Raw genomic sequence first — 72,089 nt, 5'->3', positions numbered from 1 at the left:
GCATCCCACAAGGCAATTTGGGCCTATCAACACATCCAATAAGGACCGCAATGCATCCAAATGGCCTATAAATCATCCACTGCAACCCAATGCACACCACGAATGAGCGCACACTACTCAAACTGCAACATGAGTGATCTGCATAAGGTATGCTCAAGAAATCATAGTCCCACGGTAATGACCACTACTGAAAATAGAACCTGAGATGCCTCAAAACATGGGTGCCATTGCATAATCGGACTCAGCAAGAAAATCTGCAAATATCTCTCTTCTATCGGAACTCCAAAATCCCAACCGATGAGTGAGAAATGGGAGTCAACACTTATCCACTGCCATGTGGCATAAATCTAAGGTTTCAAAACCTTAGAATGAAAAATGCATAACAGAGAGACAAAATCGAATACACAATCGAATACACAGAGATCTATAACTCTGAAAATCCTCCACCGAATCACGTAAGAACTGACAGGTAGGGGTTTTTGGGCGTCCGGAATGCAATGGGACAGACGGTTTTGGAAACCGTGGTCTCAATCACTGGGTCCAACACACGGACTGAAAAACGTTTTTGGAAACAGAGTTGTTTGTAAACTCCACCAGAGTGCGAATGATGAGCAACATAGAAGTTTTAGGACCTCTTGAGTCCACCGGTACTGACAGATCTGCAAATGGTTGCTCCAAACTTGAGTTCCAACACCCGAGCAGACAAAACACAGAAACTGACATAGTGAGTCAAAAATCCAATGAAATGATCCCAAATTCGAGAATGAAGGTGTTTCCAAGCTCTTGAAGTGAAGTGGACACCAAAAGCAAGCAATAGTTGCCTCTACAAGTCAATACGGAGTCTCTGTCATTGAAGAGAACAGGGAAAAGCTCAAAAAACGACTTTTTCTTTGAAAACACTTTCAAAACCACTTCGCAAAACCAAAGTGACTTTTCCAAAGGTTCCTCCAAGGTCTCTACACACTCGGATGCAAGTGAAGTCACCCACAAAGCTTCCCACAGAGCTTCTCCTTCCTCCCACAGAGCTGCTGAGCTTCAAGCATTCACGCACACTCAGCTAGATCACCTGGGCTCTGATACCAGTTGAGAGTGCTCTCAACGGAAGCAAGAACGCAAGAGGGAGAGAGAGAAATAGAGAGCCACACAAGTTTTGGTAGGTGCAAAACCCCCTAATCTTCTTTTTCATTCATTTATATATGTGTTTGAGTATTGTACATAACCGGAGTAATGGCACAGTGACCTTTAACCCCCACAATGATCTCATCCAAAATTACATGCCAAAAAGTGGAAAGGCTTTTAAGCACTTTCCCTTATAAAAAATGTAATGACTCTTGGCCATTTAATACATTTAATAGCACTAGCATTAAACCATGGCATTTAGTCTTTATTCCTTTGAGCTTGTTTACTCCCATCCGTCCATGTCATTTCCTGTACTCAATAAACTGATTCACCATTAGTCAAATACTTAGCAAAATGATATACATCAAATATCAATGATTAGCCAATCATGCTAAGTAATGGTTTTTACAAATGACTACCCATTAATATGAGTATTTCTTAATGGCATCACCCATGATACTTATTAATAGCACACATTTAGTTAGGCATCCCTGACTAAACCAAAGTATTAAATAGAACCCCCACCATGTTTGGTGCGATCCTATAAATACTTTTCGTCATTTCAAACAAGGCGTGATGGTCCATATGGGCTCTTCTCAAATCAATAACTCAAATGAGGAAAGGTGTGCTATCTACATGGAAATATCTCTTTGTACCTCCATGAGCCCTAATGTCACCCTTTAGTACCTACGAACATACTATCTATGTCGTGATATGCTAGGACAACCTATCAAATGGACTTAATGGATAGCCCCATATGTTCTAGATCCAATCTTTTCATGATCAACAACATTCACATTCCTTATGTTACTATCCTATTACTACTATATAGCTTTTGTGCTTCCTCATTTTACTAGCCCATCATGACTAGACTTTATGTTCCACCTCCTTATTGCTAGTATAGCTTTTGTTCTTCCTTATGTTACTAGCTTGCTGCTGCTATAGCTTTTTTTCTTCTTTCCTTTCAAGATTGTACTACCTCCTTCATTGGCTTGATTTGCTCGCACATTTTCCATCCCAAACTTTAGTGTAGAATTCTTCTCCTAACTCTCAACCATTTACTTGCACATAATAGGACTTTGTCAAATCCCACTACTCCATCTACAATGACCTGACATCGTTTGCAAGTTGTGGCCTTGAATACATGCTTTCTAAACTATGTCATTGCATCATCGATGCAAGATTCAAGCCAAAGCATTGCATGAAGTCCATCATTTTCCTTTGGGGACAAAGCCCATAATAGGTTGAAGGGATGAGAAAATAATGCCAACAAAAAGAATGAAGAACACCTAGAGTTAAGGATATTGGATGAAAATATGGCTACATGAGTGATTGCATGTATGAGTCCAAGCTCAACATGTCAAAGATAAACATGTCATATGTCACCACAAATCATTAAGCTACTCTATTAAAGATTCATTTGGATATGAAGTTAACTGGTATAGTAGTGAAGATGTGATTCTAAAGGTCATAACAAACAAAGCTATCAACAACACAAAAGAATTGACATCAATAACTTAGATATGCTGCAGTAGAATAATCTCTATCATAGGATGTGGCTTCATAGAAGATTGCCTAGTTAGTGTGGACAGAGTCATTCAAGGGCCACATAAGAGTGTGGATAGAGTGATCCATGGTGTCAATAGAGTGATCTAAGGGCTACAAAAAAGTAGGGGATGAAGGTTCAAGTATGACACTATACTCTACTAAAGAGGCTAAAAAAATTAACAAGGTATGGAAGCATGTCAAACCCATATGCTCAACTGTCATGAGATGAAGGCAATTTGCTATGTGCATGGCTAAGCATCTATTAATGTAGGATATAATATTTGTCATAGGCTCAGATTGATGAAATGTGTGAAGGAATCAACGGTGTTGAATTGTGAAACCATGACCCATCATACAACAATTTGGAGTATGACATTGCTTTGTTCAAAAGAGCATGTTTTGATGCTTGCATCCTTACTAAACATTAACAATTTGAAGATCTCATGTGGATCATGGCCTTTTATAATCCTTTACCTATTCGATAAGCACTAGAAATAAACTAGCATGCATTAACCCATTTATAGAATTCATATGCCTTTCAACACAACATTGGAGCGTATCTACCATGCAATTTTGTACATTAAAGTTGCACCATGGGAGGCAACAAGCATCCCTTATTGTGGTTGTTTTAAGAGGAAAGTCAACTCAGATGTGAACACAGGTTTGGGGGAGAAGAGCAAAAATGGAAATGATTATCCCTTATGCACCACAAGCATAGGTATTTGATAGGGCTAAAGCAAGGAAGAGGAGGAGGAAGTGAAGGAAAGGGGGAGGACGGTATTGGATTGGGTATGAGAAGGAAAATCATGATTATTTAATGCTATATTCTCTTCTACTTGTGTAACCCTTTATAATGTTTAACATCTTAATAGTACAAGGAGGCCTTAAGTGAAGGCAACGCTTTTTGGAGAAGCGAAATTCAATTTATATTTTTTTTTGGCCTGTGGGGAAAAATATGTGGCATGTGATTTCCACCTTTTCTTCCCTCTTTCTCTCTCTTTCTATTTCAAGGCAAGCACTAACTCTCTCTCTCTCTCTCTCCCCCCTTGTTGTGAATCCGAGACAGAGTCCATTTTGGAAAATGCCTATATGAGGGGCCTTGGCGTTGCCTCGCATGGTGGTGATAAGTGCCAGCCGGGTTCCCTCCCCCTGCAATAGAACTATACCCTTTGGTAAACACAAAGGGAAGCTGCTAGGATCACTGCCCTCTGCCTATTTGGAATGGTTGGCTGACACGCTGCATCGGCCGATTTGGGGAGAACTTGCAAAAGAGGTACTCTACGAACGCGATCACTGGAGTCAGGGTGGAGCATCCCATAAAACACCACCACTCGTATCTGAGCAGCGACAGGAACCGGATTCATCTGGTTGGTCAACTGCTGGGGAAGACGTGCGTTTAGATCAATGCGGCAAGAGGACTCTGAATCGAGTTAATCAGAGCATTGCAGTGGATCCTGGCTTGTGTGCTTCTGTATTGCGCTGGTGTAAGGATGCAAAGGCCTTGGCAGAAGGTAAGCGTGTTCATAGACAAATTATTGAGAGTGGCCTTAAGCGAAATACTGTTTTGGAATCCCTACTCGTACGAATGTATGGCGAATGTGGGGCCCTAGAGGATGCACTGGCGGTGTTTATCACCCTGGATGAGCGTCGTGTTTCTTTGTGGAACTTCGTCATTAGGGCACATGCCCGAAAAGAGAACAGTAAGGAGGCCCTCCGACTTCTCAAAAACATGCAAGTAGAAGGAATGATGCCAGACAAGTTTACATTCGCCTATACTCTTACTGCATTTGCTAGTCAAGCAGCTTTAGAAGATGGCAAACGGCTGCATGCTCACATCCGGGAGGCTGGGTTCAAGGTAGATGTTTTTGTGGGAACTGCTCTTCTAAGTATGTATGGCAAGTGTGGTAGCTTAGATGATGCAATGCAAATGTTCGAAAAGATGCCGGAGCGAGATGTGGTTTTGTGGAATGTCATCATGGCAGTGCATGCTCGGAATGGCAAATCCAAGCAAGCTCTTCAACTCTTTGATGAGATGCAGCAAAATGGAGTAATGCCAAGCAGGGTTACTTTTATTTGCATTGTCAACGCCTGCAGTACCCAGGCAACTTTAGCTGAAGGCAGGTGGGTCCATGAATGCATTCTAAAGAGCGGATTTGACCCAGATATTGTAGTGGGAAATGCTTTGATCCATATGTATGGGAAATGTGGAGTCCTTGAGGATGCACAGAGGATTTTTGAGAGGATGAACAAACGGGATGTGGTATCCTGGACGGCTATGATTTCAGGGTATACTTGCCGTGAGAAGGGCCGGGAGGCTGTCCAGCTGTATTTTCAGATGCAACTTGAAGGGGTAAATCCAGATAAGGTGACTCTTATTGCAGTTTTGGAGGCATGTGCAAGCCAGGCTTTGTTACTTGAAGGCAAGTGGCTGCATTTGCAGATCACAAAGAGTTGCATCCAGCCAGATATTCTCGTGGGAAATGCTCTTGTCAGTATGTATGGCAAATGTGGATGTTTAGACCATGCAAGGGAGGTTTTTGACAAAATGCCCAAGCAAGATGTAGTTACATGGACTGCTCTGATAGCAGCCTATGCTCAGCGTGGGCTAGGAGAGGAGGCTTTTCAACTATTTAATAGAATGCATCAGGAAGGAATAAAGCCAAACAAGGTGACCTTTGTTTGTATTGTCAATGCATGCACGGGCTGTGGAGCATTAGCTAAAGGTCAACGAGTGCATGCCTGCATTTTGGATCTTGAACTGGCTCAAGATGTTGATGTTGGGGCTGCTCTTATGAATATGTATGGAAATTGCGGCAGCCTCCAACAGTCATGGAGAGCATTCAACAAAATTCCAGAACAGAATGTTGTTTCATGGACTACTATGATTGCTGTGTGTACTCAACATGGGCAGTTTGAGGAGGCTGTTGATCTTTTCAACCAAATGAATCAGAAAGGAGTGCTTCCAAATGAAGTCAGTTACATTAGCGTCCTTGAAGCTTGCGCCAAGCAGAAAGCACTAGTGAAAGGCAAACGAGTGCATGTGTGCATTGTAAATAGCAGGCACGAGCTAGATGTTGCTGTGGGGAATGCTCTCATCAATATGTATGGAAAGTCTGGTAGCCTACAGGATGCACACATTATATTCAACACAATGCCTGCTCATAATGTGGTTTCATGGACTTCCATGATTGCAATTTATGTCCAGCATGGGCAGGAAAAGGAGGCTGTATTACTTTATGATAAAATGCAAGCGGAAGGTATAAAGCCAGATAAGGTCACCTTTATCTGTATTCTTGATGCATGTGCCAGCCGTGCAATGTTATCCACTGGTGAGCGGGTGCTTCATGATTTTCTGGAAAGTGGGTATGAGTTCGATATAGTGGTCGACACTGCTCTTATCAACATGTATGGCAAGTGTGGAAAACTTGATTTGGCAAGGAGAACATTTGACAAAATGCCTGATCAGAATGTTGTTTCCTGGACAGTGATGATTGCAATGTATGCGCAGCATGGGCAGGGTCGGGAGGCCCTCCAACTTTTCAAGAGAATGCATTGGAAGGGCATCACACCAGACATGGTGACCTTCGTTAGCATTCTTACTGCTTGCAGCCATGCCGGGTTGACTGATGAGGGTCAGCATGTCTTTACTTCAATGATTGTAGATCATGATATCTTGCCTATTGCAGAGCATTATGTCTGCATGGTTGACCTTCTTGGGAGGGCAGGGCGTTTGGATGAGGCAGAGATCTTGATTAGCAACATGCCCTTGCAATGTACAGGTGTGTTGCTAATGGCTTTACTGGGAGCCTGCAGGTATCAAGCAGATGTGGAGCGTGGAGAGCATGTTGCAAAGAAGATGTTTCAATTGGATCCAGACAGTGCTGCACCTTATGTGATGCTATCAAACATATATAGCGCAGCTGGCAGGGTGGCTGATGCTGCTATGTTAATATACAGTATGAAGGACAAGCGCCTTAGGAAGCAGCAGGACTGCTGCTTAGTTGAGGTTGAGGGCCAACCACACAATTTTGGTGAAGATGAACTCTTACACCCTCAAGAGGAGGATATCTGCGCTGCGCCGCAGAGGTTGGATTCTCAAATGAAGCAGGCAGGGTTTGTTTTTGCCAAGAATACTGAGATGGCTGAAAACTTCCTTTATAGTCACAGTGAGAGGCTAGCTGTTGGCTTTGGGCTGATAAGTGACAGCCCCCTCTGTCGTTCTGCTACCAAGATTTTTTCAACAATAACACCTCGGCACATTGTGATAAGGGATGCTAGTCGATTTGATCACATGAGAAATGGATTTTGTTCCTGTGCAGATTATTGGTGATCTTTGTCTTGTCGAATTTGCAGTATTGTAAATGTGTTGGAAGGTTGCTGCTGTCACATCTTAGTTAGGTGGAATGCGTAGTCAATATAGATGCGCTTCAATAGACATCTTAAACCACTTTCATCCACACAACCCAAACCCCGCAATCACACATTTCATCAACACATGACTTGCCCTTAACCATGCACACTACGAACACCACCCAGCCTGTGTAGTGGGTTGCCACCTTACTCTGTTTTGTTTTCATTTTGAGAGCCAGCTTTGCTGTGTGAGGCACAAATATGTCCAAGGTGGCACCTTGACCCCAAGCCCCCTTCCTTCCTTACCTTGGCCATTTTATGTCCATGGGTGCCTCTCCATGTGCGCCTTGGATCTATTTGGAGCACCAAAGATTCTTTTGCACCATCTGGTGTATTGCACATCCTCAAGTACCACCTTCTAGTGGCTTTATTGCTGTCTTGAACATGATGGATTGTTTTGCCAACCTCTGCAGAAAAAGCTGCATGATGAACTCTGTCCAAATCCTCTACAGCAGCAAGCAGGGTCTCGTCTGCTCCATACTCTGTTCAGCCTCTTAGAATTCTAAGGCCAAAATACTATATGTGGCCCAAGTGGTGGTTTCAGCTAGAGAGATGCTGCTGCTTCCCACCACTAGCTTTCCAACCTTATTAGACAGTTACATGCAAGTTAGTAGGCCAACCTTCTCCTCCAGTTTTCAAGGTCTCTATGACAGGACTAGATCACAGTTTTTCGAGTTGCAGAAAGGGAAGTAAATTTCCTCTGGGAATTTTTGATTTTAGGTTATGTGAAGTAACTGTGAATTTTTGAAGTACAATGTATAAACATAACAGCATCCATGAGACTAACTATGTACTTCAAGGCTAAAATCGTGATGTGTGAACGAGGCCACCCCTCCCTTTGTTCTAGCCCATTGATGAAGACAACATCATGTGCAAGCATGTGAACCCGTGGAGATAACTCATGTTATGAAGCATAATGAGATTTGGTTTAAGGACACTTCAAGGCTTTTGTAATCACACCTCGCTTGGCATACACGTCTGTCACAACAGCCAGTTCCAACGGCCATAAACAATTCAGAGACCTAAGAACAACACAACCCTCCCTCTTGATCGAGGCCACCTCACCTTATCGTAACCTCTTGCCTCTCATTGGTCCATGTAAATCATGCTATTTTCATCAAGAGCCACCTCAAGGCATTCAAATGCAACCACATGGACACCATTACACAGCCCAAATAACCATAATAGCCCATAGAAATCCCATGCATCAAATGATCATTTATAGTAATCCAACTATCACAAACACCATAGCATATAAGAAACCGTAGTCAACATCATATCATATGGCTAACATACTAGGTTAGGCCCATGTTAGTACTCCATAACTGATGATATGTGTATCAAATCAAGAAGAAGTAGAAATTGCTTCGATGTCCTCTATGACATTCACATTTCCAATCCATCAATCAAACACCTAGTCTCCCGAAAACAAGAGCCACACAAGCATCATCGACATGATCATTAACCACATACAAGCACAATAGCTCATAATCTGCACTGGTTCAAGCCATCACCTATAGGCTAATTCTATGCAAGTCCAATGCATCCTCACAATAACTAGGTCCATCATAAGCCTAATACAAATATGAGATCAGCCAAAACTATCCATCATACATCAAGAAACAACATTCTCATATGCACCATCCAAATTGGGTGCGATTACCACATGATGACCAAATCCATAGGCTTAATAAAACAAAGTTCAAACCATAGACAAAACCCATCCAAAAAAAGAAACCATAATGGGCTTGTATGTGTTTCCAAATGCATCATCAACATAATATAACCATAGTAGCTACTGACAACTAGAAACTAACTCTTTTAATTAGTCTGATCTAATCTAGTGCTTTGTCAATTAACGTCCAAACTAGGACAAACTGCTGGGATATGTTAACTCCCAACAATACCAATTAAGTTTGACCTTTGTTATTCGAGGGCCGTGGCTTGTATGCATGGTTTGTCCAAGTCATGGTTTGCCATAGATATAGTAGGTGTCCACGAGGCATAGCCTAATACTATGATTTTAATAGAGTTGTACGGATTTCATTAGTTGGAAATTGCCCCAACCTTTCCCCCCCTACTATAGTAGGCATCACAATATTACTTGGAGAATAATTTTTTATCACCAATGTTTCCATCCACTAAGACCACTCATATCTAGAGTTTGTAGCATGACTGAAGTTGGATCTTAATTAGGACCAAAACAGGGTAGTAGCCATCTCAAATTAAATTGAGTTGATGGGACCATAGATTTACACAAGCCATTAATTGGGCTAGCATTGAGAACATCATTAATCTATGCTCACATGGTTGAAGCCTAATCTAATAATTTCCTAGTATGCTAGCAATCAATCGTTCTAAGCTATTGCATCTACAGATAGCAATCCATATCCATAGGTAGCATTTTGACAAACCACTCAACTTGATCCTTATCCATTGGTAATCTTTCTAATCAACCTTTTTAATCGATTGGCATATGCTTGTATTAAAACTCATAAGGTAGCATCATGATATGGGGATTTTCTTCATGCTCTCAATCTACATAATCAATGGGTTTGAATGCATTTAAGAATGCCTTATTTTGGTCATCCCAAGGTATGAAATGACTGGCTACATATTAAGTATACCAATCACTAGTGAAGCTATCATAGTGGCACGGAACATCTTGACTTAGGTGCATTAGAGGATCAAAATCAAATGTTTGCCATAGACACTGTGCTGAACCTATTGATGTGGACACCTAGATCTTCCTCATGAACTTTTAAAATACTATGCTTAATCAAACTTGGTTGAGTCATACTACTAATGAAATCAAAGTAGCAAGAGTGATTAACATGTTTGTAGCAGCAATGACCACAACAATACATGAGCGATTGATTGATTTTAGATGCAATGTCCACGATAATACATGAACGATTGATTGTAGATGCATCTTGGGAATTAAACTAGATTTGACTAGATGAACCAACTAGAATCTTGATTTCTAGGACCTTAACACTAACCCATAAATTCCTGGCTCTATCGTTTAAATTACAGGTAGGGAAGAATGTCCTCCTACTCTTGATAGCTCATGATGACGCTATCAAACCTTTTGTCTTGGACATTGAATTGGTTTTCGCAAAGGTCATAAAAGTGAACACTCCTAGGTCATGGTGAGGTTCTTGGCAATGGTGTTTTTAAAGGAAACAAAATTAGGCCTTCATTTGGGATTGGGACAAAAAGATGGGCTACCATGGCATTAAAATTTTTCCTTTTGAAAAATCTATGTTGATTGCCAAAAATATCCGAAATTCGACAACCTATACCTTATGATTATGAAATCCAAATTGGGTCATGTAGAATATCAAATGAAATGGCACAACATGTTATCGTATTTTTTGCACCATTTTTTTACATAAATCAAAATAAGCATTCTATGAAGTTATGGCTAATTTTCTCTACTAAATTTAGAGCACAAATTTGAGAGATCTCAATAACGAAAACAGAACGAAAGAGGGTGAGAGAGAGGGAGAGCTAGAAGAGAGAGCCAACAAGTTTTAGTGGGTGCTGAACACCCTAATCTTTTATGTCATCCATATATATATGCATTTGAGTATTGTACATAACTGGGGTTAAGGCACATTGGCCTTTAACCCCCACAACCACCCACTTAAAGGCCAATGTGCCTTTAAGGAAGAACATCCAATGGACATACTATCCAATGCCCATGAATATAGGACAATACTCAAACTGCTGACTAGGTAAACTCTTCGTCAGCATATTTGCAGGGTTATCATCTGTATGAACCTTAACAAGCTCTATGCGCTTGTCCTTAAGTACCTCCCTGATAAAATGGAACCTGATCTCAATGTGTTTGGTCTTTGCATGAAAGACCAGATTCCGTGCTAGCTGAATAGCATTCATGGAATCACTATGCAATATCAATACACTTGTATGAATCCCCAAATCTCCCACTAGCCAATCAAGCCATATAGCCTCCTTGTAACCCTCTGTGGGTGCAACATATTTAGCCTCTGTGGTAGAAACACAATTCTGTGTGCAAGACATCCATGACACTGAACCACCTTCAAAGGTGAACACATAACCAGACGTGGATCTCTTGCTATCCACATGCCCCGCCTGCATAGTCTGAATCTATGTTCCAAATTTAGTTAGTCTGAATTTGGGACTATTTGACTGACTCAGTTGCACATATGGAGGCAATGGAGTACTTACAACCTTCCCCCCCTCCATATTAAAAAGTTGCAACACTTTTGTAACATACTCCTTCTATGAAAGCCAAAGGAGTTTCCTACTCTGGTCACGCGTGATGCGAATACTAAGAATATGATGTGCAAGTCCCAAATCCTTCATGTCAAGGCCTCATGCAACTAGCCTTCAATGCATCCAGCTCATAAGTGTTCTTGCTAGCCAATAGCATATCATCCACATAAATGTTGGGATATCTCAAGGTGTATGCCTCAGGCACACCTTATGTTTCTATGTGTGAGTGCTAGAGGCACAGTTAGGTGCCCACAAGCACAGTTAGGTGGTGGAAAAGCCACATAGGATGATTGAGTGAATCTAGGAGCAGATTGAGGAGATGATTGTGGAGCTTTGAGGTCATCAGTGATGTCAGTGACCTTGTATGAGGTGCCTACTTAAGGACCTCTTTCTTCTTCATTCTATAAGCAAGTATTCTGATTTTGTGTCAACTCTACTCTTTTTTTTCAGTGTTCCAACATGCTATCAGAGCCATTTGATCCCCCTTGAGCCATCATCATCTTCTTCCTCTTCTTCTTCTTCACCATCTCTCCCTCTTCTTCCAAAAATTTGCTTGAGCTTGTTCTCCTCCGATTCTCACCCATTTCCCATGCCCTTCCTGCTGGAGATCCCTCTTATTGGGGCGAATTTCGGGCTGCAAGCAATTGATGAAATATGTGCTCTGTTGGTCGCCATTGCACGAAAATCATCGATTCTTCTTCCTGTGATTTCTCTGTGCCTGCTTCGTCTTTGTCTAATTCCTTTCAGGGCAAGCTTCTCCATACCTAGAGCTACCTTGTGCTGAAATCTGAGCAGCAATGGCTGCATATTGAAGGAGAAAACAGAGAAAAACCAGTCGACTTTGTTCAAGAAGGTGAAGGCGACCTGACGCATATTTTCGCCTCTTCTTCCCAGAGGATCTACTGTGGTATACCAACTTTCTTTTTCCTCAGAAAGCCCCCTTTCTTTTGCTTTGAAGAGTGTGATATGAGCCCTCCAAGTTCAGCTCTCTAGTTTTGACAGTTTTGACATACTTTGGAAAAGGATGCTACATAAAATGCTACTCTAGCATTTCTGGTCTTTTGAAGTTTTCAATAACTTCATTACAAGTGTTGCTTCAGTTTTGTTTTGACTTGCTAGACCTGGTTGTGACTGGAAAGTGTTTATTTCATCCACTTCTATGAAGCATGCAAAAAGTAGCATCATTGTTTGAAAACTAGTCACTACTATTTGCTACATCAAGTGCCTATACTTTGGAAGTATTTCAGTTCTTTTTGCCTTGTAAGAGAGATAGACACTGCCCAATATCTGGGTTAGACCCTCTCATGGCTACCTTATATAATCTTGAGAAGTTCAATGGAAAGGGCTTCCATACATGGCAAATGAAGGTAAAATTTGCATTGATGCGGGAGAACTTATGGGGACTTGTCAAACCTACTCCTACCGCTTCTTCTATGGCCTCAAATGCTGGAGAATCTTCAACTCCGACACGACCGGCAAGGGATCCAGCAAGAGAAGAAAAAGCATATGGTATAATTGCTTTAGCTTTGGGTGATGATTACATACATCATATCTCTGACTTGGAGTCTCCTTCGGAAGCATGGCAGAAGCTAGACTTGATTTTTGGTGCAAGCTCTCACATATCTAAACTATCACTTAAAATCTCTTTCTTTGAATTAAAGATGGCAAGTGATACTACTTTAGCTGCTCATGTCAACTATATGCGGAGTCTTATGACTCAGTTAGCTTCTATCAACTCTCCTATCACCCCTGATGATGCTATGGCAGTGCTACTTAAGAGTATGCCTGAAAGTTTTGATCACATTGTTAGCACTTTGAAGAATCTTCCCAATCCAAACCTTGAAGGCATTATCTCAGCTCTCCAAGAAGAAGAAATACATATGGAGCTAAGGAAAGGCAATGACACTGCTTATGTTATGAAATTCCAGAAGGGCAAATATTCTCCTTGCAATCACTGTGGAAAGACAAATCACCTTTCAAAGGACTGCTTCAAAGTTAATCCATGCAAGCACTGTGGCAAAAACAACCATAGTGAGAAGTTCTGCAAAGCCAAAGCAAAGACAGAAAATGCAAATCTACTTACAGTGAATGAGCCTCCACAAGATGAGGCATCCTTTGAAGATTATGCATTTTAACTCATCTCTATGTATGCTCTAGATCTCTCTTTTTATGTCAAGGTACTCAGCCTGGATAGTCCTCCAAAATGAATGAAAATAAACTATTGTGTTTTGTGTGTTTTGTAAACACCTCTAGTCACCTTATGATGTAGGCCATGTGTATGTTTTTTTGTTCCATGGTACCTCCTGCAGACATTGTGTGCATGTACATGCAGGGGAGATAACCATTGGAAGGTCTTTTTGTATCCCTTTTTGTTTACCTTACACCCAAGGGAACCCTTGCTAGCATGAGAACCTAGCCATAGATTTATCCTTGACCACCATGAGATGGCATGAGAAACTATGAGACTAGATGTATCCTTGACATAGCCTGAGGCATTTCCTTGAGGGGGGGTTTGTTGGGATATCTCAAGGTGTATGCCTCAGGCACACCTTATGTTTCTATGTGTGAGTGCTAGAGGCACAGTTAGGTGCCCACAAGCACAGTTAGGTGGTGGAAAAGCCACATAGGATGATTGAGTGAATCTAGGAGCAGATTGAGGAGATGATTGTGGAGCTTTGAGGTCATCAGTGATGTCAGTGACCTTGTATGAGGTGCCTACTTAAGGACCTCTTTCTTCTTCATTCCATAAGCAAGTATTCTGATTTTGTGTCAACTCTACTCTTTCCTTTCAGTGTTCCAACAATAAAGTGCCAGCAGTGTCAAGCTATTATCCTTAGCCCTTTTAGTGTAGAGGCAGTGATCAATCTCACTTCTTCTGAAACCCTGGGACCGAATAAAAGCATCAAACTTCTGATACCATTCTCTAGGTGCTTGCTTAAGGCCATAGAGACTCTCTTTCAGCTTGCAAACCAAATTTACATGCTACAGCTGTAAATTTGCCTTAAGCATGTAAAACAGTTGTAGCATGTAAATTTCCTCATGCAGTACCCCATGCAAGAAAGCTGTCTTGACATCCATCTACATAAGCTCCATATCCTCTACTACCACAAGTTCAAGTACACATCTAAGTGTGGTCATCTTCACAACCGTAGAGAATATCTCATCAAAGTCCACACCCTTCTCTTGCTTGAACCCTTTAGCAACCAAACGGGTTTTGTAGTTAGGTACATCATCACCTGTGACCTTCATCTTGTAGACCCATTTACATGGCAATGCTTTCTTTCCATGTGGCAAAGAAACCAAGTCCCAAGTCTTATTTTTCATGAGTGAATTCATCTGTAATTGCATAGCATACTCCCACTTGTGCTGATCCTCGTGATCATAGCCTCCCTATAGTAAGAAGGCTCCCCACAATCAGTAAGCATCACATAGTTTGCCCCTGGAACAAATCTCTTCGATGGTCTAGACACTCTAGTTGATCTTCTCAAGGGCATTTTAGTTTGTTTTCCCCCTGCATATCACCCACATTTGGTTCATCATTTCTACCAATAGATGATCCATTATCTGTGCCTGATTGTGTACCTATGGGAGTACCTGGTGGCATCATTTCCTACACATTTGGTGCATGGACAGCTTGCTGTCTATCAACATATGCGGGTGGATTCAAACTGGAAAGTGATTCTCCTCATTTCCACATCCCTCATGGGCATCTTACGCATATTCTTCTCATTGAAGACCACATCATGGCTTCGTATGATCTTCTTTGCTTCTGGATCCCAGAGACGATCACCATAACTCACAAAGATACAATTCCTAGGCTCAGGATCTAGCTTCTTCTGAAGCTCTTTTGGCACATGTACATATGCCTCACACCCAAATATACGCAAATGAGAGTAAGAGGGCTTCTTGCCACTCCATGCCTCTTCTGGAATACCACCATCCAACAAACTCTTACTAGGTGATCTATTGATCACATGCACTGTAGTCTTTGTTGCCTCAGCCCAAAAGACATCGCTCTTTCGAGATATAGCATAACCACATACTTTCCTAGTTGCATCATCAATGAATGTCACATAGTATTCAGCCCCGCCTAATGACCATGCAGGCATGGGATCACATACATATGAATGCGCCAGAATCTAGATCAAGCTCTTTTTTCCCCCATCTTTTATGGGCTGATTCAGTTTGCTTCCCATAGAGATAGTGCTCACAAAATTCAAAATCATAAAAATGCAAATGCAATACATAACCCAAACAGTATAAGAGTTTCATTCCATTATGGCTCATGTGTCCCATCCGACAATGCCACAAAGAAGTACTTGGTTGCTTTGTTATTGCAACAACATGATCAGACATCTCTGATACATGTAAGGAATACAATGTCCCACACTTGGAACCTCTTACCAAAACCATAGAGCCCTTTTGAATTTTCAACTTTGAAAGCCAAAGGTTGGTCTGAAAACTAGCATCATCTATCTAACCCACTGAAATGAGACTCTTGGTCAGCTTAGGCACATGTCTCACATTTTTCAAAACAAATGCCGATCCATTTGCAAAAGAAAACTTTATGTCACCTGCTCCCACTATGTCAGATGCATAGTTATTTCCAAGATGCACACAACCTTCACTATCATAAGTGGAGAACCATTCCCTATGGAGTGTAACATGGAATGAAACATTAAAATCCAAAATCCAATCCTAAGAATATGCATCATCTGAAGTGGTAAGAAAATCTGCAGGTAGACTAGACATGAAGAGAATGTCATTATCACTATTATCATTGTGAGTGTATTGATCTCCTTGATTTTGACTTTTCCTTTCCTCCCTTGGACTCTTTTCCTTCTTATTTTAACCCCAATTTGCATTCTTTTTCTTATCCTTTTGCTGTTTTTTCAGCTTGTAGCAATCCTTTTTCATGTGGCCCTTCTTGCCACAATGGTAACACTTAATGTTCCGTGCCTTGGATTTGCTACAAGACTTCCCTCTTTCTTGGGACTCCGCCCAAACTGTGATCTGCCCCTTTGCACATTTAAGGTTGCATCCTGCTTGTTGCCATCCATAGACTTCCATCTAATCTCCTCGGCCAACAAACTACCCACAACATCAAACTTCTGTACTCCACCAGGTGTAGAGTTACTAACAGTTGTATAGAAGGTATCCCATGAGGATGGCAATGAACACAAGAGGAATATTGCCTCAGTCTCCACATCAAAATTCATATTTTGAGCTTGAAGCTGGCTGAAAATAATATTGAATTCATTCAAGTGAGAAGCAATGGAGACCCCTTTGTTGAGAGTTATGGTGCCATGAGCACATGTAGAGCAAAGGTATGAGCAAAGGGTAAGCTGCCACATGGCATGGAGGAGATATCCCACATGTGAGCAAGCAAATGGATGTAAGTACCCTCACCTATAAAAGGGAGGTTCATTTGAAGGAATATCAATCAAGCACTTTGCACTATCTCAAGATTCTCTTTATGAGTCCAAGCTAATCTATCTTGGAACCTAATTGACTTGAGATACATGTCATGAGCACTCTCTTCATCATGTTTACACATAGGTTCCATCCACCTTAGAACGCTCCATAGATCCTGAGGCATGCATGTTTTGTCATGGTATCAGAGCTTAGGTCTAGTCTGCTAGATTAGTTGTAGGCATGCCTTAGGAGCTCATGTTTTTCTCCTAGGTTAGTTTTAGTTTTAGATTGAGAGTGTTGTTCTTGAGTGTTCTTTGTCAAAAAAATTTCCATTCCATAGGTTTCTTTACAATATTTCCGTTCATATACTCTTTCCTTTGCGAGAGATATAGTGACGCTTTCTAGATTGTGAGAGAGATCCTTGGTTCCATTCCATGTTCAAGTTTCATAGTGTCTTGGAGATTGTTTGAGTATTGGTGATTGAGAGTAGGTCCTCGACTAGTCAAAGAGATTCACCAAGCAAGGTCCCTGCTCCAAAACTAGCTATAGCCTCGGACCTTCATCAATGGATATCAACTTCAAGCAAAGGCCTCCTGTTTCGAAGACCTTATAAGGTCGGCTCAACCTGAGTCACGGCTTCCTATCTCTTGGGAAAGCAAAAACTTCAGGCAAAGACTCGAGGAAACTCCATGAGTATGAAGTGAGAAGGGAAGAGTCGCCTCAGGATATCGTTGCGGCCGGGACTGTCTCTAGCCTACAAACGACCTCCCTTACGTCCAGCACTCAGGCCTTTCACTTTCGACCAATGACGTCCAACCTCACGGGTGACCTGCAAACATAGGACTCTCCACAGTCCATGAGCTTCAATGGACAAGTCTCTCCACGCCACGCTTCAGCACTGACTTGCAGCTCCAAACGGCATCACGGCCTGCTCTCAAGCCCGACTCCAAAGCTGCAGCACAACCTTCGTCCACAACCTCTCCAACTAGCCTGTGCAACAGCACCCTCTTGGGAGACATAGCAAGCCGGAGAAAGGGAGCGGTGCTGCCAGCTGACTAGCATGCATGAGCCGCAGGAACGTCATCTTGAGGATCGGAGGAGAAGTTCAAGCAGCGATACAAGGCCCGATCTAGACATTGCACAGACGCCCAGCCCACTCCTCCACCTGTGTTTGGTTTTGGCATTCCATGGGCAACTAAGGTCCTCTGTCAACAAAAGGCAATACAGCCAAACAAATGACAACAACAACGACTCCACCTCAGCGCCACTCCAAACAGCCTTTCGCAGCACTACAAAGCTTCAAATGCTCTAGCAAGCACCAACACATCTAGTGCCAGCTTACAAAGCCCTCGCGTCTCCGACTATGAGCAGCTCCAAGCTCCCTGCGACCTTCTAGCACACCACAGGCCTCCGAAACCGTGACGCCATCGTCGCCCAAGATCTTTGCAGGATCAAAGGTTTCTTTGTAAGGTGCCAGAAAAATGCCACGTGGCACATGATAAGATGTAACTACGGTTGAGTCTCTAGTCACTAGGGTTAGTTCAAACCTTGGTCAATGGTCAAGCAACCCAAAAGAAACCATGGTCAAGTAACTCACACTAAACCATGGTTAGGTTTAGGTTCAGGGTTAGTAAGTGCCACCTAAGCACAATCCTACAAGCTGTATGTGAACAACCAAGCCACATCATCAAAGGCCCTCTTCTTCACAAAACCTTCAACAAGCCATAACTTCCAATCCAGGAAGAATTTGGACATGCTCCAAAAGGGAAAAGTGATCGCCTTTTTAAGCTCTACGCGCCTGTCATGTCAGAATTATTGTATGCAATTAGACACTGCCAATATTGAAAGTAATCAATTGGTAAGACCTTTGCAACAAATGGAAAAGCAAAGCATGAATGCACACATTATTGTCATAAGCAAGCCAAAAGCACAAGTGCATGAGATGACCATAGCAGGAAGCATGGCATCCACACATAAAGCATCAAGGCACATGGAAGAACAAAGCATCATGCAGGTAGCTACACCAAGCAAAGAAGCAAATGAGTCGTCATCAAGCCATGAGCCAAAAGGTGACATCAATGGAATGTATTGAAAAGCAAAAACCTTGCCAACCTTGCCTATGTTTTGTAAATCAAGCCTGACCACCTGAGAGTAGCTATGAAAGCACCCAGGGGAGGTATTGACATGTAGAAGCCACACTTGACCACCTTAAGTAGCATGCATGCACTAAGGGGAGGTGATGGATTTGTAACTCACATCTGACCACCTTGCAGTAGCCAAAGGATTATGGCACCAAGGGGAGGTGTTGAGAGTTATGGTGCCATGAGCACATGTAGAGCAAAGGTATGAGCAAAGGGTAAGCTGCCACATGGCATGGAGGAGATATCCCACATGTGAGCAAGCAAATGGATGTAAGTACCCTCACCTATAAAAGGGAGGTTCATTTGAAGGAATATCAATCAAGCACTTTGCACTATCTCAAGATTCTCTTTATGAGTCCAAGCTAATCTATCTTGGAACCTAATTGACTTGAGATACATGTCATGAGCACTCTCTTCATCATGTTTACACATAGGTTCCATCCACCTTAGAACGCTCCATAGATCCTGAGGCATGCATGTTTTGTCACCCTTCCTTCATCTGCTTTGCATGAGGTAAACTTTATTAGAGGTAGTTTCCTTCTCATAAGTGGCACATAATTTCTTCCATAAATTTTCCTTAGTCTGATCATTTTGATACTGTGAAATAAACTGACTTCGCAAGATGAAGTCTAACAGTAGACTTTGCTAATGCATCCAACTCATTTCAATTATCCTCAGACATAGCTGCAAGCTTAGCTACAATCCCTTCCAAGGGATTAATCTGCTTCTTTTGAATAAGCACATCTCTTATCTATTCTTTTCACAAAGAAAATTTTGTCCCCTCAAACTTTTTAATGCTAAAAAACTCCTTTCCAGACATGGAAGAGGATCCCATGATGCAAACAAAGCAAAATCCCAAATGCTAGTGCCTACAAGAAAGAATCACACCAAATACTAGGTGCACCCAAATGTGTATGCCAAAATGGAAGGTAATATCACCAAACCTAAAAGGCTCAAAGCATCAAAATGCATCTGACTCACGTGCATATACTATGCATCCATATGAGCAAATTTGGCCCAAAAGAAATTATCAACCTGCTATGACAAAACAATGGCAAACCCAATGCCTATAAGAGCCAAATGCCTCAAGCATAAACACCGTCCAATGGCATAAGCATCAATAATGTCTCATCCAAGGGAGCACAGCACTATCAGTGCATCAACTACAATGTGTCAAAGTTGTCCCTCAGCATAAAATAACATATGCATGTTAAACATCCATCAATAAAGCATCCCACAAGGCAATCTGGGCCTATCAGTGCAGCTAACACGGATCGCAATGCATCAAAATGGCCTATAAAGCATCCATAAAAGCAACCCAATGAAAACCACGAATGAGCGCATGCGGCTTAGATTGCAACCATAGTGATCTACATAAGGTATATATAAAAAGTAAGGGCCCTACGGCAATGATCGCTAGTGAAAATAGAACCTAAGATGCCTCAAAACATAGGCGTCATTGCATAATCAAACTCAAGTAGAAAATTTGCAAATATCTCTCTTCTGTTGGAACTCCAAAATCCCAATCAATGAATGGGAAATGGGGAGTCAACCCTTGCAATTGACCTGTAATCAAAAAATTAAAGGTCTTTGAATGGATTTGTGAAAGACAAACAAAAGATTCGACGTCTCAAAGAGACGAAACTTCTCTAAATCTCCATGGAATCATGCAAGGAGAACAATGTCCAGGTCAACACACTATGGACACAGCATATCCAAAATATGCAAGACAATGGGACTAGGGCAGACACGGTGAATACCAACAAGACTGTTAACGAGGCAAATGAGATCGAGAGCACCGACACCTTGGTGCATGGCATCTACCCAGTGCAACAAGTAGTTGACTTTGAAGACAAAGCCCTCAATGTTGCCCCATCAGAGGGGTTTTCCTCGGTGGGACTATTGTACAACAAGCAATGTGAGGAGTTGGCATTCCCGTGTCTTTTCTATGGGCAAAAGAGAAATTATGGGCCAACAAGAACAATAACATACCATGACATAGTCAAGTGGGAGCTCAAACACAAGAACCAGTGGTTCATCGTCGGTGGTCTCCAAAACATGGTGAGATCAAACCCATTCGCAAACAAAAGAAAGTGCCGATTTGGGTTCCCATGTCCACCACTTAGACTAACAAAAGTCCTCGTACCCATGCAAAGGGCCAACCACCACCAAAAAAAGCACAAGAGAATAGCAAAGGAGATTTTTGCGGCACTTGAAAACCCAGAAGCATAGGAACTCACCTTCGATGGTTTTTTTGGCAAGAATTGGCACATTGGAGAGCAAATACATCATGGCACTGCAGAATACTGCGAAGCACAATTTCAGACCCTCCTTGCTTCTACAAAGGCAACCAAAAGAAATATACACAAATAACTTCAACCCCACATACTCAACACTATGGGAGGCTAACACAAATGTCCAATTTGTAATGAACCCCCATGGGGCAACCTCCTACTATACATCATATATAACAAAGATTGACAAAGAGACAACAAGCACACTTAAGGAAGCAATCAGGCACAACGTTGAGAACAATTGCCTACAAACACATGCATATGAAAAGTCAGAAATGCCATACTCAACACACAGCATATCAGTGCTCAACAAGCCATTTACCTATGCCTTTCATTACCGCTCACAAGTGCTACAAGAGAATTGATTTACATAAACACAAGCACAGCAGATGAACGTACTCTCGTACTAAAGAGATGGTCGCAACTCGAGACTCTGGATGCAGACAGCACAGAAGTGTTCTTCGATGATATAATCAACAAGTATAGGAAACGGCCGGCCACATTGCAAAGCTTGTGCTTCACAACTTTTGCAAGCGAATATGACAACAAAGGAAGACAATTGTGAAAAAGGAGATGTAGCAAGATAATACGGGTCAACAATTACAACAAGCATACAAAACCAGAGGACCACTACAGAGAGAATGCCTCCTCTACCTACCATTCATTGATGTGGAGCACTCGTTGGATCCCATACACTCGACTTGGCATGACATGCACTCAAAGTGCAAAGAGATAATCATGGAGAACGAGAGAAGGTTCAACAAGCAAGATACATTTAAGGACAATTGCATATCAAAGCAATTCCAATAACAACTTTGTTAGAGGCATCCAGCGTCGGGATTTAAACCAACAAGTTCGACCTACTATAGGAAATGCACAATGTGGGTAGCATGAGCACTCCCAAAGTAGCGCAACACCTTCTATCAAATGTACCGGCAGACAAACAAAGAGCAACGTGGCATTGTCAATGACATATTGCTTAAAAAAAGACTAAGACCAGAAGAAAGTTTTCAAATATTCATTTCTGGCAATGCAGGATCAGGGAAAACATTTGTAGCAATGTTGCTTGTGCAAGCGCTGCTATGACTATACTCACACAAGGAAACAATAGACGTGGAGTTGCCTAGAGCTCTCCTATTAGCTTACACAGGGAAAGCAGCAAGAGGTATAGGTGGAAGCACAATACACACAACCCTGCATTTACCTCTTCTCGCAAGCAACTACACAACTCTTTCAGTAGCAAATAAGCTACAAAATCTATCTGCACTCTACAAAAACATCGAGCTAGTGGTCATTGACAAAATTTCAATGGTTGGCGCAAACACATTCATGGCAGCAGACATGCGCATGCGCAAAATAAGGCATAGACACAACGAGCCTTTTGGTGGTGTGGACCTCCTTTTCTACGATGACTTTTGCCAGGCAAGCCCCATTAAAGACTCAGTTCTCACAACAACCGGCAACAACATCGTTACTAGGATCTTGTTGGGTAGCAACAATAAGGTACTACAAGCTTCAGCAATTGATGAGACAAAACAACATTCATTTCCTGGAAATGTTACACAAAATATGCGTAGGCACACAAACAAACCAAGAGCTAGATGCGTTCAATAGTGCCTATGTTCAACCTCCTCCAAATAAGCATGAAACACCACATCTTTTTAACACAAACGCTACGAAGGATGAACAGAATGACATTATCTTCCAAACGTCCAAAGGAGGGCCACACGTTCCAACAGCAATCAACCATAAGCATAGGACATGCAACAAGAACATCAAAACACCTCCACACCCAAGGAAAACAACAGGCTTGCACAAACAACTAAAGCTAAAACTAGGCATGGTTGTTGAAATTTGTTCTGGTAATATTGATATCAAGGATGGAATAGTAAACGGAGCGGATGGGGTCTTCAAGGGGTCAAGCACAGATACCAAACCATCAGTTGCGTGGATAAAACTATTCAATGAGGCAGCAGGAGCAAAAGCTCGAGCATCAATCACAAACATCACTCTCGATAGCACACCAATTTCTTGGACACCAATTTTACAAATAACAAGAGAGATTCAAATAGGGAACAATCGCCTAAATAGTGTTAGTAGGACACAATCCCGTATACAACCAACATCTGCAAGAACTGTACACCGTTTCCAAGGTTTGACGTTGGACAAGCTTGCATTCAACCCTATTGGCATAAAAACACATGGTGTGACCTACACAGGTTTGTCGAGAGTTAGAGACCCAACGAACCTGTACCTCGAACCTGTACCTACTCGTACCTATACAAAAACAAAACATAAAAATGGACCCTATGGTATTGCACGAGATCTGTCGCCTCAAAAAAGACTGCCAATGGAACCTCGAGGACACAAGTCCATGGAGCAAGGACATTGCAAGGATAGACTTGTTAGCCTAAACACAAGAGTTTAGTGCCCACAATAAAGACATCCTCAAGTGCCCATACCTACAAAATGCAACGATAATTTGCATGCAAGAAACGAACACAAAAAACAAAGAAGAAGTAAGGTTACTAGAACTAGAACACATTGCGGCAACAGAGGGGGTTGGGATCGCAACATGCTACAACAATACTTTTGAGATGAGGCACGAAGAAATAATTTACATGCAAGGTATAGAGTCCATACTCAACATTCTTGAAACAAATAATGACATGGAGATAGCAATTATCAATGTGTATAAGTCACCACATGCATCACATGTAGGGCTCCTATCAGCAATTCAAATTGCACAGGAGAAGATTAAAATCATGACAAAAACATGCATAGTAGGAGACTTCAATATTGACTACAACAATGGCACCAATATGGCAAAGAAACTTCAAGAAAACATGACAAAAAAGAGAATGGAACAACTCATCCTCACACCTACAACAATCCATGGAACAACTTTGGACCACATCTGGTCATCATCACCAACAACACACACCATCAAAGGAACAAAATTCATATATTGATCTGACCATTCACTGACACACAACTTTTCAGTGCTTTTTAGGATAGCAAAATCTAAGGCAAGCCAAATGAACATCGTTCAGCCTTGTTAAATGTGCCTAGGAACTGTGAAAATTTTGCATAGGTAGTGTTATAGTGTAGGATTGAAACTCACTTGTGAATTTCCATGTGTAATTTTTAAAAAAATAATTAAGTTGTGTGTAGTTTAATAGCCCAATGCCCTTTAAAAAATCGTTTGTTTACTAGTGTATTAGGAGGGAGTGCCCACCTGCACTTGTGCACTCTTGTTTCTTTTTTTTTTAAATTCCCCACTCACACACATCTGGCCCTCTCACCTGTGGCTTACATTGACCAGCAATAGGGGGACTCCCAAGGGAATTGAACATGAGCAGCCAACTCAAGTGACTGAATGCCCTATTGTTTGAGTTGCCAGTGCTCTGCATGTGCCACTAGCAATGGTTAAACGTTACACTAACAGGTCCCTGATTGAAATGTAAAAAAATTCAGCATGGTTATGTAGTTGAGCGGAGAGTGGATATGAAGGCATGTAGATAATCATGACTCCTTATTTCACTATCAATGGAAATTTATAGATGGGAACTTATCAATGGGAACCTTGATAAATTTCGAGATTTACCATTTGTTATGGGCTGACCCTTGCAATTTAGCATGTCATTTTTGAGATCGATGATTTGTTATGGGCCAACTCTTGAAAGGGAGAGCCCATTGCATTCTCTTTGATAGAAACGATAAACTGAATTTCTGAAATTGGCCATTTGTTATGGGCCAACTCTTGAAAGGGAGAGCCCATTGTGTATACCATTGGTGTGCATTATTGCATTACCAAGAAAAGCTTATGGATCTCAAAGCGTGCATTAATTTATAGTTGCAAGAAGACAAGGAGGTTCATGAGTCTCTCTCTTGGTTTGGCTTGCTACCTATGAGCTCAGCGTGGCTCTCTCTTTGCCCCAATCGCTGTGTTGCATGTGTCTTTGCCCGTTTAAGAGTTCTCTTTGACATGAATAAATTGGTGAGGATGTGTTATTGCTTGGGCCTATCATTGCCTTATGCCCTCTATGGCTATTATTTTTTGACATTGTTTTCTAGCAAATGTACAATCACGTGTTCATTCTCAATAAGCATGTTTCTCTTGGTCGACTATGACGTGTCATTTCTCAAATGCTAGTAAGTCCAAGAGCAATTTAGAAGTGGAGGGATGCAAGCTACAACTAGCAGATAGCTATCATGCCTCACTCTCGCAAGTTATCAGAGAGGCCGTAATGGATGCCATAACTGCACATAAGAACAAGTGCATGCATTGATCTATGCTTCCAACAAGTTTTCAAGAAGGGGCTAATGATTATACATGGTGTAGAGGTGGGCATTTAAGGCTATCCAAATGTCTTGGATTTCCAAATTATGCATGTCAATAGAACATATGGTCTTCTTGCTTTGAGAATCTTTGTATAGCCTTGGGCATAGCTTGCAATGGATTTATTTAAATAACTCCATCATTGTTGAAAAATATGGTAGCATCTTCCAGTTTCAAGGAGAACATGATGTACCCAATTCTCCCCTTTATTTGTTTGACGAAATTGGAATGACTTCTACACCAACAAGCATGTGAGATATATCTTTGTGAACTTAATTCTATTGGTAATTTTATTTTTCATGCACCTTATAGGAGTAAATATTATCTTGATGTTGTTAAAAAGTATAAATCTTCTTTCAATGATTTAATGGTTGAATTTAAAGATGCTTTTTTGTCTGATTTTCTTGATGGTTTAGCTCTTTAGAGAGAAGTAGATTATACAATGGATATAGTCCCTGGATCTACCCCTGTTTGTAAACCCCCACATACAATTGATTGAATATCTTAGGAAAGGCCAAATTCAACCAAGTAGATCACTTTGATCTTTGCTAGTATTATTCATAAATAAAAAGGATGGTACTATGTGTTTATGCATAGATTACCAAGCTTTATATAAAATCATGATAAAAAATAAGTATCCTATGCCTTGCATTAATGATCTCTTTGATCAATTGCAACGGGTAAAATATTTTATTAAAATTGCCTTAAGATTTTGATATCACCAAGTGCAAATTAGAGAAGAGCATGTTCCTAAGACATCATTTTGCATTAGGTACAAGAATTATTGGATTAGAGTAACGCCATTTGGTTTAACAACTACTCTAGTAACTTTCATGACACTCATGAATAGTATCTTGAACCCATATTTAGGAAAATTTGTTGTAGTTTTATTCTTAGATGATATGCTAATATCTACTAGAGTGAGGAAAAATCATATGGAACATTTAAGGGAAGTGATCCAACTACCTAGAGATGACTCTATTTTTTATAAAGAATCCCAAGTGTGACTTCTTTGCAAAGACTGGAAGTACTTGATGTTGGGGTAAAGGCCAATGGCCCAGTCTATACCCTTTGTACCATACATACATAATAAGAGCTTACCTTGATCTGGGTGAGTTAGCACCCACAATTTCGGTGTTCTCCCTTTCTTTGTTACTCTCCGATAAGACCTCCTCTCCATCAACTGGTATCAAAGCTTGGTTGAGCGAAGCCAACAAGGAGAATGTAGCATTGTGGTATTGCTGTGCCAAGAGCCCGAACTTGTTGCGTGGAGTCTCCTACTACCCGTGGGCTGCCCCTGGGAGCTATATTTTGACATATACTAGCTCGTTCTTATTGTTTCAGCCATATATATCAGGTTGCCTCGACTGTTCCAACAAGCTATTGCCTTGTTTGAGTGGGGGAGAAGGAATATTATCCATCTACAATCAAAAACGACATGCTGCTTTGCAATTCCAGCCATTGGAAGTTGCTTTTTTGGGGACCGAAAGCAAAAACGTCTTTTGCTTGTGGCGGACTCCAGTTGATCAAAGGCGGTTGGTACATTCAGATTTTAGTTGGGTTTATGCCTTCAAGTTGATGCATATTAAGCCAAAGGTTGGCTGAAAGTGATTGCTTACAATTGATGCATTTTGAGCCTTTGTTTAGCTGAGAAAGTGAGCATAAGTGAGCAGTGTTTTTATGAAGTTGTCTTGTATCCCAGGAAGGGATTGTTTTTTGTGAGTGCAATACTCTTCCCACTAAGAGAATTTTTCAGACAACAATTTTCAGAATTGTTGGGCTATTTCATTGGAGTTTATGCCTCAAATGCTTCAGGAAAAGTTGGTGAATGGTAGTTTGCAATCTCGTGATAGCTAGAAAAAGTGAGCAGGTGGCAGTATTCAAAAGTGAATATCAGAGAATCCATGAGGAATTGTCTTCTGAGTTGAACGAAGAAGTTTTAATTTCTGGACAATCTACAATCTTGTTTTTGAAAGAATTTCAATTCGAGATTTAGAGAAAAAGTTATGATGCCCAGTATGGCCATGATTTACAGTTTTGATAGTTTATGACAGCAGCTAGAAAAAGTGAGCAGGGGGCTACCTTTAGCAATAAATATCAAAAAATCCATAATGAATTTGGACCTATAGTAAACTAGAAGCTTGTAGATCTATTGGTTGTCTACAACTTTGGTGTTTACAGCAAAGGCAACTAAGCTACGGTTGGGAAGATATTGACAGTTCAAAACAGGCCAAAACTATTGTAGACTGTTATTATAGCAGTAAAAGTTTGCAGGTGGTGGTTTCCAACAGTAGATATAAGGAAATCTGTAAGGATTTTGGACTTTCTATAAACTGAGAAGTTGTAGAGTTTTCTACAAGCTACATTTCTTTTGTTTACACCTTTTGCATCGGAGCTACCGTGCAATAGCTATTGGCTAGTTTTGGGATGCCCTCAGGTCACTTACAGTAGAACTTGTATTTGTGACAGTGATAGTGTGGCTGTTGTCATTGCAGTTGATATTTTTTGGGCTTGAGTTTGGTACATTGGTGCAGTGTATCCTGGTTGTTCTGTTCTGTCATCCATTGTGATGGCTTCGGCATTAGAGAATGCATTGTTTAACATTGAGAAGTTGGATGGCACAAACTTCTCCTGTTGGAAGGAGCAAACCTACAATGTTCTGGTGCAGAAGAAGCAAGTAAAGCCTATAAAATGCCAAGGCATAAAGCCAAAAGATTGGAAAGATGATGAAGAGTGGAAGGAATTGGATGAGCTTGCATGCTCCACGATCATGCTTACACTTTCAAAATCGGTGTATTTCAATGTGAAAGATACTGCAAGTGATGCCTCTAAAAGTTCAAGTGCTCTCAATGTGAGAGGGAGGTCATATTCCAGGGGCAAATACCACGACAGAAATACAAGCAAGTCTAGAAGCAAATCTAGAGGAAAACCCCATGCCAAAAAGGATTCGGAATTCTTCTATTGTGGGAAGAAAGGCCATTCCAAAAAGGATTGCTACAAATGGAAGAACGATAAAGGCAAAGGCAAAGCTAATGTGCAGCCCAAGAAGGAAGAGAAATCCATGGTCAATATAGAGGAAGTGAATGCCATAAGTAACAATAGTAATGAGGGTGACATTCTTTATGCCTCTATGTTTGAGCATGTTTTTCTTGTAACTAGTGATGATGCATTGTCACAGAATTAAATACTAGACTCAGGAGCATCTTCCCATGTCACTCCACATAGGGAGTGGTTTACCATTTATGATGCAGGAAGGAAAGGAACCGTGAGACTTGGAAATGATTAAACATGTGACATTGTTGGAGTGGGAGATATCCACTTATCTCTTCCTAATGGTTCTACATTTGTACTCAAGAATGTTAGGCATGTTCCAAATCTGAAAAAGAGCTTGATAAGTATGGGACAGCTTGATGATGATGGCTATCATGTGTTTTTTGGCAACAATACATGGAAAATTAGCAAAGGATCACTTGTGATTGCTAGAGGTTCCAAGCATGGAACATTGTACTTAATGCATGTGTCAAGCATAAGAGATAATGTAATCAATGTGACCGAGTAGCCATCCATCTCTTTGTGGCATTGTCGATTGGGACACATGAGTATGACAGGAATGAAGATACTTTCTGGTTTGCAGTATGTTCCCATGTTTAATTTTTCAGATTTTAGCATGTGTGAGCATTGCATGTATGGGAAGCAAACACGGTCTTCACATAAAAAATCTTTGGGCAAGAAGAGGCTTGAACCATTGGAGTTGGTTCACAGTGATGTGTATGGACCTATGCCTACTGTCTCATTGGGTGGTGCTTCTTACTTTGCTACTTGCATTGATGACGCTACACGGAAAGTGTGGGTCTATCCTCTTCGAAAGAAGTGATGTCTTTGATGCATTTCAAAAGTTCTTAGCATTTGCTGAAAATCAGTCGGGCAAGAAGCTCAAATGCTTGCGCACTAATAATGGGGGAGAGTATACCTCTCATGCATTTAAGAGTTTTTGTGAGCTACATGGCATCAAGCGGGAGTTGACTACTCCTGAGAATCCTTCTCAGAATGGGGTTGCTGAGAAGATGAATAGAACTATTCAAGAAAGGAATATAAGCATGCTTTCTAATGCCGGTCTACCTCATGGCTTTTGGGCTGAGTCTATCAAGACAGCAATACATCTTAACAATAGATCACCTAGCAAGGCACTAGATGGGAAAGTGTCAGAAGAGGTTTGGTCAGACAAGCCACCATCTTATGGGCATCTTCAGGTATTTGGCTGTGAAGCTTATGTTCATATCCCGAAGGAAAAACGTAACAAGCTTGATCCAAAGTCAAGGAAGTGCATTTTTCTTGGATATGGTGATTCAGGTGAGATGGGATACCGATTATGGGATCCAGAGGCCAAGAAGATAGTACGCAGCCATGATATTATCTTTAATGAGGACAAGATGCACAAGAAGCCAGAAAAGACTATTGAGATATGTAGAGTGGTGTTTCAAGAGGATGGACAACCACCATATGAGAGGCATGCACAACCTGTTCCACATAATGCATGGCACGGACAGCCCATAGATCATGAGGTGGGAGAGCCGCATCTAGGTGGACAACCTCAGGTTATGCAAGAAAATCAGTTGGGACAGCAAGATGCTCATGGTGAGCAAGTGTTGAGATGCTCCACTAGAGTCTCACGACCTCCACAGAGATATGCTTCATCTCTAGATTATGTCATGTTGACAGATTGTGATGAGCCTTCATGCTTTGTGGATGCTATGTCCAGGAATGACAAGCATAAGTGGGAGAAGGCTATGCAGTTAGAGATGGATTCTTTGATGAAGAATGCTACTTGGGATTTGGTTTATTTGCCCAAAGGAAAGCATGCATTGCCATGCAAATGGGTTTACAAGTTGAATATGTCTCTAGTAGATACATTGCCTAAGTATAAGGCAAGGTTGGTAGCCAAGGGTTTTAAGTAGGAGAAGAGTATTGACTTTGATGAGATCTTTTCCCCAGTGGTGAAGATGACTACCCTTCATATAGTGCTTGCATTGGTTGCCAGAGAGGACATGGAGCTTGCCCAAATGGATGCAAAAACAGCTTTTCTACATGGAGATCTTCATGAGAACATCTATATGTAGTAGCCAGAGGGGTTTGTTGTGCAGGGCAAAGAACGGATGGTATGCAAGCTTTAGACTTTATGGGCTGAAGCAAGCTCCCAGGGAGCGGTACCATAAGTTTGATGCATTTATGTGATCCCAAGGATACACACAGAGTGAGACAGATCATTGCCTCTATGCAAAGAAGGCATCAGATGGCAGCCTTCTTATTTTGATTTTATATGTTGATGACATGCTTACTGTTGGGAAATCTACTTTGGATGTGGATGCCTTGAAGAAAAGGTTGCATGAGACCTTTGACATGAAGGATTTGGGTGATGCCAGTCACATACTTAGCATGAGGATTGTTCAAGATAGAAACAAGAAACTCCTTCATTTGTCACAAAAAGAGTATATTAGCAAGGTACTTGAGAGTTTCAATATGGAGAGGGGGAAGTCCATAAGTACTCGATTGCCTCCATATGTGAAACTTAGCCAAGCGGACAGCCCTGAGTTAGATGAGGAGCGGGCTGAAATGGCAAAGATACCTTATCCATCCGTAGTAGGAAGCCTGATGTATGCTATGGTTGCTACACGGTCAGATATTGCTTTTGCAGTGGGAGTTGTTAGCAGGTATATGGCAAATCCTAGCAAGAAGCATTGGGAGGTAGTGAAAGCTATCATGAGATACTTGAACGGTACAAAGAACATGTGCACTTTCTTTGGGAGGAAGGACACATCTATTGTTGGATATGCATATGGTGATTTTGCAGGGAATGTAGACACCAGGAGGTCTACTATAGGATATGTTTTCTCATTCACTGGAGGTGCAGTTTCATGGGTCTCTCATTTGCAGCCATGTACGGCTTTGTCTACCATTGAGGCAGAGTATGTTGCAGCCACTGAGGCATGCAAGGAAGCTATATGGCTTACTTGTCTAGTGGGAGACTTGAGCATTGTAGGAGAGGTTCTAGATAGTTTTGCACTGTGATAGTTAGAGTGCCATCCAGTTGGCATGGAATCCTGTCTTGCATGCGAAGACAAAGCATATTGATGTGAAGTATCACTTCATCAGAGAGGTGATTGAGGACAAGCGCATCCAGCTTGTTAAGGTTCACACAAATGAGAACCCTGCAGAAATTCTTACAAAGAGTCTTTCCTCAAAGCGGTTTGCACATTGTAGAGTATTGATGGGTGTCGGACGACATTAGGATGCCCATCTTCTCCCTTAAAGGTGCATTGGCCTTTAAGTGGGAGGTTGTTGGGGTAAAGGCCAATGGCCTAGTCTATACCCCTTTGTACCATACATACATAATAAGAGCTTACCTTGATGTGGGTGAGTTAGCACCCACAATTTCGGTGTTCTCCCTTTCTTTGTTGCTCTCCGATAAGACCTCCTCTCCATCACTTGAGACATATTATATCCCAAGAAGGGATCTATGGATCCTAAAAGGTAAGGGTCATATTGGAATGGCCACATCCTACAAATTACAAGCATCGTAGACATTCTTGGGTTTGTATGATTTTATAGGGGATCCATGAAGACTATGCTAAGACTATTATTCTGATGATGGGTTAACTTAAGGTAAAGATAAGTACCTTTATATGGGATGAAACTCAAAAGAAAGCTTTGAGAAGTTAAAAATGGCAATAACATCGTCTCATGTATTAAAGGTAGTGGATTCCAATGAACCATTCGTGGTCGAAACAAATGCCATTGATTTTGATGCTAGGGTGGTTATTGAAGATGGCTACCTACTCTACAAGGGTAGAGTATGTGTCTCGTATAATAATGACATAAGGCACCAAATTCTTTTTGAGTGTCATGATTATATGAGTGCTAGACACCTAGAAATTCAAAAGATGTATGAACTTCTGAAAAGATAGTTCTTTTGGCCTAGAATAGAAAAGGACATCTAGGATTATGTAGTGCCAAAAATTCGAAGTCAATAAGGTTGAGCGCCCTAAGGTAGGAGTTCCCCTACATCCCTTGGAGATCCATTTGGCAAATGGGAAAGTATCTCCATGCATGTTATTGTTGAATTACATAGGGCACAGAGGAGCGCAACTTTGTGTGGGTAATTGTGGATCGGTTGACCAAGATGGCTCACTTTATTCCAACCAATGGAGAGGTTAGCAATGCTACTTATGAATCATATCTATACATTGAATGGGCTACCAATTAGTATTCTTAGTGGCTGGGATAGAAAATTTAACAACCATTTTTGGAGGGCTATGTTTATGAGGTTAAAAACTACTTTCAATACGAGCACCACGGATCATCCTTAGAGTGATGATCAAACTGACAGGTTCAATCAGGTCATTGAGGATATGCTTTGCGCATATGTAAGTAAATGACAAACTAATTGGGAATAGTGTTTGCCCATATTAAAATTTGCATATAATGGTCCCGAGCGTTCAGCTACAGGTTTTAGTATATTCATGATGATGTGTGGATTTCAAGCTAGAGCCCCAATTGTGGCGAGACTCAAAAAAGATAGGTTCAAGTAGCCAAAGACTCTCTCAAAGATCTGAATAAAATGTTTAAATTAGCTAAAGATAGCATTAGAAAGGCTCAAGATAGGTATTGTGGACCATATACCTAAGAGAATTGGAGAGTTTGCTAACAAATGAGCCTTACCAGAGGTATGCAAAGTACATCCACTTTTTTCATGTAAGTAGGCTAAAAAGGAAGTTAGGTGATAATCTCATTGGAAATGAAGTACTAGTGGAACCCATTGAACCTACATCCTTACCACATGGACCGGAAAGAATTTTAGATAGGCAAGAAAAAAGGACAAGACATGACATATATCAAGAATGTCTAGTTAAGTCGAAAGATAAGCTTGAAGAGAGTTCAACATGAAAAAGGGTTAGAAATCTCCAAACAAGGTCTCTCAATTGGATGTAAACCATTCTTGAGGGGAAGGAAATGTTACGTCATCCATAATCGCAGAAGCCTGAGGCTTGGTTACAGTGTGGTGGGAAACCAGCGAGCTAGACAACACTTGCATTTTGGTGAGGCCTAAAGGGCTTGCGCCTAGGGTCACACCTAGGCCTAGGCATTAACAAAGAGGATGGAAGGGGTACCTTGTGGGACACATGGCATAAAAAATGAATGGCCAAGTGCAAAGTGTTAAACTAGGAAGCTAGATTCTAAAGGGATCTCAAGATAGGACATTTGAGGGAGGAACCTCATGGCAGAAAAGAGATGACAAGATCAACTTAAGAATCTATGGCTAGATGATGGTAGACAAGGCTGAGAGCCCTCCTTGTTTGTAGATGATGTTTTATTAACCTAGATGAGTCTGAAACAAAAATGGTACAGAAGTAAGGCAACAAAAAGTCTTAACGTTATACGATGGATGTACTCCCAGGGCATGGATGAGAGGATGGATGAGCAAAGAATTGGTGTTTTTCTTTTTTTGAGAGACCCCTTTAAAAGGGAGCATCCAAGTGGTCTATCCCATCATCCTCACCCTCAAAAAATGATAGCCTAAAATGAGCAATTTTATGGGGGTTAAAGGCCACTGTGCCTTAACCCCGGTTATGTACAATACTCAAATGCATATATATATATGGATGACATAGAAGATTAGAGTGTTTTGCACCCACCAAAATTTGTGTGGCCCACTCTTCTCGCTCTCCCTCTCTCACCCTCTTTCGATGTTTTGCTTCCATTGTTGAGATCTCTCAACTGGTATCAAAGCGTGGGTGTTTTAGCTGAGCCCGAATATGTGCTTGGGAGCCCAAAGTCTATTGTGCTGCAGCTTTGTGGAAGGAAGGAGAAGTTGTGTTTGATGACTTTACTAGCATCCTGGTGTGCAGAAACCTTTGGAAAGTTCTCTGAGAGGTTTTTTGCACACCTGTAGGTAGTTTTGGAGGAAAGGATGTTTTTTAATGATTCCCCTGTTCCTTTCGACGACCGACTGAGAGTCCAGTATGGCTTGCAGAGGCAACCATTGCTTGCTTTTGGTGTCCATTGCATGAGAGTTCTAAAACCCCTTCATTCTTGAATTTGGGATCATTTCATTAGATTTCTTACTCATTGTCTTTGCTTAAACGTTTCTATACTAGTGTGTTGGAACTCAAGTTTGAAGCAACCATTCGCAGATCTGTTAGTTCTAGTGGACTCAAGAGGCCCTAAAACTTATGTGCTGCTCATCACTTGCACTCTAGTGGTATTTACAAACAGATTTTATGGCCACAACGACTGTTGCATTGTCATCAATGAACCGGGGCAAGATTCTCTGCGCCCTGTCGACATCTTCAAAGATGCTGACGACACTCCCGTGTAGCTCAAGCTGACCCTCATACGTTAGTTGTCTTATTTGCGCAAAAGGTATCCTCACAGAGATCAGGCTTTCCTCGACCTTGTTTAGAGTTGCCACGTTGCTTGTTTTGGTTGCAAGCTTCATTCTGAGACAATTGAATTTAGGCAATGTGCTGGCATTCATGCGGTTGTAGCGGAGGGAGCACAGGTTTGCCTCCTCAAATGTTTCCTTTTGTTTCTAGAGGTTGTGTTGATTCATAAATTCTTTGTGCTTCTCTTTTGCTAGCCTTAATTTAGTTTTGAATGTGAGGCATCCACATCTCGCACACTCAAAGCTTGGCATGTCCTTGACTTTGGCAAAGTAGCTGCTTTGTTTTTTTTCTGATATTGTTTTGTTGAAATTGCATTTCCTCTTGTTGCCAAAGCTTGCATGTTGCACATTTGCATTGGTAGCGGTTGGGCTTTCGGCATTGAGGTTTCCAGGGTTGGTGGCGATTGTGGCCGCCTTGAGTGACCATGTTCTGTAAATCTTCCCACAGATGTGTTTGATATCGTACCTCCCATGGCCTGTTTTCCCATCAAATGTGCATGAGATTGCCTTTGCTGGTTGTCCTGGATGTAATTCCATCACTTGGATTAGTGCTTCCTCATCCTTAGTTGTCCAAGCTTTTTAGGCACGCTTTTGCTTTATAGTAACCAAGGGGATGATTGTTGTTGGCAATGTTCTCTCATCAAACATGAGAGAAACATGATCACGTGCGACCTTTTGTTGGCCTTATGGCCAATCTCAAACTCTTTAGCTATGTGTTTACTGTTGTGCACCAACAATTTGAATGAACAACCCAATCTATGTTGGATAACTTTTAAAGTGTTGATCATCGTTTTCTGTGTGCAAGTGATTGACATGTCCCTGGCTGTCGGGTCTTCCACTAGACTCATGGCAGCTTCGGAGGAGGCATTGTTGTTTGCAAGGACGTTGCAGGCCTGCGTAGTTGCTTGCTGGTTGTAAGGACATGACACAAAGGAGACTCTCTGTGTTACTTGGGTTCCTTGCAACAAAAAGCTCATCGAGGTGTACATTGTATGGTGCAATAGCAGCTTGTATGTCCATGGTGAGTGGCACATTAAAAAACTTATGCGCGAAATGATGAACCATTTCAAGAAGGGCTGCAGGTTTTTTAATGAGAGGACGTGCCATCTATTGTTGCTTCGTTTCGAAGCAATTCCAAAGATGCTGTAGGCAGCGATACATTTCGATTTGGGGGGGAAAAAACGATGGATTGCACTAGAGAAGGATTTATTTATTTATTTGCATGGCATCTACAATGCTTTTTTAATATTTTGCATGTAATATTTACAATATGACGCTCAGTTGTAGGAACGGACGAAATTTTTTCCTATGTGGATTGCTTGGAAATCAAAGGAGACAATGAAATGCACCAATCAAGGTTTTTTTTATATTTGTATGGCATGTACAGTGGAAGTTTTACTGTGCATGTCGATATTTACAATGCGTAGCTTCAGTGTTGGAATGCTAGAAGTTCTATCCTATGAGGAGTGCTTGGAAATGGAAAGTGCAGGACGCGAAGGGGGGGAAAGCAAGAAAAATATTTACAAACAAAAGTGCGAGGAAAACATCCTAGGCACCCATTGTGAAACCGGTCACAAAACCTGCGCTGTTCGTAGAGTAGCAGTGAGCTCTCCTGAGGGTTTTTTATCAAATAGCATGTTCCTCATGGCCACCACGGTACGTCGTCAATGGTTTCCATGGAAAATTGTCAGTGGCCCAGAAGCTATTAAAAACAACATTTACGATCACGCTGTCTTCAACGTTTGGGCCGTCCGCAATGATTATTTGGTCTGATAGAGCCCCGTCCAGGTCCACCTTCACAATCATGAAAGCTATGGTTGCCATCAATAATACAAAAGATGTCTTGCTTGTTTTGAGCTGGTTTGTAGCCCATGGTGCGTACACTCGTATAGGCTTCTTTGGAACAAATGAAATGTTGCCTTCGAAGGGCTCTTCTTTGATAATTATTGTTGTTGCATCCACACGCAGAGATAAGAATGATGTTCCTCCTTCACCAAAGGCTCGCTTTGCAATGACAAGGCGCTCTACACGAAAGAAGTTGTCGACTTGGAGAACATCTTTTAATTGCAAAACATACGCGTGAGGGACGTGCAAAGTTATAGTCTCACAACAGTCCGCATCTGTCATGTCCACGCGCATGAAAAAAGGGTACGAGACATCTCATGTCTTAAATGTCTTGTACTTTGACAACACCTTGCCCTCAAACATGAAACGGTATGGCACATATTCTGACAAGGAGTCAATGTGGGCAAAGCTCCGAAACAAGGCAATGCTAGCTCTAATGGCACAATTACTCCTACTTGGTGTGCCTTGGTAAGCACATTGCATGAAGGTGTTGGTTGGTGTGTTGGATTGATTATGCATAGCTTTGGGAAAACCGAGGAGCTCGCTGGCAAAGAAAAATATGATTTTTGGTGAGAGAAGGTGGAATGCTCCATTTGTTGTGCACGTTTTACAAAAGTGCCAAAGGTTGTACATAAAATGTAGCGAGTCGTGTGGTGGCAATGAAAGCAAATCTAGCATCAAATCTTCAAGAACGTTTGTACAATTGCAACGAATGAGCAGAACATAGCAACTCACCAAGTGCGCACGCACATATTAGTGTCAAAGCACATCAAGGGTGAAAATCTAACAAAACAATGACTACAATTTGGTTCAATTTTAATGGTTATTCCAAGATGGTGGTTTGGTGAGGTGGAGAGAAAGATTAAGCTTTTAGTTACTTGGAACGTTTGATTAAAAGAAAAGCTAAATGTCAAGGTGCATTTGTTGTGGGGGGGGTGAATTTTTCCCTCCAATCCCAAAGAAAGTGTTAGCTAGGGATTCGCAGTGGAGCTAGTGTGGCTTGTTGTGTCATTCGGATTGTCTTCCTGTTCTTCAAAGGGGTCCTCTATGTCGAGCTCTGTCTTGCATCGCATCTTCAGTAGACATCCCTGCTTGTAGACTTCTTTTTTGACTGAGTAATTGAAAACTCAAAGTCTCAGGTTGCTTGCTATGTGTTTGGTACTCGAAAAATGCCAATGGAAGGTGAATGATTACCTTCAGCGTAAGCTTGTTCTGCAACAACATGGAAAGCCGTCTTGAGTGTCTTCTTGCTAACTTTTTTGATGTTGGAATGCTTTAAAAGAGAACCATCTTTGATAAATTCTTTCACCTCAATAAACACGATAGGAACATCGATGGTGGGAGATGGCCCTAGTGCTGTTGTTTTTAGCAAACATCCGACAGAAATCGAAACAAAGCCTTGGTTGGCCAAAGCACTTATTTTTTTCGTTGGCAACCGGTGAAAAAGGGAGGTAAGCAAAAGCATGAGTCACTAGCAACAATGAAAGTCTAACATCACAAGATTGAGGGTTTCTATAGTGTAGTATCTACTATTGAAGTTTCATGTAGCTTAACAATGCAATTTGAACGAACTTCAATAGCTTAACAATGCAATTTGAACGCTGCCATTCAAAGTTAAAACTTAGACAATGCAAATTGTCAAAGTTCCGAATTGTATCTAGAGTTTCTGAATTTGAGAGCTGATTATAAAAGCCTGTCATAAATTAAGACAAATCGAATGATTTTTGCCTAAACCAAATACAAACTGACTACCGCGATCTCCAAAGTTGAGCGTGAGGAGGGTGATACAACGTTCATAACATATTAAATTTATGATTTTTCCAACGGCCCATAGCGTTTTTTAAATGTTGTCGGAATGATACGGCTCATTTTGAACGTGTCAAGGCTTGCATCTCGTCCGTGTTTGCTCAGATGAAAGAAACAGCAGATGCGGTGCAGAAAAAAGGCAAAGATCGAACCGCGCAATCAGCACTGGTCTTGGAAAAACAGAAACGAGTGGACGAACAACAAAGCGTGGAGAGGAACGATGGCGTTCGAAGAGGTGGCTCATAAGCTGAGTCAACGAAGTCAAGAAGAGCCAAACAAACGTGTGCAGCAAAAGGGAGTGAGAATGAACGACACGTGGGCAGAACGAAGCTACAATGTTGACAGGACCTTCGTTCTTTGGGGCTTCCAACGCCGTCAACAAATGATCCTGCGTGATCTGTTGTTTTCCATGGGAGGCCCTTTTCGCCTTTGCTTCGGTCTGTAACTTTTTGCTTGTGTCTGCACAACGATACCCGCGCAAAGTTTAAAACAATTATCAACGATATGGATTCAGAAGCAACGTTAAACCGTGTGCAGGATCGTCGAGAAGAGCGTCTTTGATTTCGTCCGACCGATGAATTGGACAGCCTTTTTTGGCAAGAAACACCCACTCTACCATCAAAAGACGAACACTGTGGAGAAGGGCGAACCAGTATTTCGACCTTGGCGACGGGAAGTTGCTTTGTCGGGGCATCCAGGGCGAGGCTCCGCAATGCTCATCATCCCTGCCAAAAAACACGAAGAATTTATGCAAAAAATCGGAAATTTTAAAAGTTTGAAAGACGAAATGACAAAACGGGGACGGGATCACGATACCTACTACAGAGGTGGGGAGAAAGAGGCACCTTTCTCAAATTCACCGATGCTGGTGTCCATGGAGCCATCGGATCCAGGCTGCACATCGTCGAAGGTGGCCATGGGAAAGAACGAACGACTTTCGAAAAACACAAACTTAGGAAGACGATGCAAAAGCAAGATGCATCGACCGGGGAAAGTCTGGCTATTTTGTAGCTCCCAAAAAGATACGTGAATTGCTGTAGCAGGACCAGCTTAGCATGTATTGATATGGGCGTGGCCCAACAGCAAAATAGAAGGTACGCATCGTGGTGCCCATGCTCATACTACGTTCGCGAGTAGGAGAATTGTTCCACGCCAGCGAAAAGCACACAGACGTTGCTGTCAGCATGGCACACAGATACGTAGGGCTTTTCAATCCTCCCAAGATATGACTGAGTTTCCACGGAACTTTCCCGCTGAGCTCTCGTTTGCACCAGCATTTTTCGGGGAGCTTCAGGCGATTTCCATTACAATGATAGACAGGATATATGAAAGCGGCATAATCCATCTCTTGGCCAGTTTCATAGTTCCTTTGTGGTAAAATCTCAGCTCTGTCGTCGTCTTCCTTAGCCGTCAATTGCACGCAGCCTCTTGCACCCACATTAGTCTTCCACAATATATTTAAATTGATATACAATAACGTCTATCAAAAGACCGTTTTCAATGGATCGGAACTTGACATTAACGTGTCCTTTCGTGGACAATGACAATGCACATAGTTCCCCTACCAAGACATTACGCCCGTTCTTTACTATTCGATGAGCTTATAGCTCGTAGTGACAAACAGATTGGGTTATTGAAAAATGAGAAATCGGATGTTCTCATCAAGCGAAACTGAAAGAAAAAAAAACTGACCTTCTTTGCACCACTACCAAAACAAAGATTCTTAGCAAATTAAGGTAGGTATTACGGATGAATGTCCTAGTATTAGAGTGCATTTCACTCTCACAAACAGAGTTACCAGAGAGAGTTACCAGAGAGAGTTACTAGAGAGCAGTGACACTCGAGAAGTTTGACGCACACTGAAGAAGCCTATTGCTGTAGTAAAGGATGCAATGGTTTGATCAAATAGAGGACTTCTCTTCTGGACACGGGAATGGTAGGAGTAGGTGGTGATGAGGATCGAGCGCTCTCCACTTTATGGTCAATGCCAACTTTCTCGTATTGCACAGGTACAGCAAGCTAGGGGAAGATCTATCGGGTCGTAAACAAGGACTCACGTGATGTCATCGATGTGAGGAGATAGGGAGCGTAGAGCACTGCCTTTGGAATCGTTGAAAAACTGAACGGAGTGCATAGTTGGCTCGATAGGAGGGACAACGGGCTCGAACGCTGACACAAAAGATTTGTGTCTGGCCCATGAAGGCGGCCCACTCTATGGCCAACTCCACATGATTGGCCCATTACATCTCCCTCTGACCGCAACACCAATCATACGTCAGTGACATAAATAAGCAACTTGATGACCATCAGGTGGTGTGAACCCACCACACCCGGCAGCCATCCTCCAATCCTATTTCTTCCTCCATGGGGGTGGGTGGGTTGAACCCACTCTAAGGTTGTTTACACATCACCAAAGGGTGCCAAAAAGAGTCCTAGGTAGTCTTACACCATCACACACCAGCTACCCATTGTAGGTGAGAGCCCACCCATGGGCACCCCCTTTACACACTGCCTAATGGCCTCCTAACTGGTTTTGTAATTTGGAGGACCCTGAACATAGAGGTGATTGATAGATTTGAAGGATGCCCAATCATTGGGTGGCCAAGCTTGGCTACCCATAAAAGGCTTTCCAAGGGCAAGACATGGAGTGGACTGGAAGGTTTGGTCATGGGTGATGTGTGCGCAACTAGATGCCCGCCCATTGTTAAAAAAACTCACCTCCTATTGGTGTCTGTCAGTGTGTAAGGTTGAGTTAACACCGCCTGCCTGCCATCCTCCAAAAGGCCCAATTAGGAGGAACTAACACCGAAGATTTGTGTTCGGCCCATGGAGGCGATGCACTCCATGGGCAACTCCTCCAATTGGCCTATTCCATCCCGCAACGGAAATCACAGGTTGGTGACATACCACGATTGGTGTAAACCGTCGTCTGGTGTAAACCACCACACGCAGCAGCCATCCGTGGGCAAGCGGCTGGTGTGAACCGACCCTAAGAGCTTCCCCTACATAGTGTATGGTAGCGTTCTTTTCGGGTAGCTTGAATCATGGAGCCTGCAAAGATGGCTGGAGTTCTGAGTCGAGTGCCGTTTCATCAACTTCATCCTCCCCTCTCTCAATCCACTCTGCAGTTGCTGGATTCCCTCGGCTTTCGCTTTGCAACTCCCGTTCAGGCCGCTACCATTCCTCTGTTGTGCAGTCACAAGGATGTCGCTGTCGATGCTGCCACAGGCTCTGGCAAGACGCTCGCTTTTGTGGTGCCTTTAATTGAGATCTTGCACCGTATCTCGCAGTCGCTCAAATCTCATCAGGTTCATTTATGTTTTCGCCCTGTTTGTTATATCTGCGGCGAGAAAAATAGGTGCTTGGTTTGTACCAAACAAGCAAAGGGTGTATGAGATGCTGTATTTTTTTTGCCGAAACAAATTTGTACTTTTGAATTTAAGCTGTAAGCTACATAGTCAGCGTTTTGGTACATTCTTCATTTATTATCAACAGTTGAAGGGTAGGGATAAAAGGCCGCAGGTGGGCATGTGGAACCCTGCTTTAGTGAAGTGTAGTGAAGGGATAATTTGTTGACGACACTCTTTTCTAACTAGGTTGGAGCAGTCATTATTTCACCAACACGCGAATTGGCATCTCAAATTTATCATGTAGCAGAGCCCTTTGTTGGGACGTTGCCAAACATCCATCCCGTGTTGCTTGTTGGTGGAACAGATGTTGCTGCTGATGTAAGGAAACTCAATGAGAAGGGCGCAAATGTAATAATTGGTACACCTGGACGAATAGATGACGTAATGGAGCGCTCATCTTCCTTGGATTTTAGACTTCTCGAGGTGAAAGATGACAATACTTAGTATTCTCTCTCATTCAATTTTTGATGTGCAAACGAGTGGTGTTTTTGAAAGTAGCTTATAAGGATCCCAATGGGAGGTGGTGGAGCAGGTTCTCATCCTTGACGAGGCTGATAGATTGCTGGACATGGGTTTCCAACGGCAACTTTCAGCAATCATTTTACGTCTTCCAAAACAACGGAGAACAGGTCTTTTCTCTGCAACACAAACAGAAGCGGTGGGAGAACTCTCAAAGGCAGGCCTTCGGAACCCTGTCCGTGTTGAAGTCAGGACTGAGGCCAAGTCTGTTCTTCCTTCAGTCATGAATGCTGATCAGAACATTGGGTCCTCTAAGACTCCAGCCAGTCTCACTATTCAGGTATGCATGTTTTTGTGGGCTCCTTGCATTTTCTTTGCTAAATTGTTTTTGGAAAAGCTATTCATCAATTTTCATCAAAATTCAGTTCATGGAATGCGACGCAGATGAGAAGCCGGCACAACTTGCTCAATTTTTGTTAGAGTACTCTTCTGCCAAAGTGATAGTGTAAGTTCCTCTTTTGAAGTGTGCCTTTGATCCCTCAAAACATCTTTATGTCTCTGGAAAATGATAAGGATGAGAAAATAAGTGAAATGTACTATTAGCGCTTTTGTGAGACCTCGCATCATCATGGAACAGCTGGAAAACACAAAACTTATTAGTCTCGGGTCCAATCACCTGCTTGTGTCAGTAATGAATCACCATCGCTTGATACATAGGACAGCACAAGATGTTAAAAGTGGGAAATAAATATTTGATAATGGATTGTGTGAATGAATATTTGTTGTTTGGTGGATGGCTGCAGTTATTTTATGACTTGTGCATGCGTTGACTTTTGGGGGAGTGTGCTTCCGACATTAGATTGTTTGAAGAGCATACCAATGGTTTCTCTTCATGGAAAAATGAAGCAGGTAAACTTTGTTTTAGGGTTCGAGTTTAAAAGCAAAGAGTATTTGATATTGACGCTTGCTAATGCATGAAATTCTTGTAGTCTGTTCGCGAGAAGGCTTTGGCCCAATTCGCAAACATGCAAACTGGGGCATTATTTTGTACAGATGTTGCTGCACGTGGGCTTGATATTCCTAATGTTGACTGGATTTTGCAGGTATTCCTAATGTCTACCTTTGGTTTCCAAAATTTTTGTTAGCTCATTTTCTTTCCAAAATTTTTGTTAGCTCATTTTCTTCTCTTTTGTTTTTCATTGTAGAATTTAGGACTTTAGATAAAAAATCTGAATTTGTACGATTGGATATATTCTAGTCTTACAAAGGTATATTCTATACAAGGATTGCTATCTATTGGCCTTGAGGAAGTTTTATCCCAAATGCTAACATTTCACTCCAACTGTTGTTTTTGACGCAGTTTGATCCACCTCAAGACCCTAATGTTTTTGTTCATAGGGTCGGTCGTACAGCCCGGATGGGAAGATCAGGCAATGCAGTTGTTTTTCTTTTACCCAAGGTTCTAGATAACTTCTTCATCTACTTAATTATGAGTCTAAACAAAAGTTGTTATTTGCTTTTGGTTCATGCTTATTGAATCTATATTGTTATGGTCTGCTTCAGAAGGAAGTTTGATTTATGTAGTAGATGGCTCTTTAATTTTAGGGTCACGTTCATGGATGCAGGAAGATGCATATATCGAATTTTTGAAAATTAGGAGGGTACCCATTGAGAAAATGGAAAAGTGGAGCACAGCTGAAGACATGATTCCTTTGGTTAGTGTCATCACATGTTTTCTAGTTTTATACAACTTTCCTGCAATATCAGCCAGTCTATGGAATTTCATATCTTTCTCATTAAATGCTTCAATGCCTTTTGAAGAAAGGGCAAGAAAACCTTTGAAATCCTCCGACCTCAAAATTCTATGGGACTATAGCAAGCTCACATTGTGTAGAATCGAAGATAACCCAGGAAGAGAGACACAGCTGTACAGAATCAAATGTAGTGATGCTATCCATGATACGCTCTCTTGTTATGATGAGCAATTGCTGGCTTGGTTTCAGGAAGAGAGGTGATGATTTATTATAAACAAGTGCATGCTATGCATCTGATGAAGTACACTACTGCTTGACAATGAATGCATCATTATTACTGGGTGCAGTTGGAGCATTGATGCTCAAAGCATGTATTCAGTGTGTGTTGGACTAGGAGACAGGGAATAGTCAAAAAATTGCACCTTACTGTAGTTTTCCCACATGCTGGGACCATTTGGGAAAGGTGCCAAGAAAGCCCATTTAAGAGGACACTACAAACATTGTGGGACCTTGGAGGTCAGGTCTTTGGGAGGTGCACAGTAGGTGATCACCTTTATTGATGATTTCTCGAGGAAGACTTGGGTGTGCATGAGGTGCACAAGTCTGTGCCTCGTATTATTTACTAACGTACAAGTCTTTGGTGGAGAATTAGACTGGAAGATTGCAGGTCAGACAGTGGCGGAGAGTATGCATCTTCAGCTTTTATTGAATATTGCAAATATTTTGGCAAGTATAGAGCTGCATATATCCTTCAAATAGGATTGGGTTGGTTGAAAGGAAAAACATGACCATATGGAATGCACGAGGGCTATGCTCTAAGGAAAAAATGTATCAGAGTATTTTTGGGCTGAAGATGTAAATACAGCTGTTTATTTGTTGAATAGAGCACCGACTAAAGCTGTTAGTGACATGACCATTGTGGAAGCTTTTATAGGCAGGAAGCCAACTTTTAAGCATCTCAGGAATTTTGGTTGCATTGCTTATGCTCATGTTCCAAATAAGAAGAGGAGGAAGTTGGATGTCAAATCTATGCTTTATTGGTTATGCAGACGAGCAAAAAGCACACATTATGAATGCAGTCTAGAAATCTGATAATGAACAGGGGTGTCGTTCTCGATGCAGCCTGGAAAACAGCAGCGAAGGGCATATGGAATCGTCCCAGCCCTTTGCCTTCCCCCCTTGCTCCCCTGCCTCCCTCCTGCGCCCTCTACCTCCCTGCTTTCCTCCCTCCCTCACTGTTTGCTGCGGGCTTTTTCTCCCTCCCTTCACAGGGTGTGAGCTGCGAGCTCTCTTGACTGGCTCTTCCGCCTCAGTTCTCCCCTTCCACCTCTGCTATATGAAGGCATCAGGTCACCCGCTTGTGGAGGCAATGGAGGGTATGGTATGGCACAATTGCTTCCTTTCTGCTTCATCCTTGCCTTCCTCTTGGCCTTGCAGCCCCATCAGGACTAGTGCCCCAAGCCTGTAGGTTGGAAGACCCTTGGACCTCTTTCTAGGGGGCTTACAGCTGTTTCTGTCACCTGAACTGAGGCCAGGCATACAGCTGTTTCTGTCACCTGAACTGAGGCCAGGCAGGTGCCTCGGCCAATGTGTGACCCTTCCCCTTTCTCTCTTTCTCTTTATTTCAAGGCGATTACAGCTGCAAATACAAATGGGTTTTTTGGGGATAGCCGCTCAGATAAAAAGAGCAGCATACATGATGGAAGCAAATATGGACAGCAAGCAAAAAAAAACTGTTGTATCAGTTTGCAAGAACAATACGCTACTCGAGATGATGCCTTGGCAGTTCAGCATATTAATGGAAGAGAGAGCTATATGCAAGGTGATGGAACAAGCCTACATAATAGTAACAATGAAGCAGGCCGATGGGTGAAAAGATCGAGGATGAGCCAAGCAATGATGAGCAAACCTGTGATAGGAATCAAGATGCAGATGTTGACCAGCAAGATAAGAATGTGGAGGCACTTGATCCTTCTAGGCATGCAAACTTTGAGGACAAAGTTTGAGGAGGTGAGTATCCAGCATTGTATGGTCTCCATAAAGGAAGAAAATATAGAAGATCACACAGATGATAGCAAGGGATGCCAAAGTAAACTTACCAACAGTGACAAGGAGGAGCTTGTGCAGCATGAACAAGATATGCATGACAGTTTTAATCCTGAAGTTGTGTCACAACACATTCATGAGCAGGACAGTGGGGAAACGGATGCCCTTCACTGCTGCTCACTAGGTGAGTATACTTGGGAGTTTTGCCTGCTACACTCAGCAGCCATTAGGAGAACAATGGCATTTCATAGGATTGCACTAAATGCAACGGCAGAACTTCGCAAGGATGTTCTCGTGCTTCGTACAAGATGTGATAAATGCTGTCATGTATTTGCACTTGCAAAACCAAATCCCTATGCCAATGATGAGGCTGAATAGACACGTGAGGGTTATGTCAGGACTAGTACTTATAGTTCATCAAAGCTGCCTACCCGTAACTTGTAGATATCACTAGCCTATGAGCTGGAAATTCAGAAATATGTAAAATGGTTCTTTGTCCAGCAAGTTGCAGTCATAAGCCAGCAAGACAAGCCCCGAGATACAGCTGTTATGATTGCAGTCCTAATGCAGTGTGATGGTGATGCTTTTGGGCCACAAATTTTGGCATATTTATCATCAGGGCATTATGCTTCTTTATGCTGCATGCAGTTAATACAGCTTACCAACAATGAAGGTCCATGGGTGGGTGTTCATATCACAGGAAGGTCACCCATGTGTTTGCCAATTCCTTCATTGTCACATGCAAAATGTAATCATAGGAGGGAATCTTGCTGTTGACATGAATGGCTGCTTGATAGACATGCTTTCAAGCCTGGACGGAAATGAAGCCACTGCACTTCCAGATTTGAGCATGGTGGCTATGGATCTGAAATTTTTGATGCAATTCTTTTCAAGGGTTGATGCAACACACAGCCTTATGTGCATGCCACTATTTCAGTCCATTCACAACAAGGATTTATGGAACCTCATTTATCAGCTGATTGGAAACCCTACAATGATATCAATCTTGGGAATTGTCCCTTGTATGGAGAGCTTAAGCAGAGGCAGCTTTGCAAAAGAGCTAACTGAGTTTGAAGGAGCCACTTGGAACAGAATGATTGCATAAGAATGTATGGCTAGGCCTTGTCAGTCTAAATTTAATGTTCATGTTACATGCAACCTGCTGGTGTTGTTTGGGAAAAGAGCCAGAAACATGTAACTAGGGAATGGTAATTCTGTTACAGATTTGGTTGCAGCACATCTACATATGCAATTTCATGCCTCACCTTCAAGAAAGAAGGGCTACTCATTAGAGTGCATGACTGGAGCTTGGTTAGTAGATTATGGCAGAGATGACTTGCCCAATGGTGCTCAGATGCAGTCAATATGGCATGCACACTCAAGACTATGGGTCACCACATGCACTTGGGGTTGCACCTGGCTGATAGCTTTTGGGGGATGGGCGTGTTTATGCTGTCTTCGAACTACAACAGTACCATGGACAGCTGACCCTTTTCAGCCTGAATGAAACGGAGGTCACCCAGGGTCTGGCATTTGCTTGTTTTATCCAATGCCCCCTCCTTGTTCTACCACATTAGGTTCAAACAATATGCTTGAATATTTTGTTGTCATGGGGTTGGACTTTGGTGTATCCACTGACAAGGAAAGATTGTGGGACCATGCCAACATGACTCCTGGCAGGTCTAATTCGTCTCTCTCAGATTATTTGGCTGTTCGCCAGCTAGATGCACCTGGAAGCCGTCTGAAAGACATGTATGCTACTTAGCATCCAAATATTGGAGCCCTGTGTTGTCTCATATGGGAAAATTCTAGATCCATGGCATGTTGGGGTATTGAAGAAGCTTATGGAGCTGTTTGAGTCCAAATACAGCAGCTATAATGAAGATGATTTTCAGTTCTTGACATTTGGCAAGGACAGCATAACCAGAGATGCAATGCAAAGACAGCTCGTTGAAGCGCTCATGGAAGCTACCATTAAGGGTATATGGCAAAGCAATCAATGCTTTACATGTGGAGAAAAGTGGACAGCAAAGCACAATGTGGTGTGCACAACAAAAACCATGGGGATAGCCGGAACTTGTGATTATGGAGTTTCATGATGATGATGGTGGCAGGAGGGATTACCACCCACCTGACCCTGGAGGTGCCAAAACACCCAAGGCACAGGAATATGTTACATTTCCTTTTGGGTGGTATCCATGACGGCATATGTCCTTTTTACAGTAGGGGGCCCATCACCTGCAATTTTGAGACAAAATTATTTTTTTAAGGAGGGATGGTTGTAATGAAGGCCAAAAGTGGGTCAAGCTAGTGGGGGTTAGGATAATTAGTATTTGGGGTGTTTGCAGGATAGAGGGGTCTAAAGGGCTAGGGAGGTACTATATAAGTACCATCCTCTTATGTACAAGGGGACTTTTGATGTGCCATCTAATCCTATCTACTGTCCCTCCTCCTTCCTGCTACCTGCTGCCTATGCTCACTCACTCTCCCTCTCTTCCCTACTCATTCTCTCTTCTCCCTACCTCATTCTCTCTATCTTCCTCTCCCTCTACCCTCTTTCCCTCCTATCTCTCTCTCTCCTCTTTCCTCTCCCCTCTTCTCTTTCCCCTTTCCTGCCATCTCTAGCGCTTCACCAATTCAGCCCCGGCCACCTTCATTGCAGACAGGCTCTCAACATAGCTTGGTATTCTTGGAAGGCCCCACTTCCAAGAATGACCGAAATGAGTAACGGCTCACTTGTATAAATACAAGGTGTCTTGGGTGTCTCAAGCTAAGGCTACCCTTAGTGTACCAAAGGTCCCACATGTTCTGTCCCAAAGTTAGGATACATGACCATAGGTTGACCTGACCTCCATAATGTTAGCCATGTTATGTTTAAATATGGACATAACATTCTCCCCTCCTTAATCAGAGAAAGATTGAGACATGAATTCAGGGAATTGGTAATACTTTTCCAAGTAATATCCTCTTTGAGCAATCTTTTCACCTAACCTTTAGCTTGAAACAACCCTATTCCTTAGTTATCAATCCTTGTAATCCAAAAAACATTCCGGTTCATGGGGCATATAAGTGGTCAAATCCTCTAGTTGTACTTAGACACCCAGCTATCTCTAGCACCGAGTACAAGTATTCGCAGCTTGTAAGCCATGCCATTCATCTTTTTGACGTGATATCTTATATTCCCTTCCAATGCACATTACCTTAGAATCCTCAAGTAAACCCACTGATCCTTTGAGAGAACTCGAGGTGACTGCTTTTGATTAGATTAAAATTGCGCTGTATCCTAAGCGCTTTTTATGGTTTTCCTTGCAAAATGCAACATATCTTGTTGATGTTGTAACCAATCTGCCGCGGGCCTAACCATGACATTCTGTAGCCAGCTACCCAAGGGGGTCTAAGTTGGTATCCATACATTAGCATGAATGGACTCATTTGGATTGCTGAGTACTTAGCACTGCTGTAAGCAAACTCAAGCAACAGACGGTAATCATCCCAATTAGACTACCTTTAGGAGACAAGCTTTCAGCATGTCTTCCAAAGTATTATTGACCCTCTCGGTCTGTCCATCTAATTCAAGATGATCGGCCTAACTCATACCAGGCTAGACAACTTCTCAACAAACAAATGAGCAATTGGGTGGTTGTAGTAGTCTCTCTAGTAGGTATGAACATAGCCAATTTATTAGTCGGTCAATGATTACCCAAATTGCATCATGTACACGAGAGGTTCGTGGTAAGCCTACCACAAAGTCCATGGGAATACTTTTCCATTTATTTTCAATGGATGCAACAATCCACCTCGTCTAAAGCGCCAAGCTTTATTGACTTGGCAGTGTTGACAGTTTTACACATAGTTTGACATCAACCTTAAGCTTAGGCCAAACGAAGCTTCTTTTGACTAATCGAAATTTTTCTATACCCTTGGATGTCCAGCATTGGGATTGTCATGACATTCAAACAAGATACGATGTCTTGTATCTCTCACCTTGGGTACACAGACTTACCCTTTTGGAAATGCACACCATTTCAAAACTCGAAACTTATCACCAAGTGGGCATTTCCAGTTTGTAAAGTAGAGCCATACAAATAATGTCTCCACTTTTTCAATGCATATATCCTTTTCATGCGTCAGCCACTTATACTATGGCCCAATTTGCTTTTTACTTTTAAAAAGCTACCAGTCTACCATCCTGGAACAAAGCTACTCCAATGGCATAGTCAACGGCATCTGTTTCAACCACAAATGATTTTCTAGGATCCACTATTTGTAACATACGAGCTGATTTAACAGCATGTTTCAATTGCTTGAAAGTTGAACATGCATCAAGCTTCTATGTCCACACTATGGGTTGGTACTCACTATACTTACCCTTCTCCACCCCTTTAGACAAGCCTAACATAATTATGCTAACTTAGCTTAATTCTAGATTTGACTCTGCAAGAAGTTCACAAATCATAAAAAGATCGGACTTGGTAATCTTTCAAAAATGGGCCTTTCAGACACATTTACATAAATGACATGTCCAAGGCATGTGATTTCATCTGCTCTTTCCTAAGAGTCCATACTCAAATAGAGTCTTGCTATAGATCAAGGGCAGAGAGAAATGCCCATTTGCTAGGGATTGGACAAAGTAGTGACCATCATAGTATATACTTGGTAAGAGCAATGAACACCGAGGGGTCTGCAGCACTAAAAAGTGGCTTGACTGGCCCCTCACGCAGGCCTAACCAAGGCGCCTCCCTAGGGGCTGTCACGCGGCAGCAAGCAGGCCACAAAGGAGTCCTAAATGGAGCCGCATCTAGCCCGTGCCCTCCTGGGAACACCTCACAACAGTGCGCCACTATAGTAGCCTGCCCACATGCCCATTGGGTCCGATCCATGTGCTGAGCTTTGCCTCACTAAACCGGACTGACGATACCCAAATGAGACCTGACCTTTGAGGATCACCCCCAACCTAGATGCCAGGCAACCTCCGACCATAGTCCATTCCAAGTAAGACTACAGGTCCCATACCATGTATGGGTACCCCATTTGGATTCTGCACATAGATGTCGTTAGGGAGACATTGCCCTAGATAGGCTCTCAATTGAGTTGAGTATTCTTGGAAGGCTCCATGATCCAAGTGAGTAATAGCTCTCACTTATATAGATATAGGGTGCCGTAGGTGTCTCAAGTCTAGGACTACCCTTAGTCTACCAAAATTGTCTCAAGCCCAAGACTACCCTTACCACATGTCCTTATCTGTCCCAAAGTTGGGATACATGACCGTAGGTTAACTTGACCTCCATAACACTAGCCATGTTATGTCCTCGTTATAACACCCTATCCTCTAGCATCTCCTTGGTGATCCTCTCTAGAGGGTTGTGATTCAATCGGTGGAGGCTGCTGGGCTCCTAGGACGGTGTAGGAAGCATGGGCATTTGCTTAAGGTTTGTTGCTCATCATGGGACATGGAAGAGTGATGGTCAAGGCCCATAAGATCCTAGAGATATAAATCTTCTATTGCCAATCTTTAGATAAGAGGAGGAGACGGCACATGTGCGAGCAGCTAGGGAGGAGGGGTGGGCCCACATCCCCTCTCCGCACAACTGAGCCAACTAGGGTCCCCTTACATGATGGGAAACTTCTTGAGACCCTTAAGTGTTATATATCAAATTAAATGGCAAGGCACGATTTATAGGAATATCGTGTTTGTTCCACCATTTAACAACTCTATACTCATAAAAATAACCATTTTATGAAGTTATGGCTAATTTTCTCCATCACATTTTGGGCAAGGTGGTCATTTCTCAAGTGTTGGGATGGTGGATAGCCCACTTAGTCTATCCTTTTTCGAGGAGAGTCTTCCAAAAAAAACACAGCATCAGTTGATGTGGAGCATCTACAAGCTTCAAAAAGTACTTCTACATTCTGTTTTGCAAAAATTGGTGTGTTCTTTTGAAGTTTTCTTCATATTTTCAGCAGTTCCTCACCAAATCTCTGCATATTTGCAAAACTGAGAACATTTGCAGCTGAATTGAGCAGAAAACGACAGCCTAGAAGAGGCGATTTTCACATGTGGAATTTGCAGCTAGAAATTGTATTCCTACAGATATTGACCTGTTTTGGAAGGAGAAACTGCATTTGAAACATGTGATTTTGCAGACATTGGATTCTGGAGCTGTGGGCTGCATCTGTTGGTGGAAAATCAGACAAAGTTCACACGCGTGGCACTTTTTGCACATAAGCAAGACATTGAAATGTGTGTGCATGCTTGACAAAGAATGTGATGTAGTGTGTGTGATGTCTTCTCAACTTTGTAGGCCTCTTGAGCAAAGCCAAGTACTACACTTGTACCTTTGGTCCCAGCTGAGACCACTCTGTGCTTTTTAACAATTTGGACATAAGTACTTGGATGAGCGAGGAGAGAAAGTCTGCTGCACCGCCAAGAGGGCCTGAAATGGAGGCTGGCTGCATCAAGATGGGGAAGGGAAGAGGGCTGTTGCACTGAGGAGGGAGGAGAACTGAATTGGACGTGTGATTTTGTGTGAAATGAGGGAGGGGGCTGGCTTCTTTTATAGGCTCAGTCCACCATCAGCCCAAGATGATTCATTTGTGGGGGCTTGGCTGTCCCAAGTTGGTAACTTTTCCAGCCCACCAAGTGGTGGGCTGACCCCCACACTTTTCACCCTCTTTCTTGCCACTTGCTCCTTCCCACTGCCAAGTGGCTGGGCCAGCTGGCCCTGCTGCCAGCTTAGCCTGCAGCCATATGTCACGTAAAACCCTAAAAATTCAAACTTGTTGGAATTTAATTCTGACTTCACCGATGGGTCCCTAGCAAGAGTATTGACCTATTTAAAAGTAATTTTTGAGTTGGAATGAATTCAAGTAATTGGTTTATTCGTTCGTCGTTTTATCTTGTATCCCATGCCTCTTGGCATGATTCTTGGATCACACCCAAGGCCTTGAGAACATTCTCTTGGATGATTGCTAGGTCGGTCTACAATCTGTGCATTTGATTTGTCCCAGAAATGGGCACTCAGGTGGGGTGTGATTTTCTGATGTCCCTGTCAAGGAGAGGGCATAACTTTTGTGGGTCACTAATGCCCATAATCCCAAGCAAGTGGGTCCACCCTCAAATGCGAGACCTAGCCCCCATGATCTAACTAAACTGTAGGAAAACGTTCAGGTTCTTTTGAAAAGCATGTTATTGTAAATATTTTGATTTAACTAGAAATTCAAAAGAAAATTACGGATACAAGTTTGAAGAACAGTGACACCAGGCTCCAGCTCTTATGCAGACCCTAGATTAGTCTATCCACTTTGACTTTGTTGTCTTCTATGGCCCTGCATCTTCTGACAAGGATTACTCTACTGTAGCATACCTCAGGCAGTGCTGTTAGCTCTTTTGTATTGTTGCAACCTGCCGGATTATGTCCTCAGTTGTATTGATCAGCTTCACATCCGAATTCTTTTATAGAGCAGCTTCACAATCCCTAGAGGTATGGCATGTTCAGCTTTGTCATGCTCAACACGTCCTCATACATGCAATTGTTCACGAAGTCATGGAGGTGAACGATGACCTACAACTAAGAGGGGGAAATGCACATTTGTGCATAGGGTCTACTAAGTTGTGCTCATTGTAGACTTGAGCTGTATAGTCACTGTGCTCACGTGCATATACTACTGTGTTTATTTTCAGTTTTCTTTTTCAGTCTTGGTTGTAGAAAGGTTGTGATTTGTGATCTAATCTTCAAGGAGGCTGAAGTTTCAATTAGTTGTAGCTGTCCTACAGACCACCGGAAGTTTCCCATGTGCATGAGACTAGAGATTCTTATGATGTATCTGGTGAAAGATTTTGTGTCAAAAGACTGGTTCACTAGTAGTAGCAGGGACTTCGGAGGAAAGAGTGTGCTGTTTTGGGCACACATTTGTGATGATTTTGCAGATGGGGGCAGTTCTAGCACGTGGTTCTACATTTGCATCAGTGTGTGCAGTGAATTCTTCTTGTGGGATGCAGATTTGCAAGAAAGCTGCAAAAAGTTATAGTTTTTCCATAGAAAGTGTAGAAGTGTGAAATTTGAACACGCCGCACTATTTAGGATGCATTTGTAGGTCTGAATATGCAGAAGACTTGAAGCATTGTGGATCTTGGGTGACGAAAATTAAAAGTGCAATTACACAATTGGGAGAGAATTGAAAGATGCTGACTTGTCACTTGGTGCATAATTTTTGAAGGGGCTGAATAATGTATTTCAGCAGTATGTGTCAAGTCTTGCTGCAAGGAATCGCTTTCTAAGTTTGAATAATTATTGATTTTTCAAAAAGTAGATGCAATCACAAAAAGGGGATGCAAAGTAGAAGAAAGGGCCATGCTTCTAATGTGGAAAGCGAAGTCATTGGGCATTTGAGTGTTATTAAAAGAAGGCTTGATATGGTCAAGGAATTTCAAAAGAGAGCTGTAGAACCAGCAAAATATATTTCACAATACAAAAAACTATGTCCAGTGTACCACCCTCTATCAGCGGAGTGCTGACAGACTTGTGAGCTCCTTGTTCCCTGCAGTAACCACTTCTCTTGCTCCATAAGGTCCTCCTGGATGGCACATTGAGCTGGATAGAATGCCCACAAAATCCGCGCACCAAATGGATCAACTGAGCCATGGAATGGCTCCCTTTTATAGGCTCCAAGGGGACCCCAAAAAGCCAACTGGTGGAGCCAACCAGCCGACGTGGTCAGTTAGCAAACCAACCAGCCAACCAGCCGACTGGAGCTGGTTCAACCCCGACCAGATACAGCAGATCTGGCCCGACCAGATCTGCCCCCTTTTGTTCCTGTTTCTACGCAGATCAGGCGCCTTTTGTCTGGCCGTTCCAGGCCCTCTCTTGGTCCCTTTTCTGGCCCAACCTCCATGCCTTTCTGTCGCCTATGTGCTCGTGCTGTTCTGCCTCATGCTGGACCCTTTCAGCTTGTATTTACCTGTTGCAGCCCTTCTACAGGTCCATCCACCTGTACAATCTGTCTGTAAAACAGAGCCATGTGTACCTGGAGTTCCATGGCATGTACCAGGCATCCCTTTCAGCTTCTGCGCCACCGAGGCTGGTGAAGCATTCTCCTGTATTCCTCCACCTGGACACCTAAGCATGTATTCTCCAGAGAGAGAGAGAGAGAGAGAGAGAGAGAGAGAGAGAGAGAGATTCAACCAGTATTCTTGTTACAGTTACGTGCAGCTGCTTTAAAGGATCGGGATATTATGGAGAAAGGGATAAGAGCAGTTGTTTCCTTTATACGTGCTTACAAAGAACATCAATGCACATATATCTTTCGGTTAGTTTTCAGTGACTGTAACTTCTGCTGTTATTGTGCAATCCCTGGACCTGTAATCAAATTATTTGGATTTAAATTGCGTATGGTCCACAGATGGAAGGAGCTAGATCCCGGGCTACTAGCCATGGGATATGGTTTGTTGCAGCTTCCAGTAATGCCGGAGCTGAAGCGGGGCACCCTTTCAGGCGCTCATTTCAAACCAGTGGAGGGTATCGACTTGGTGTCCATCAAATATAAGTATGTTTGAACTTTTTTTGTGTGTATTTGTTACATATGCTGGGCTCTATACCATTGAAAACAAATCCTAAGAAAAAGCTTACTTTGAAACAGAGATAGAACTCGGGAGAAGCAGCGTCAGAAGAAACTGCTTATGAATAGGGGAGTGGAGGCCCAGCCTCGTTTTCAAGACCTTCCATTGAGCAAGAACAGGGACAAGGGCAAGGACAAGGACATGGACATGAGAAAGGAAAGAAGAGATAACAGTAAAAGGAGAAGAGCATCACAGACTATAGAAGATGACATGGAAATGGAGAGGGAATATCGTCTACTGAAGAAGATCAAGAAGGGTCTGATTACTGAAACTGACCTTGATTCTGGCAGTGATCATGAGGCTGGGCTGACCAGAGATCCAACTAAGAAGCAGGAATTTCAAAAAAAGTGTGATTTCAGATCAAGAAGGATATCCCACATGAAACAAGACAAAAACAAAAAAAGAAAACAGAGCATGATCTCAAACAAAGTTATGCAGCAAGCAAAGCAGAAAAAGACAGGAAAAAGAAACAAAATAAAGAAAAAGAAAAATTCCAAGAGATGACATGAAAGCAAAGGCGTTGAGTGATCAATTGGAACCCTGTACTGCACACAGACAAAATTTTAAGTCAGAATGTTCTTTGTTTCTTGGCCACCAAGTCCATGGCATGTGTCTCAATCTACGGCTCTTCATTTTGCGATGCAAATGTGATGCTTTTGCTGTGCCTTAGCTTAATGAATCAATTTGTAGTTTCAACTTTCATTGTCAATATCTACTACAATCTCTGCCTGCTTTTGAGAGGCGAGAGGCATGATCCTAGCCCCCTCTTTGGCTTGGCTTCGTAAGTAAACAGTCAGCGTCAAATTAGTGCATATATTATTTTGAGCCGGGTCTAACTGCAGAGGGATTGACCAGGGGCATTGGCTATTTCCAACTACTGTCACCATTGGGCATTCAAATGAAGAGCGTTCCTAGGGGAAAATCTCTGAAAGCTATTGAGACTCATGGCTCAGCTTGAGCTTCTGCTAGCCTGCTTGCAATGACACGCATCGCTCACAGCATGGCATTGGATTATGATGACAATACAAGAGGTGGGTGGGTCAAGTGACAATTTTAGCTACAGAATTGGACACCCCCCAAAAGTCGCCTATAGTGTTGCTCGCCACATATCAACACAAATAGTCAAAACAATATATTTTCGTCCAAAGCTATGGGCACAATACAAAAGATAGATCTTGAGTCCCACCAAATCGTGGTCCTCTGATCTTACCACAAGGTTCTTCTACTATCTGCGGGATACCTCTAGATCTCTGAGCCCATGTGCTTCACCTTGAGTGTATGTAGACTCATCTCAGCATCTTGCTGCCCTTGTAGACAGCCTAGGGTTCAGCCCTAAGTAGAGCTAAGTCTGCAGCACCTTTCCACTTCCTTTGCTTCCTGGATGTAGGCCCAAGGAAGGGTCTCTGGCTGCTCCTTCTGCTCCTCTGATGGCTGACTTGCTGGATGCCAAGTGAGGCCAAGGGCCTCCCCTTTTATAGGGCAAGGCTGCCCTCAACTTGGCCGACTTTTGCCCTTCCTTGTGGGGCTACTTATAGCTGGATCTTTGGTCCTTCATTCCTTGTAGGGGCCCAGCTCGTTGGTCTGCTCTATCCCAAACCTGGTTGGCTGGCTCCAACCAGCCCTTCTTCTGGCCACCTTTGTTGCTGTTCTCCCTGCCTTGTTTCTGGACCTGTTGCAGGCCATAAGCCTGCCCACAATCCATGCCACAAGTGTGCCTTTGCTCTGGGACAACCCCGCTTCTTGTTTGTTGTGAGGTGCTGCCACATGTGGCAGCCCCCTCTCCTTTTCTTTGGGCATGTCTGCCGCAGGTATCCCTCCCCCATGCTCTCGTGGGGGCCTACAGAGGGGAAGTGACCTTCCCAATAGAAGATCCTCCACATTTATAGAACATGATCAAGTTCAGTCCTTCAAATGTCACAGCAATTCAAATTGTAACATGGTTACCTAAACCTTGAGGATTGAGGGGTCATAGGTTCAAGCTGCACGAGATGGACTGTTCTTGCTCCCTTATTCCCTCCCACCCCCCAAAAAAACTTGCCGCTATTGCCGGTTCCTCTCCATGGCATCCCTTAGATAAAGTGCATAAACTATCACTCTCCTTGCTTGAACCAACAGTTTATCCATGAGGGGTTTCTTCCACATGTAAATGTAGGTACGACGCACATCCATCTAAGCCGTTAATCCCTTGATACTAGTGTCAAAATATTGTCAATATTTCTCTCATTTTCAAGTTGAGGCTTTAGTTATCTCAAAGTGATCCCAGCTCTAGCATAGGGCCTTAGGTCGTCTTTGGGTTAAAGATGTAGCTTAAGCATGGAAAGCAATTTCTCACATTTAGCTAGTGATTGAAGATCTTGCACATCTATAGAATATGACCAAATTCAATCCTTTAAATGTCAATGCGATTCGAATGGTAACGCTGTTAATCTTGAGGATTGAGGGGTCATGGGTTCAAGCCCCACGTGATGCACTATTCCTCCCAATTTTTTTTGATTGCTACCGTCATGTTTCCTTCCCATGGTCTCTCTTTTTTACAGAGGAGACAAACTAAGTCCATGCATAGCCATGTTTGTGTAAAGCGTCACTCTCCTTGCCCTTGGAGTAGTTTATCCATGAGGGTTTTCTTCCTTATGCAAGTTTAGGTATGACCCAAAGTGTTGTCAATATTTCTCTCATTTTCAAGTTTTGAGGCTTTAGTTACCTAGAATGCAAAGTGGTCACACTTGTAGCATAGGGTCTCAGGTAATATTTTGGTTGGAGATATAGGCTTAAGTATGGAAAGCAATTCTCAAATTTAGCTTAATTGAATAAGAATGGTGGTTCATGAAGGTCGATGGAGTTTTTTTTGGAGGTTTTTTTTTTCAGTGAAAAGAATCGCACACACGCACGCACGCATGCGCACACACACACATGCACGCACGCACGCATGCGCAGTATGCCCCTAAGAGCTTTGTTGTGCGGTAGGTGACTCCTTGAGGGTTGGCCATAGGAGCCCTTATATGGAGATTGAGAATTAACACAAGAAGTAAATAATAAAATTGTCATCGAGCATCTTGTGAGTCTTATGCTTGAAGTTAGATTTGATATTAGATAGATAGATAGATAGAGACACACACTCACATACTAGTAGGATCCACTCGAGAGCTTTGTGGTTCGGTAGGTGACTCTTTGAGGTTTGGCTAAAGGAGCTCTTATATGGAGATTGATCAGCAATACGGATCTTGTGAGTCTTACTCTTGATGTGAGGTCCAAGATTCGGTATAAGCGAGTTTGGCACGAGTCGAGACCATGACTATAATGTGACAATGCATCTAGGTGTCCATTATTGAGATGAGTCCTAGGATTGCAATTTGTTTTTGTCACCCCTTGGTACCATGATTTTGTGGTTCATGACATGGAGATGCACCACTAAATCCCTAGGGTTGTCTCACTATGTTGTTCCTTGGTTTGCACAGGAGTGTAGGTGCATTCTTATGTCGATTGGTCCTAGATTTGGCTCGGGGTCTTAATGTTCCCCAACATCATGGCTTCAGCTCTCTGCAATCTCTTTCATAATGTCCAAACTTGTGACAATAGTTGCATTGAATGTTTGATATGTTGGTGGGGTATTAAAAGTCCACTAGGTGGTTTCGGATCCTTTCATGCGTGAATCACATTGAAGACCCTTTTTGGGGTACTATTCTTTTGTGTGTAGAGGTGGCACGTCTGAAGTGTCATAGGTGTTGGGAGCTTAGTTATCTCGCACACTTTGGCATGCACATGCATGCACGTGTTAGTGTTTGAGGATGTGAGGGTAGGCTTCAAAATTAAAGAAAGGCTTGCTCGGTTGGTCCCTCCATGGAATAGGTGATGCACGTAGACTAGTACAAGAGACGGTTGAGTATTCGTCCCCTCAATCCAGGGCTGCTATGCTTGTTCGTTTGAGATTGGTTTGGTATCGATGTAGAATCTAAGGAAGGAATGATATGTCGTAAAGAATGCAAAAGAGCTAGGGGTTGACTATAAGCTAGAGTTTTCATGGAGAGCGATCGCCCTTGTGGACAAGGATATGAGTACTGTAATAGGCAAGGGAGCTCTTCTGAGAGAGAGAGAGAGAGAGAGAGAGAGAGAGAGAGAGAGAGAAGGGATCCTTTGAGGAAATGAAGAGCGAACGGCTCCTTATGTAGGTTTTAGGGCAAGCTCCTTCCATTGCGTTTGTAAATATATAAATATCCTCTTGCTCCTTTGGTACTCTTTTGTTGCTCTGTACTAGTTTGTTGCCATTGTACATGTGAAGGCCATGTGGCAGCTTGTGTGGCCATGTGGATTGTTACCTTTTGTAGTGAATTGTAGTATGGCCACCTAGCATCCATGCCATGGGATGTAAATGCCCATGACATCCATTTCTACTGAAACTAGAAGTAGGGAAGATGAAAAGCCTCCTTGCATGCTACAAGGAGGTGAGGATAATCTGTGAAGAAGTACTTGTCGACCGATGTTGGTTTGTGGGAGCCTCATGCATGAACTTGACCACCTATAAGCATTGATGGTTGCTTGTACCTTTCTTGAGCCTATGAAGGAAAATTTACTTTGATGCAATCACCTCTGCCTCGTCTCCAATTGTAGTATTACGATCTATGTCAGGCCCACGTAAGGCTTGAGCTAAGACACATGGAATATTAGGTGCATTGTCCATGTTGTGGGTAACTTAATGTCATGGACACATTTACTTGGATTATTGGAAAGGCTCGAGAGCTTTGAGCTCTCCTTCCAATATGCTTGAGTCTTTTCTTCACGATGCGGAGATAGACCCACTGCCCTTCCTTATAACTAACATCTCCTCAGTGCTTTTTAGCATTGGCCTAGTAAGATTTCTAGGCATTTGGCAATGTTTTCTTTCATTATTTCCATTATCTAATTGTAATTGATGTGATTGCTTCATATATCTTCTCGGAGAACCTGTTTAGAAGGGTCTTGAACTTTTGAAAGTGGCTGTGCAGGGAGTCCTACCCACATTGGTTTAATGGGTATTGTTGAGGATGCCCTCCAATTAGAGCATAATATATATGTATGTGTATGTGTGTATGTGTGTGTGTGTGTGTGTCTCTCTCTCTCTCTCTCTCTCTATATATATATATATATATATATATATATATATGTACATATATATATGTATATATACATATATATATGTATGTATGTATGTATATATATATATATATATATATATATATATATACAATATTCGGTCAGACTTTTGAACTTCAAATTTTAAAATATAAAAGCAACAAATAATACAATTTCGAAGCTCCATTGGGAATGATCAATTTCGAAATTGTATTATTTGTTGCTTTTATATTTTAAAATTTGAAGTTGCAAAGTCTGACTGAATATTGCATCATCTGGTGTAATGTTGGTGACTATTCTTGACTTGGCATCATTTGAACTAGAACCACTTCTTGATGTCAAACCCACTGCTATGGTTTTAGTGGGATTTCACATGTACTTGGATTTTTAACTAGGACATGACCTATCCATGACTCCACGCTATTGAATGGTATGTTCTTGACAAGAGGCTCATAGACATCATTGTGCTTCTTGTTGAAGGGTTTTCTAAACTATCGATAATGATGGTCCTCATAGATAGAGGCTTGCCCATTTGATTCTCGACATTGTACATGTGAATATAGGAAATAATGTTCAAAAGAGAGATGTTTGTGGATTGATATTCAAATACAAAGTATATATTAAAAAATAGAAATATTTTCACTTTGAAATAAAAGACTCTCTCTTAGTCTCTCTCTCTCTCTCTCTCTCTCTCTTCAAATGTTTTTCCATCAATAAATTTCAAGTAATATTGATTGTATCTTGTTAACCTTTAATGTATCTTGTATTTCTTCCCCATCAAATGGATTTTCTTGAATTTCTTTGATTTGATGCAAGGCTTCAACCAACTTTTATTTGCTACAACATTGCATTCTTAGTCTATCAACTTCTTCTCCTATTGTGCTTCTTGTCCTATTGCACTTCTTCTATCATGCTTTCTCTCCTTTTGTTTCCCCTCCTATTCTATTTTTTCTTGTGTTTCCTTTCTTGGTTGGTATCATTAGTTATCTCCTACACTAGTTAGTTTTCTATTTTTCGTTAATTTTCTTTTGCTAATTTTGTTAATTCTATTCTTTTTTCCTATTCTACAAAGATTTCATAGGTGGATTAGTTAATCTCAAAGAGAAATTAGTTAAGTTCATTATAGTAGACATGTTATCAGTTAGGTTCATTAGTAGAATGTTATTTTCATTTGTAGAATAGTTTGTTTTGTTGGTTCGATTTAGCAAATTAGTTAGCTTTATAGGTAGATGTAGGGTCATTGCCAAATTTAGGCTATTGGTCTGATTTTTGATGTTGGAAAGTGGAAAAGTCTACTTGCTAGAATATCAATATTGCTAATTGAGTTGCCACTCATTACCAATGAAACACAAAAACTTCATAGAGAGGAGCTTTTGTAAAAATTTGAAAGTCTCCTACCTAAATGTCTTTACCTTGCCTCTCAACTCGGCAATTGCCTTCATAATTCAAGTGCATCCTCTGTGAAGGCTTCACTTGTCACAACACCCACACCCTTCCACACTAAGCATGCCCTCAATAACCCATTCTTGGTGGTGTCTCAGCCTCACTTATAACGTCGATCCATTAACCGGCTAAGCATATTTTCAATAGTTGAATTTATCCCAACAAATTGGTTAGAAATATTATTGTTGCTAATATCCTCACTTATAATGAACATATTCTCACGTTCATTGGCATAATGACTATGACTAGAATGTCCATCACCACAATGATTTCCTCTTCCTTGGAAATTCCCTTGATGTTGCCTTGGTCGTACTGCTTCTTGCGGCAATCTCTTTCATAGTGCCCAACTTATGACAGTAGTTGCACTGAATGTTTGACATGTTGGTGGATGCATTCCCTCATTCTTGGAATCTCCTACTGTGCTGCGAGTTTATTGTTGTAATCCTTGATACTGAGTACGTAAGCATGACTAGTTTGCTGTTGTGGAAACTCTAATTTCTCTAGTTTCTCAGTGTGAGAATCCTGGAAGTGTTCTTGGACTCATAAAGAGCTACACACATATCCCATGCTTCTTTTGATGTCTTCACTGTGTTGAGCTATCCTAGCATGATATCTGCACATTCTGCTTGATCAGATGATATGCATATTTGTCTTTTTTGTCCCATTCTTCCTATTCTTGGGCAATGGCAGGATCTGCCGCTGCAGGTGTGCAGGTGTAGACACTGTTGGTGTAGCTGTAGATCCCGCTTGCTGTTGGTGATGTGTGGCAACAGGAGCTATTGCGCTGGCTAGATCGTTCAATGGTCTAGGTGTAGATTCATTGACATACTCCCATTTGTCGAGCATTTGTCCTAAAGTACAAGAATGGTATCCATTTGATATTTCCATGTGCTGTAATTGGAGTTGTCTAACTTAGTAGATGCCTCCAACATGAGGTTGCTAGTCGTAGACATGGTGCATGAAATGTACTCAAAGTGTTGTGAAAATCACTGTCTGAATCAACTGCACAACACTGACTGTATCAACAATTGAAATCTGAACTGTCGATGAAGATATAACGACAATATCGAATCCAATCTGTTACAAAGCTTGTGGAAAATGATTTTGGGAATAACCAAGAGGCTTTACAAGACTGGAATAAAGTGCACAATGTCAAAAAATAGCCAAATAGGTGTTACAATGATGGCATGTGTTTGTAAAATCAAATCATGTGCTATCTTCCCACTGAACAATCGGTCAATTCCTCTGAACACTCTGAAGTGTGCTCACTGAAATGTGAAACGTCAGGTTTCAGGTAATGTTATGATGTGAAACCGCATGTGAGCGAAGGGACTGGCTCCGAGTGGGAACTATTTAGGTATTTTTCGACATGGCTTCGATTGGTTGCTTTGGAGTACTCGTGCACATGGAGTGTGCCAGAGTGCTTGTAGAGCGGTAAGAGTGCCAGGCAGGGGGAGTTGCCAGGTGCCAGTGGTGATGTGGCAATGTTGACTTTGACAACTAATGTGGTAGCAAAGAGAGGCTAGGGTTTCCACGTTGCCAACCCGTGGTCAAGTTGACCTAACCATGGCTTGAGCTTATCTGCCATGTGGAAAAAAATTAACCAACCCACGTGACTGGGATTAACATTGACCCTAGCCTTATTTTCAAAAAGTTCCACGTGTCCTTTCCTAAGGTGTTTAACCTTGGAAAGGCAAGGATCAGATGGCAAGTGACAGGAGCTGTGTTGGTTGCTGCTGGCTGCTCTTTGGAGCCCGTGTGCCTGGAGAGATAGTGCTGTAACTAGAAGAAAGGGGTCGGGAGCCGTCTCGCAGTAGTCGCTGGAGTCAGATAACATCGCTGAAGCTCGGTGAAGTGGCGGCTAAGCGTGCGCTAACGAAGTAGTTTGAAGCAAGGTCTGCCTGCCGAGGCGGAGATCCAAGTCCAGTACAACGTCTGTGAAAGCGCTGTGGTGGTTGTCATGTGCTGTGCGGACGAAGGCTGCTCTCTGTCCGTGGTTGCGTGGTCTCCCGTGGTAACTGTGCAAGTCACTGCTGTGCATTTAATGGCTTTTGTGTTGGAGAGTTGGGTGCTGAAGGCGTAGATGCTAAGAGAAGTTGGTTAGTCGCTGGTTGCTGGCATACCATTGTCGATTGTTGGAGACTACCCACCGCCTTGATCCCTGAAGGATTAGCCAGCTGTGGGGAAGCCTAATGGTTATCTACTTAGTTGCTTGTAGGGGTCGCCTTGTGTTACGGGCTGTTAGGACTGGAGTATGTCAATGAGAGGTCGCGCGTTCGTGGAGTCAATGCTGAAGGTTGAAGCTCGTAGGAGGATTTGCCTTAGGAACCTCTCTAATGTCATGAGCGGCCTCTGGTCTGCATCAGTGGAGTTGTGGAGCGTGATGAAGCTTGTAGATGCACTGTTGAAGCTCTCTTTAGTCACTGGAGAGTCGAGACTAAGGGTAGAAGCAAAGGCTCTCTCTCACACAAAGTGAAAACTCAAATCTCACTCATAAAAATTTTGTATAAGAACTCTCAAGAAGATGAATAGAGTTCTTTCACGGAAATGAAGCTCTCCCTATCTTTCTCTCTCACTCGGAGTAGAACTATGAACTCTCTCAAGCAAAAAGAAGAGGAATCTCTCTCTCATGGATGGAATGATGGACGGAAATTCTCAATGGATGAAATTTTCTCTCTTTGGAAGCGAATGGAACACTGAATCTCTCGATCTCTCGATCACTCTCTCATACTCTCACAACAAGAAGGATGGCGTCTCAGCAGAAGGCACAACCATGCTCTCATACCATAACAAAATATGAAGAGAGGAGAGGAGAAGAGTGGAGATGAGGAGAGAGGGCACAGCTAGAGAGCACACCACAAATGACTAACTGTACACTAGATTTAGTTGAAATTATAGAATATATACAAACCCTTTTAGGGTTAGGGATAGGGCATCTAACCCTTTCCTTTATAGCATTATATGGGGTTGGTGCTATGAACATATAACATGATGTTGAGCATAGTTTCTCAACACATTATATAGCCAACAAACTAGTCTCTTCCCTCTTCACTTTGTTTGTAGAAAGTGTGGACTATGTGTTCTTCAACATAGTTTTTATTATATAGTTGACCTTATTTTATTGCACATATGCAATATTTGAGTACTCATGTTTTATTGCACATATGCAATGGTATCCTATTCCCCTTGACCTCTTCCTTCCTCCCCCTCCTAGCATTTTGATACCTTTACTAAAGTCACTAGAGATAAGGTCAGGACTCCTACATGTGAGAGAAAAAAAACCAAAGGCATCATCAATGCTTCTTTTGCACGTGTTGTCAATGGCATCCTGGGGCTATCCACTTTGAGTTTCGAGCCATGTATGTAGCCACGATATAGCCACCCTCAAAAGCTTGCAAGAAAATAGAGTATCAGAGAATTTCTACTAAGTGAGCTATAGCTTTTGCTCTAGTAAGCCTAGCATGAGGACATTTTTTGATAGGAGGAAGTTGGTTAGTTTCTTTTTATGCATATGTTTCTTCATCCATTTGATACCTTAATCACAAAGGTAGTAGATGCATGCATGATATCATTAATTATCATGACTCACACAACATGGATCTATGATTATCTCCATATAAGGCCCTAGATCTATGTGCAATACCAACGTTGTAACCCAATCCAAGCCATGAGTTTTTTGTAGCAAGCATAACGACCTCACAAAAGACTAAAATAGTGTATCTTGACACTGATTGCAATTCAAAAGGGGAATTCAGCTATCAAGTCAACCAAGTAGATCAAGATCCTTGGTACATCGACATCGGTGCACAATCTCATATGACAAAGCATGAGGAATGGTTCACGAAGATGAAACCATTAGAAGGACAGAAGAATGTCATCTACAAGATAGATAACACAACGAATCCAATTCAAAGGAAAGGCATAGTTCCTATGAACAATTTCAGTGGTATGAAATGATTTATGAAAGATGTACTTTGTGTTCCCAAACCCAGCAAGAACCTCTTGTCAGTAGGTCAAATGATGGAACACAACTATCGAGTCATCTTCGATGGAGATGAATGCACTATCAAAGAAAAATCCAAAGGATATTAGCTAGTAGGAAAAGCAATCAAGAAAGGACTCTTGTTCAAAATGCTAGCCATAGTACCAGATTTACATGCCATGTCAGCTCAATCACAACAGATGCCACTTTCCGCAAAATGGCACAAGAGATATGGACATGTCAATTTTAAAAGCTTGATAGAGCTCAAAATTCATAATATGGCAATTGGAATTCCAAAACTTCAGTTTCTTGAAAAAGTTTGCAAAGCATACTGCTTCAGTAAACAAAGCAAACCAATTTCGACAGAAGTACCTCTCGAGCATGAGGTATTCTTGATTTGATACACGCCGATGTATGGGGTTATGCTAAGACCTGGAACATTAATGGTTTACTTTATTACTTGAATTTCATTGATAACTATAGCAGATATTGTTGGGTCTACTTTCTGAAAGAAAAATCTAAAGTCTTTTCCAAATTTTAAGAATTCAAAGCCATGGTAGAAAACCAGACAAAGTCATGATATCAGACATAGGAGGTGAATATATGTCTTTAGCATTCATGAAATTTTGCAGAAATCACGGCATTCAAAGACAATTCACTTGTGCAGATACTCCTAAGCAAAATGCAAGAGCTGAAAGGAAGAATGGTACTTTAGCAGATAGTGCTAGAGCAATGCTCAGTAAGAAGCATCTTCCGAATCAGTGTTGGGCAAAAGCAATAGCCACTGCAAACTACCTGCTTATTTGGCTTTCGACTGAACCGATACAAGGTATGACAGCTTATGAAGCATTCACTAGACACAAGCCATGCATTGGGCATCCCCGCATATTTGGTTGCATAGCATATGCCCATAGACATGACGATCATCGTAGAAACTCGGATGCGAAGTCATGTAAATGCATCATGGTTGGCTACAATGAAGAAAGGAAAGCATACAAGTTGTATGATCCCATCAACCAAAAACTTATTATCTCCAGAGATGTAATCTTTGATGTACCGATTACATAGTCATCTATAGAAAAGGTTGATCAAGAAGAGCAAGAATTGCTAGAAGCACCTCAAGAATAGCCGCATCAACTCAGACGATCTAAACAAAACCAGCCAGATTGACATATTCTTAGAAAGGCAAAGCAATTTAGGTTGAAACCACCAACTATGCTCTTATGATTACCATCATGGCTATAGAAGAGCTAGTGTACTTTGAAGACGCAGTTGACAAGTCAAAATGGCAAACTGCTATGAATGAAGAAATGGAAGCTCTGTATAACAATAATACTTGGGAGTTATGCAACCTTCCACTAGGAAAGAAGGCCATAGCAAACAAATGGGTATACAAAGTGAAGCACAATCTAGATGGAAGCATTGAAAGATATAAAGCCAGACTAGCTGCAAATGGATTTGCATAGCAATATGGTCAAGATTATGATCAGACTTATGCTCCAGTAGCAAAGATGGATTCCATACATTTCTTGAGATCACTAGCGACACTCAGCAGATGGAATGTGTATCAGCTCGATGTCAAGAATGCTGTTCTCAATGGTTATCTAGACGAGGAAGTCTACATGCAACAACCAACAGGTTATGTTGAACCAGGGAAAGAGAATCAGGTTTCCCATCGATAGGTACTATCAACAGCTCATCAGATCTCTTATATATTTGACTATCACACGGCCAAATATTTGTTATGCGCAGTAAGTCACTTGCACAGTTTATGGCAAATCCAAAATAGTTTCACTGGAATGTAACCCAAATAGTCTTGAGATACATCAGAGGTACAAGATAGTTTGGAATAGAATACATAGGAAGTTATCCAAGGTTGCATGGATACTGTGACACAGTGACTATGCCGGAGATCATGAGATCAGGAGATTGACACAGGGATATGCATTTTTCCTTGGTCAAGGTGCAATATCATGGTTGTCAAACAAACATCCAACTATTTCTTTGTCTTCAATTGAGGCAGAATATAGGGCACTCACTATAGGTGCATGTCTCTCTCTCTCTCTCTCTCTCTCTCTCTCTCTCTCTCTCTCTCTCTATCTATCTATGTCCTCCCCCCTCTTACTCTTCTCTCTCTCCTCTCTCTACCTCTCTCTCTCTCTCTCTCTCTCTCTCTCTCTCTCTCTCTCTCTCTCTCTCCGTCCTCTCTCTCCTCCCTCCCTCCTCTCTCTCTTCTCTCCTCCAGGCTCCTCTCTTTCTCTCTCTCCTCCCTCTCTCCTTACTCTCTCTCCTCCCTCTCCCCCCCCCTCTCTCTCTCTCTCTCTCTCTCTCTCTCTCTCTCTTTGTCCTCCCCCCTCTTACTCTGTCCTCTCCTCTCCTCTCTCTCTCTCTCTCTCTCTACTTCTCTCTCTCTCTCTCCTTTCTCTCTCTCCTCTCTTTGCTCGCTCCCCCCTCTCTCTCTCTCCTTCCTCTCTCTCCTCTCTCCTCGAGGCTCCTCTCTCTCTCTCTCTCTCTCTCTCTCTCTCTCTCTCTCTCTCTCCCCCTTCCTCTCTCTCCTCTCTCTCTACTTTTCTCTCTCCTCTCTCTCTCTATACTTCTCTCTCTCTCTCTCCTCTCTCTTCTCTCTCCTTCCTCTCTGTCCTCCCTCTCTCCTCGCTCTCCTCTCTCCTCCAGTCTCTAGCCTCCTCTCTCCTCTCTCTACTCCAGGTTCTAGGACTTGAGTCCTCCCTCTCTCTGTGCGCGTGTGTCAGTAGCGTGTCTGCGAGTCACGGAGTTAGCGTGTGGCAGGAGTGTATCAGTTGTGCCAGGTCAACATTGTGTGTGGCTTGAGTCAGCGACTACGTGCGTGAGCCAGCCAACGTGTCAACTAATGTTGGGATATGTGGCAGGTCAGGTATCTCTGCACGAGCTTGGGATCAAGCCAAATGTGCCATGTGGCATGAGCGCGGTGTGGCCAAGCCATCCGCCACGTGTGCTAGTGTCAGTCTGTGCGCGCGAGTGTCAGTCTGCGACTTTGCGGAGTCTCCCCTTAGAGTACCCTCCCCATCCATATGGGATCTCATCTCTTCCCTCCCCAAGCCTCCGTCTAGCCAAATGTGCCACGTGGTGCCTCTCATCCAATGACACTCCACCCTGCTCCATCCCAAACCTCCTAAATCCTCCCTCAGCCCCGAAGCACCCCGAAACCCATTGAGCTTGCCGTGAGCCTCCCCCGAGCCACCCTTGCCTATTAGATAGTATATAGATGGATGCTTTGTAATGTTTACATGACCCCTTATGTTAGTTGCGGCTTTAGTCACCCTATAGGAGAGTATGAGTATCTTGTTCATGATGTCAGCCTATCAATTTCATAGCACTCTCCTTGAAAAAAGACCATTTTTTTAAACAACCCTCTTAAATCATGGAGGATACTGACAACAAAAAAGGCAGACTGGTGGTGTACGCCAAACCCACCCCAAAACGTTTTTGCCTAGCAATGACTAAGGCCTTAGAGAATAAGTGTGAAGAATGAGCACATAGTTCACAATGACTTAGAAGATTGTTTGACTGCGTTGTTCTTTTATGACATATTCATGCTCTATCATAACGCTTTGCTTCCCTGTCCATATACATATCATCACACAACCCACAAGTTGAGGTGTGTTCAATCAATTGCTGATGTGCCAAATAAATATAGTGCATCGATTGTAGTATGACTAGAATTTGGACCTCTTGTTACCATGTGGGACCTTTGGTCCACTATGAATTGGAATTTTACCTAGCACCTGAAATATACATACAATTTTGTCCAAGATAGGGCTGTTTAAAGACTAGTTTATTCTTGTTTATATATGACCAGGCATTACCTCATCCAACTATGCCCTTATTTTTTCTATTGAGGATAAAACAACCATGTTAACCATTAGATAGAATAGAAGAACAAGCGGAGATTTAGAATTGGAACACTTGGACCATAATATGAGATTTACTACTACTGGCTACTAAGTCACTTGGAAGTTATGTGTATATGAAAAGATTTTATTACTTTATATCTTTAATATTTTTTGGGTCTGTCACACCAGTGACATTCTCAGGACTTGGCAATGCCATGATTGCTTGAACCTTGTCAGGATCCATTTACAGGCCTTCTTCAGACACAATATGCCCCAACAAGACTACTTTTGTTTGAGCTAAATGACACTTGCTAGGATTTAGACACCCCTTTGCTTCATCAATCCTAGCTAAGGCCATCTTTAACTTCTCCATGTGATCTATGCGCCGAGAATAAATGCAAAAATCATCCAAAAACACCCTTATGAACTTTCCCAAGTAAGGCTCCAAGACTTGACTCATGAACCTTTGAAATGTAGCTGGTGCATTGGTCAACCCAAAAGGCATCACTCTGTAAGCAAAAACTCCCCAATCATTAGATTTATTTACTCAATGACAATGCTCTTGTAGCTCTGGAAATTAATGATAGAGTTGAAAGAAAACCTGTTATAACTAGTGATGTAAGTGAATTGATAATTTTTTGTGACTCTGGCGCACAAATAGTAGCATGGAAAGCAATTAGAGGAGAAAGAAGAAAGGATTTTATTTGATAATTTCTAAGATATGAGGGTTTTCCTGCATAGTCCCCGTAAACTAATTGATTTTCCCTTTTTCCAGACTAAGAAAAAATCTAGATTTGAAATAGGGGAACCATTCACAATTTCTCATATATATCTTCTTATGTCTACTATGGGAATAAGAAAAGTAAAACTGAGTGATAAATTAATTCAAGATGGAAATAGATGAAAGTATAAGGTGAAATTATGTAAGACTAATTCTAAGGCCAAGAGACTAAAAGGTGAATATATGTGTGATTAACTCCAAGGATAAATAAATATAGATGAAATACAAATTGAGAAACAAGGGAGAAAGAGAGAGAGAGAGAGAGAGAGAAAGAGAAAGAGAGAGAGAGAGAGAGAGAGAGAGAGAGAGAGAGAGAGAGAGAGAGAGAGAGAGAGAGAGAGAGGCGACTCCCAAACGAGCCCACGAGTAGCTAAGGAAAGAAAGAACCAAAGTATTTGAGTATCGAGATAAAAGCTAGCAAACATTAAACCGGGGTAGAAAACTGGTTAAGAATGGCCAAGAGGAATGCAAGCAAAGAGGACAGAAACAAGGGATAGAGAGAAAGAGTCCCAAACAAAATCTACGATTTGCACAAAGAGTGTGAGCTCAGATTAGGACAAGCCAAGTAGCCAGAGAGTGGGAACCAAAGAACGAGAAAAACAACAAAAGATAGCTCTGAGGAAGGAAGAAGAAAATTGATAAGAACCATAAAGAACAAAGGAGGGGCGGGTGGTTATAAATGCCCAAAAATAGAGTGCAACATGAAGGAGGGGGAAGAAGTAATAGAGGTGCCACGAAGGGAGGGCCAACAATTAGAAGCAAAGGAGAGACAAAGTGAGGGAGCAAAGTCATCAATAGAAGCTATGAATGGTTTTAAGGATAACCAAACTAAAAAGATGACATAATTCAGGATGAAAACAATACCCAGAGATGGCGATGAAGGGCTTAATACAAGAAAAGGGTCCAAACTAAACACTTTTGCACAAGGTGAGCTATAGTAGCACAAGAGGAAGACTAAGGGAGAGAGAAGCAAAATGGGGGTGGGAAATAGAAGACGA

The 72,089-nt window shown here is 42.1% G+C and overlaps 2 protein-coding genes across 3 annotated transcripts; both read left to right on the top strand.

Annotated features, from left to right (window-relative positions):
* The first annotated feature begins 3,735 nt into the window (after positions 1–3,735).
* On the top strand, positions 3,736–6,997 carry LOC147896571 (putative pentatricopeptide repeat-containing protein At3g13770, mitochondrial). Its single transcript, XM_087381904.1, has one exon. It carries the CDS (start codon positions 3,782–3,784, stop codon positions 6,995–6,997), a length of 3,216 nt encoding a protein of 1,071 aa, XP_087238030.1. The 5' UTR covers positions 3,736–3,781.
* Positions 6,998–41,565: 34,568 nt separating this feature from the next.
* LOC147896570 (P-loop containing nucleoside triphosphate hydrolases superfamily protein) lies at positions 41,566–56,529 on the top strand. 2 transcript variants are annotated; one of them, XM_087381800.1, is made up of 11 exons: positions 41,566–41,930; positions 42,219–42,455; positions 42,565–42,831; positions 42,917–42,996; positions 43,295–43,400; positions 43,481–43,594; positions 43,852–43,950; positions 44,117–44,206; positions 55,491–55,597; positions 55,691–55,834; positions 55,928–56,529. In XM_087381800.1, the coding sequence occupies exons 1-11, from the start codon at positions 41,667–41,669 to the stop codon at positions 56,409–56,411; spliced, it is 1,992 nt and encodes a 663-aa protein (XP_087237926.1). In that variant the 5' UTR covers positions 41,566–41,666; the 3' UTR covers positions 56,412–56,529. The 2 variants fall into 2 exon arrangements, with proteins under 2 accessions (XP_087237926.1, XP_087237927.1); XM_087381801.1 differs by having other exon boundaries at positions 41,794–41,930; positions 42,337–42,455.
* Positions 56,530–72,089: the final 15,560 nt, after the last annotated feature.

The sequence above is a fragment of the Dipteris shenzhenensis genome, chromosome 11 (assembly GCF_047967505.1).
Source record: "Dipteris shenzhenensis isolate YYH24624 ecotype China chromosome 11, Dip_SZ_1.0, whole genome shotgun sequence".
Lineage (NCBI taxonomy): Eukaryota > Viridiplantae > Streptophyta > Polypodiopsida > Gleicheniales > Dipteridaceae > Dipteris > Dipteris shenzhenensis.
Note: the sequence above shows the minus strand (reverse complement) of the source record. Positions and strands in the feature narration are given on the sequence as shown.

What these genes read in the sequence shown, in the direction of transcription:
- LOC147896571 (XM_087381904.1), top strand. Translation starts at nt 3,782, where the DNA reads ATGGTGGTGATAAGTGCCAGCCGGGTTCCCTCCCCCTGCAATAGAACT.
- LOC147896570 (XM_087381800.1), top strand. Translation starts at nt 41,667, where the DNA reads ATGGAGCCTGCAAAGATGGCTGGAGTTCTGAGTCGAGTGCCGTTTCAT. An exon ending in TTCATGGAAAAATGAAGCAG is followed by an intron (nt 43,401 to 43,480) that starts GTAAACTTTGTT and finishes AAATTCTTGTAG; the next exon opens with TCTGTTCGCGAGAAGGCTTT. An exon ending in CAATGCACATATATCTTTCG is followed by an intron (nt 55,598 to 55,690) that starts GTTAGTTTTCAG and finishes TATGGTCCACAG; the next exon opens with ATGGAAGGAGCTAGATCCCG.